Raw genomic sequence first — 72,089 nt, 5'->3', positions numbered from 1 at the left:
GGCTAATTTTTTTTTTTTTTTTTTTTTTTGTATTTTTAGTAAAGACGGGCTTTCACCATGTTAGCCAGGATGGTCTCGATCTCCTGACCTCGTGATCCGCCCGCCTTGGCCTCCTAAAGTGCTGGGATTACAGGCGTGAGCCACTGCGCCCGGCCAACCATTATTATTATTATTATTATTATTATTATTATTATTATTTTCTATTACTTTTTTTTTTTTGAAACAGAGTCTCGCTCTTTCGCCCAGAAGTGAGGCAGAGTCTTGCTCTGTCCTCTAGGCTGGAGGGCAGTGACACGATTTCGGCTCACTGCAAGCTCCGCCTCCCAGGTTCACGCCATTCTCCTGCCTCAGCCTCCTGAGTAGCTGGGATTACAGGCACGCGCCACCATGCCTGGCTAATTTTTGTATTTTTAGTGGAGACGAGGTTTCACCATGTTGGTCAAGTTGGTCTCGGACTCCTGACTTCAGGGGATCCACCGGCCTCGGCCTCCCAAAGTCCTGGGATTATAGGCGTGAGCCACCGTGCCCAGCGTATTCAACCATTTTTATGGTGATAGACATTTAAATAATTCCATTAAAAACATTTCAAATAAAATTATAAGGAAGGTGTTGTATACATATCTTTGGAAAATATGTGATTATCTAATTAGAAAGTGATTCATACTACAAGAATTAATTTTGATAGAAAACTCCAGACTGTTCTTCTAAATGGCAATGTCAGTCCAATATCAAACAACAACAGTATGTGGAGGTGATAGCTTCTTATTCTCACCAACAATTCCAGACAATCACCTTTTATAATTTTCCAATATGACTAAAATTGTATCTCAGTATAGTTTTTATTTACGTCTTGAATTATTAGTGTATTTTTCATTATTATTAGTTAGTTGTATTCATTTTCTGACCATTGTTCCCTTGCTGTATTGCAATCTCTCTGTTTATTACAGAAACTAGACTTTTTGGAATGTGTCAAAATCATTTTCTGAATATTCATAGTTTCTTTTTTATGTTATTTATGGTATCTTTCATTAAACAGATATTTTAGTTTGGAGACAGTAAAAATCAATATTTTCCTTTATAGCTTTTGATTTTGAGACTTGATGGCTTTTATTTAGCAATATCTTCCCATTCCAACTTTATAAAATATTTATCCACTATTTCTTGATACATCGTTCAAATTTTCATGCTTCAATCATTCTTACCTAAAAATTTGGTTCAAGTTTTTTGTTTTTAAATAAGGTAACATAGCATTCATACTTTGTTCCAAATACTAATCAGTTATTGTAGTTCTTTCGTTCAATAATCTGTACATTTTTGAGTAATTTAAAACGTCAACAGTTTTTATTACATAAAATTTCCAGTGATGGAATTGCATTTATATTTTAAAACTATATTATCTTGAATGTATGTGCTTGACTGTTCTTGCTTAATATCTTATTATTTTAATTCATGTCACTTTATAATATTTATTTTATAATCAAATAAGTCTCATAGCCCCTTATTGTCCATTTTCATAATAATTCTGGTTTCTTTGTATTTTTTTAGGCATTTTTCAGATTAAATAAAGGATACCTTTGTTACTTTGACCAGGATTATATTAAAGTAATCTATTTCAGGAAGAATAAATGTCTCCACAGTATTTTTTAAGTTATCTTTATAAAAAGCTTTGTGTATTTATGATTGTCAGCCATGGGTTTATCTTTCGTTGCTATTATAAATATACTCTTTTCTATCACTTTATTTTATTATATTATATTTTCTTGTTTGAAGAACGTAAGCTTCTTGGGATATGTATAGCATATGTATATTAACATTATATACTGACATTTTAATTAATTTATTTTTTCAAAAAGTAACCTTATATTTATAACTGAGTAATAAGCTACAAAACCATAGCTATAGTTTGAAAAAATAGCCATTTGAGTTAAAAGAAAATAATTGACTGTATTACATCCTATGCTCACACACTTATTAATACTAAATACTGAAAACAGTAAAAGTTATCTGTCTAGTTTTAGATACCCCAAAATGATTTAATCATCTTTAGTGACCATTTATCTGTTTGTATTTAAAACATTAAAAGTGGTATTCTAACTTCACATACTGAAATCTTAAAACATTAAACGAATAACTCAAATAATCTACGACCATTTATCTTGCATTTTATGTTCAGATACAATCGTCTTGTGCTGGTCTTTTTATCCTCCCTCATACATTAGTCCTATTTTTATGCTTTTGGACAAAGTTAAAACTGTGATGTGCTGCTCTAGATCAACATACACAATGAACCTTAAAATGTGACTTGACTCTAAAATCCACCACTTTAAGCTAACTGTTCTCCTTGTTATCATTAAACAAAAATTGCACGTGTAAATAACTGGGCTACTCATTGATGTAAATCAGGGAACTTCAGTATAGGACTAGGATTTAGAGTCTAAACCCCAAACTTGCTAAATTGAGGATAAAGAGACACAAAAGTGTTAAATGTCTTGTTCAAGGTCACATGGCAAATCCACAGCCTGTTAGGTTTCATTAAAATCTTTATATAATTGCAGAAGTTTTTTATATTTAATTTTAATTTACCAAAATGCCTTCTTAACAAAAAATATTTTGATTGGATTTTGTGGTTCAAAACATATAATTTGTAAACATTTATTGTGTTTAGGAATGTTGTTAAGAGTGAAGACTACAATTAATTATTTTTGGAGTGCTAAGAAAGGTAAGTTGCTCAAGGGAGTTTTTGTAATTTTCATGTGAATATTGACAAACAAAGTGCCTTCCAATCATTGCAAAATGTTTCCTGAGAGATTCCAAGTTACATTCATGTTGTATAACAGATGATAGAAATTAGAATTAATATGGAAGGGAGTATACAAAGCATTGTAATATTATCTTCCAAGATTGTAATAACTTACTCATTTCCTTTATCTTTGTCATATGAATCAAATACACTGGAGAGCACTTTGCCAAGATGTCCTTTTGTCAGTTTAATTCTCATTATCTTGAAGGCATGTCTTAATAACAAAACATTCTTTGTGTCTTATTTCTGGTAATATCTTTTCATTTTCTAAATAGTTTTCTGATGTTACAGAGAAATAGAAAATTCATGTAAGAAAAACTTTTGTTGCTATTGTTTAGAAATAAATAACCTATATTGTGTCAATCTGAAGCCCACAAAAATGAATAGGGCCCATAATTTTGACATTTTTGAATTATTTTTAAGGTCACAAGCATATTAAATACTGTTGATACATGTAAGAACATATATATATTCTTATATATATAAAACATATATGTGTATATATATGTATATATGTGTGTGTGTATATATACATATATATATATGTGTGTGTGTACCATTAGATAACTTCTTTCAAGATGTTTTCCAAGTTTTTGTCCAAAGTGAATTGATTGCAGTTTCTTAGGTGTGTTTCTCAATACAGTGCCTCAAAGTTCTTAAGCATATAAAATTTTGAATATTGTTTAACCTAATAAATTCCTTTGTTTACAGGTTGTTTAATATTTCTGAGGATTAAAGATATCACAGCCCTCTTTAATTTTCAGTAATATTTATAACATCTGATATATATAACATCACATCTGATATATCAGATGTTATATATATACATATATAAACATATATATCAGATGTTGTATATATACACATATATATACATATATATCGGATGTTATATATATATAAAACATCCGATACATATATAACATCTGATATATAGAGAGTGTCATAGACTGCAACAAATTCAGAAAGAAAATGTTAAAAATTAAATAGCTCTAAAATAGGAAACCAAACCCAAGTTCTAAGCTTCACGTTAGCAGGGAAACTGTTAAGCTCATCACCATCTACCACAAAACTGCATCAGTGACTAGGCATAAGGTAGGAAGAATGACAGGATGGTTAAGAGAAGGGTTCTGAGGTCTAGCTCTACGTGAACACAAATTTTTTGGACTGCATTGTGCCTCATTTTATCCATGTTTACAGTGGAAATAGTACTTAGAATTCTCGTGAGGATTAATTTAGTTTGTACATGCATGCTCTTTGATCAATGACTGGGTTCACTGTAAGTGTCTATAAGATGTTTGCCCATTGTATGCATTCAATGAATGAGTCTGATTTCAAGTACAGTGGTGTTTTTTTCCACTAAACTACATATTAACTCTGCAGCAAATATTTAAGATTTTACAAAGTATCTTAGTTGTTCTGCAAGGCTATTATCTCCTTCAGTAATCAACCTGAGTAATCAACCTGAGTCTCAATCAAATAAGTTCAGGGGATAGTCAGTTTTTATTAATAGAGGTACAGGCTGGGGATGAAATGATAAGATTACTGGCTCAAGATTTACCAACTAAAGGCTTTCAAGTCCTAAAAGTTTCAATCACTTTGCCTATCCACAGACATAACACCTCGAATGCAGCCCAGGTGTCGGAGGTATAAAACTCCAAAGTTTTTCAGGAAGAAATAACAATAACTTAATGAAGAAGATCAAAATAGTTGTTACCAAGAAATCCTCTGAGTCAAAAACAATTATTTTATGTAAACTCAGCTATATTCTCCTAGTATTCATGATATAACTTGTGTGATTAGGTGAAGTTTAGATGGCCTAGAATTAATCACCTGCCAGAATAGTGTAGTGAGCATATGAAGATTTTTCCATCAATTTGACCTGGTTTAGTTCCTAATCCTATCACTTACTAACTGTGGGATCTTGAATTATTTTTTAAACATTTTTGAACTACAGTTTCCTCATATGTGAAAAAAAAATTATTGATGTTTACTTCATTGTGAGGATGAAAGAGATAATAAATACAAATTTTATATTTCAGTGGCTGACAAATGAGTGACAACAAATTGTGGCTTATTAGACCAGTAATTTTGGCGTAAATAGACAATGATATTTGTTAGTGATCTCAAGTTCAATAAGTTTCTCTTTTATATTTCTCTCCAGTTGCTTAAAGTTTATGGTAATGTTACAACTATGCCCTTCTAAAATTTCTCATTAGAGTACCTTTACTGTTAGACAGGCTTTAAATTGATATAAAATTTAAGAAGTGATTTCAGTTTAACTGAAATCATATCGAATAAGTGGGTAGTCATGAAATATATAAAGATTTGTGTCCAGGAACAAGAGAATTCAAAAATGCCTATATCTCTTAAGGTAATATTATGTTTACAGAGTATACTAATCGACTTGTATATCTATCCCATTTGAGAAGAGATATCCTAAATTCAATACTGTACCTTTAACAGTATCATGATTTTATTTTCTAAAATTAATATTGTTGTGTGAAAATAATTTATGTGACATCCTTGTACAAAAACTTGGATTAAATATTTTACTGTGTAATGTAGTGTTTTATCTTGGACTTTACTAACACTCATAATTCTAAGTTACTTTAAAGAGGTTGGATAATTATGCACATTTGTAGAGAAGAGCAAACTGACTTGAATCCCTTGCAAAGGAACATAGTTTAGCATAGGACTTGTAAGGAAAGAGTTATGCTACTGTTAGAAAACGGTTATGATTATCACAGTTGGATATGGTATCTGAGTGGTACGTTTCAGACCTTGCAGTGAGAAGAATAGCACTGAGATATATGACTTTTAAAGGTAAAATAAGGTGTCTGGAATGGTTCAGAGCTGTGATTCAGATAATGCAATTTGTGGAGTTAGGGGACCTCCTGATGTTCTAGTTGCTCTGGGCTGACAAAGGTTCCTGAGCAAAGATTCTGGAAAAATTTATATAGATGCTAATGTATTTACCATATTTTAGTAGGTAAGAACTCAAATGCTTGTTTTCAGCTGGTCAAATATGTGGATGCCGTAGTTTTCTGCATTAGACTCACTACAATTGGATGTTTTGTGTAAAAATCTGAAAAACTATAACATACTGTAAAATAAATCTTTTACAGTGAATCTTTATTCTCTCCCAAAGAATTCAGTGAATCTTTATTGTCTTTTGAGTACCCAGATATCATCCCATTATTTTGTCCCTGACAAAAAAATTGTATTCTTTTGCAATCCAAAATGCTCAGGAGTCTAGAGTAGCTGCAGCTTCCTTGTGGTCAACAATAGGGCATCTCTCCTAGAAAAGGGATAGTATTCATTTTTTTTCTTTTTCCTGGTGTAGAAATTGTTAGTGCACTGTGACATCCAATTAAAATTATCTTTAACATTTTTTCTGAGAGTAAATGAATTTATATTAAACAAACAATCTTCTGGACAAATTTTTTTCTGAACAAATATGGATCAAGCAGGAAATATGTAGATTTACATACCCTCTCCTATGTTACCATATATGTGGCTTTTAAAAAATATAGAAATATATATAATATAAAAGATAAAGATATAGAGTGAGAGATATACAGAGAGAGGAGGGAGAAAGTCAGAGAGAGTGTGTGTGGCATGACATCTTAAGCTAACACATTCGTCTGAGGAGAAGATTATTTATTTAACGATTTATTTAGTGTTACAAATAATTCTGGAATGACTGACAGAACCTTTCTAGTCTTCTTTGTCTTAATAGGGCAAAACTTCAGGGGTTCCTGCTTTGTGCCTCAGCCTAACTGTTAACTATTTGATATCCTTGTTCCTTCAAATAAGAGGCCTACATTAAAGTATGACACTATATAAACCACTGTGGCAAGCTTCTAAGCGTATTTGTTTATTTTATTTTTCTATTCTATCATTGCTTTCTAGTATCTTTGGTGTGTGTGTGAGTGACTGTGTTTCTATGATTGATATCTTTATTAACACTCAAAAACTTACTCAGGGTAAGTTATTCTAGGTTTAAAAAATATTCTAGGTTTAAAAAATATTCTAGGTTTAAAAAATAAAAAATAAGAGTTTAACTGGAAATAATGCTTCTAGCCACTAAACTAATCTTTAAAGCAACTCCATAAGGCAGATCCTACGAGTATACTCATTTTGTAACTAGGAAGTGGAAGAGTAAAGCGTTTTGGTAATTTGCCGTTTGTCACACAAGTAACCCGTTGTAGCACCTATAGAGAAGGAAAGACATGCTCTCAGCCATTCAGCAGTGCAGGGTAAACTTCCCTCCCTTCTCTTTCAGGGCTATGATGAGAATGACTCTATTATTGACCCTTGCCATGTTCCATCTCATAACTCCTAAATTTGTCTCCCATTCCTCCCTCCAACAACTGAATCGCAAGAAAAAAAATGCAAAAAAAAAATGTTGGTAATTGGGGGATGACGGGCCAGATCATAGACATTTTAGTAAAATGGTTCGCAAATATGTGTTAAAAATTAAAACAGAATGTGCAAAATTTAGGAGGAGGCCACTCACTTAAATTCATCAAATGTCTGCCATATAAAAATATAAAATTGTGAGACTGCCATAGTAACGTGTTTTATTTTCTGTGTGTAGATAGCTCAAGTAATTCTCAGAAATTGTTTAAAATGATAGAAGTAGATGTGCAGACAACTTCTCTGTGAATGAAAACAATAATCTTGTAGAAAAACTGTCTTTTTGATACTTGAATGCCTAGTAGTCATGTGATGACATGCTAGCATACAGATTAAGGATCTAAGATGTTTCTCTTTGGAAGGTTTGAGAAGCTCATCTGCAAAATTTTATGAAGTGACCTGAACAATTAAGAAGATAAAACACAAAATGATTTTCCCCGTTGAATTCTCACTTACAGATCTTTGAAACACAGGCTATTTATGGACTAGTTGTTAAAAGTGTGCTATATCAGTACTTATATAATAACAGTTCAAGCACAAGCATTCACATTGGCTTAAAGTTACACATTACCCTGTTTATTTCAACTGGAAATGTGGTCATTTTACATAAAGGAGTTTCAAAAGATTTACATCTGTGTAGTTCAGAAACTTTTGATTCTGTCTTCAGTCATCTCAACACTTTAAATTTCAGTTAAATTTATATTAAAATTATCTAGCAACTAATTCTAATAGCAAGAATATACAAAATATGCCTTCAGAAACCTGTGTAGTGATATTTACCTTCAAGAAGTATTGAGTTGGCCAGGTGCAGTGGCTCATGCCTATAATCCCAGCACTTTGGGAGGCCGAGCGGGGCAGATCATGAGGTCAGGAGATCGAGACCATCCTGGCTAACACGGTGAAACCCCGTTTCTACTGAAAATACAAAAAATTAGCCGGCCTGGTGGCGGGCGCCTATAGTCCCAGCTACTCGGAAGGTTGAGGCAGGAGAATGGCCTGAACCCGGGAGGCGGAGCTTACGGTGAGCCCAGATCACACCACTGCCCTCCAGCCTGGGCTACAGAGGGAGACTACGTCTCAAAAAAAAAAAAAGTATTGAGTTAATTGAATATTATTGTATTATTTTGTTGTCCTTATGAAGCTGTCAATGGAACTTTTTCTTTCCTTTCATACTAGTCTGTTCAACAGATATTGGGTATTCATTACAATAATAATACCTGTAACGTTTCAAGCTGTTTGCCTTTTGTCAGCATTTCTAATTCTCATTGAAATGTGTGAGATTAGTAAAGCAGATATTTGTAAGTACTCAAAGAAACAGAACTTGGAACTATTAGAATGCTTATCAGGTATTTTTAAAATTTAAAACATTAATAAAAAATGATAACAATAACACCATTCCAGAAACACCTATTGTTTGTTGAGCTTCCACTGTTGGCAAGATACTTAAAAGACATTCACTTAAACAATGACTTAAGCTATGGAAGTTAATATTGTCATATGCTATTGTTTAGCTTCAAGAAGCCTGATTCCGTGTCCAAGATCATGTAACCAGTAAGTATCAGAGTCTGGGAAATATTCTGCCATGTAACTACCAAAACCTATACATCTTTTTCCATTATACTATACTAAGTCTTATTGAATTTTTTCTGTTTATTATATTTGCACATTTTTACAAATGAGCAAACAAAGCGTTGTAAAGTTTAAATAATACCTTCAATTGGTTCAAGTTAGAATTTCAATCAAATTCTTTGATGAGAGTCCATATAAAGAATGTAATCCAGGAGGTCTAAGAAGATTGATATGGAAGAATAGACATTTCTTTTAGATATTTTTATTAAGTAATAGGTAGCCATTGAAGTATTTAAAAGTTACAAGGAAAAATGGAAGAAAAACGGTGGTGATATATAATATAGTTTGAAAACAAAACAAAACATTAGTGTAATATGGTTGTCTGTTTTGACAGATTCTTGCCAGTATGATAGATTCTGTAGATTCTTTCTGATTCAAATTCGTTTCTCCAACTTTGTGTGCTGTAGTCTCCAATTTCCACCAACCGAGCCTTATTCCTGTTGCGTTGGCTTTCTTTTTTTTCCAATAGCTTCTCAAAGTTCATGTACTCACATGGACTATACTATAGCACTTTTCCAGGCTTGTTTGAATTTTTTGACCTTGAGCAAGGGTTTTGACTTCTCGGAGCCTAAATACTTGATCTTTTCATATTTAATATTACTCTCCATAATCAACTGGAGGACGTTAAATATCTATGGGAAGTTTAAATTCTTTAGTGGGTCAGGTTTTTAAAGGATCACAAAAATCTATGAGAAATATACTAGTATAATATTTTAAAAAATTTTAAAAGGAGCAAATGTAAAATTTAAGGAAAAGAATACTGTGATTCACAGGTAGAATTAGTAGATTTCTATATTAAAATATAATTTGAGTGATGGAAAATATCTTCACCTTGCTTTAGAAAGGGCATTTAAACAGAGGTGTAAAAATGCCTCATGTAGTAAGAAGTGTAGGTAATTGTGTTTACCTGAAAAAAGAAGGTTTAAGAGAGAGCATAGAGTCAAATAACACAGGGAAAAGTTACAGCTATCATTTTTCGGCCGGGCGCAGTGGCTCACGCCTGTAATCCCAGCACTTTGGGAGGCCGAGGCGGGCGGATCACGAGGTCAGGAGATCGAGACCATCCTGGCTAACACGGTGAAACCCCGTCTCTACTAAAAATACAAAAAATTAGCCAGGCGTGGTGGTGGGCGCCTGTAGTCCCAGCTACTAGGAGAGGCTGAGGCAGGAGAATGGCGTGAACCCGGGAGGCGGAGCTTAGAGTGAGCCCACATCGCGCCACTGCACTCCAGCCTGGGTGACAGAGCGAGACTCCATCTCAAAAAAAAAAAAAAAAGCTATCATTTTTCTTTAACTCTATAAAACACATGAACATACGCATACACAAGGAAGCATGTGTGCTCTCTTCAAATACACTGAAGTATAAACATGGAACAAAAGTATTTCTCAGTACTACCACAAAGGAAACAACAAAAGGCAATGAGTTTAAATTAGAAAATCCTAAAGGTGGCCGGGCGCGGTGGCTCACACTTGTAATCCCAGCACTTTGGGAGGCCGAGGCGGGCGGATCACGAGGTCAGGAGATCGAGAACATGGTGAAACCCCGTCTCTACTAAAAATACAAAAAATTAGCCGGGCGTGGTGGCAGGCGCCTGTAGTCCCAGCTACTCGGAGAGGCTGAGGCAGGAGAATGGCGTGAACCCGGGAGGCAGAGGTTGCAGTGAGCCGAGATCGTGCCACTGCACTCCAGCCTAGGGGACAGAGCGAGACTCCGTCTCAAAAAAAAAAAAAAAAAAAAAAGAAAATCCTAAAGGTACAATATAAGAACTCGCTAATAACTATAGCTGCAGCAAAAAAAAAAAAGTGCTAAAATAAACACTATAATAATGCTCAAGTTTCAAGTCTCATGAAATCAAGGAGAAAAGGTAAAATGAACTACCTTGAAATATTTAGAGCTTGTGAATGATTTTGATAGATGATTTCTGAATTTCTTAATTCTTTATCTTCATATAAAGTGAGAAAGCAATATAAGAACATGTACTCAATGATCTGTATGATGATAAATCTAACATACTGAAATTTTTAAAGATCTTTATCTTTTTCTTATATATTCCAGTGGATAAAACATTTTTTGTGGTTCAAGACTTTGCACATAGGTAATCCAACTATAATACCTCACTTGTTAGAGAGAAAACAATCTTGAAATATAATCATATTTAGTCTGTAAAACTGTCAGAAAAAAAGGAATTATTATGGAAGCATAGTATTAAAAAAGCAATTAAAATGTGACATGTTATAAATAAAAATGCAGACTTTTATGAAAGTGTCAAATTTAATATTCAAGTAATATGCCAGTTTAGAAAAATGTTGTCAAAATATGATACCAAGTTCCTTTCTCCTTGATGAAGTTAAAGCTTATAAATTACATGGGGTGATATGTGTATAGATATTTTGATCTTTATGCATATGTATCTTTAAACTTAATTTTGGCCACTGAATTAAAAGCCCACATTCAGGTTAAAGATATATATGCATAAATAAGATTATTTTATACATGTCCAAACTGGTCCTTCACTCATCTCACATTACAATTCTAAACATTTCATTTTACCAGAAGGTATAGTTTGTGCAATCAAATCTTTAATACTTCTCATTTACATTTGTTAGATTATAATTTAGACATTATAGGCTTTAATTTCAGAATTTGAAATAATGCAAAACCCACTTAGAAGTGATTTTAGTCTTTTTTATCATATATTTTATTCCAAGATATAACATACATCTTTGACTTAAGTAATGGTATTCTATGCAAACCTGTCTAAGAGTGTTCAGATGACTTTTATCAGCCCATAAAGTTCTTTGATACAAACATACTGTTTGCTTTTGACAGACACTGATAAAATTTCAGTCTATATGTAGTCACTCTAACCAAACTACTTCCCAATCTTTAACTGAGTTATTAATACATACTTTGAACTCAGTAACTTTTTGAGTTCTCAAAGCACATATCTATTACTACATTGAGACTGTTCCATCTAGACAAAAGGATCCTGTGGGTTTCCTGAGATCTGTGGGTCTCTTTCAAAGTGTGGCAGTTATAATCCCAATAGACTCAAAAGCAGGAGGGTCCCAAATAAGTCAATGTCTGTAAGCCTAACAAATCCAATTTATTGACTCACGTATGTAACAACTACTTATTGTTTGCCCATTTTATCAGTTTCTGAGCTCTGCATTGACATACATACAGAGACTGACTAGATCTTTTCCATCTAGGAGTTCACAGTCTAGCTGAGTAAAAAGAGGTATGATAATAGCCTGAGGGAAGCCTAACTCCCACTCTTCCATTTTTATTTATGTTTTCCATCTCTGCTTGTGTTTCTGCTCAGTCTGGCTCTCTTCCACTTGTCCGTAGTCAGAATTTGGAATTGAGTTGAAGTTAAATAGGCTTTTGGGCTAATCTTTTGGAAGAGTATTTATTTCTGTCTTGTACTCTGATTGTTCAAATTTTGAAGTTGACCTCCCACTCTTCAAACACTACAGCTTGATAATTTTTAATTGGAAGTATAAGTAAACATGTCCATATTATATTTTGAAATTATACATTTTATGCAATTAATGGCAAATTAATTAATTGAAAATACTTAAAATTTCTTTTATCTTTCTATATAAAATAGATCTTTTCTTAAGAGTGTTTTTGTTTTCTCCATGATATATAAACATGGTTCATGACTGGCATTGTATACTCAGCATTTCTGAACTTCAGTGAAAATGCTGATAGGTAGCAAAATTTCTAGCTAAACTTTGTTTTTGCTGTAAGGTCATTTAGGTTTCAATGATTAAAAATGCTCAAGGATGCACTTCATATTAATCTTGGGAGGGCATAGATTGACTGACCTCTGTTGAAATTAAATATAATTTAAAAGGCTACATTATTCTTAAAAGTGACTTTATTAAAATTTGTTCATGCTTAAGTTATTTTTCACCTCATTGCCTTTATATGTATTTCTTGTTTCAATTTAATACATTATGTGTTCTATAAGAAGAACATTGATAAATGTATTTAAACTGAAAATGTTTTTATAACAGTAACAAAGAAAAAAAAATAGCAGCCTCAATCCTTGTCCTTTTAGGACACATGAACATAGGCAATGGTTGTTTTAGTAGAAACTCAGCACGATTTGGGAATGCTTCGTGAAGCTTCAGAACACTTTCTGAGTCTCTGTTTCTTCATTTATAAAGTGGTTACCAAAATATAACTTTCATTGTTTTAATATAGAATTACATACATTTATGTATATACAAAACATAAAATGATATCTCAAGAAATGTATTTTTTTTCTCCCTGCCCAAGTTACATAGATACATTTTCCTTCTCAGTCCACCTTTGAATTTCAGTGGATTGATGTTGGTCTTGTCCTTCTTGTGTAGTTTACTACAATCCAGCTCATGATAGTCCCTTTTGGCCTCTTGGACTCTTTATTGTCTGACAGAAATTCCATCTCTATTAGGACCCAGAAGCATGTCAGAAACCGTTTTTCAGAAGCTGTATAGTTTTCTACTGCAGATGACCTGGATTTACTCCAAAACACCAAAAGCCTGCATTTTCTTTCCTCCGTTGAGGCTGGCCATAAACTCCATATGATACTTTTATTTTTCACTACCAATATCCCTTATTAACACAGCCCAAGAAGCAGAAGTACTTACATTACAGCCTGGAACTGTACACCCAAGATCTGAGGAAAAGACAGAGTAGAAGAATTAAGGATCCTCCACCAACACCCCTACTTCAGGCCTTGGACCCTTGCTCATATGGATTACTAAACAAGTGCAGTCTACCAATGGAGGAGTGAAAGGAGGACTGAAAGAGGCCCTTAGCAGCAGACAGACAGAGTCAGCTGAAATGTGAGAGCACTGAGGAAACCCTCTTGTGTACCACGCCTCCTAAATGTATGAAACTGGAGCAGTTGACTACTAGGTAATGAAGCCTTTGGTGTGCTCAATTAGCAGAAAACGCTATGCCCAGCTTTACTACAAACTAGATTGATTCAACACCACAATTTAGTGACCTGATAGATGAGGCATGACCATTTCTAGGCATAAATATAATTATAATTTTTGATGATTAGAAATACATTTTTAGTAAAACTCACTGGCTATATCATTATGCACTCATGATAATTTGCATATCCATATAATTATTAATATTAACACATAATTATCTCCATTTCAGATCAATCAATTGATCAGTCAATCTCATGCTCCCTTTTTCTCTCCAGATGATCTCTGAGGTACAATGGTTTGACTTAAAGATTTTTCAAAAGCTAAGGTGCAAAAAGTCACATGTAAAGTAGAAATTGTACTTCAAGTACCCATAAAACCATTCTGTTTTTGACTTTCAGTACAGTATGCAATTAATTACATGAGATAGTAAATAATTTATTATAAAATGAGATTTGTGCTATATGACTTTGTTTAATTGTAGGCTAATGTAAGTGTTCTGAGTATATTTAAGTTAGGCTAGGCTAAGCTATGATGGTTGGTATGTTAGGTGTATTAAATGCATTTTTGACTTTGATGTTTTAAACTTATAATAGGTATATCAGGATATAAACCCACTGTAAGTCAAAGAACATGTCTATACAAGTGTGTATATGTATCTCCATGTTTCTCACATACCTATGTGCTCTATACTTATAATATGGATGAAAACACTGATTTTTATAACAAAGTACACCAGAAAGGAAATTCTTTCAATTTTGTTTTCAGGACTACAAATTTTTAGTATTCCCTAAAATTACATATATTAAAATTATGCTCCTCATCCAGTATCATCAGAAATCAAGTAAATGAACCCTGATTTCAGGTCTGATTTCATCATGGATTCTAAATTGCAATCAAAGACAAAGAAGACTGATTTTTTTTCAGGTCTATTGAAGCCGAGTTGACATAAAATAAACTGTACTTATATAAGCAGTGCAATTTGATGTTTTGATATTTGTATATGCCTATAAAACTATCACCAGAACCAAGCTTCCTCTTGACTTTAGTTTTATTGTCCTTTCCTATTTTTTTCCTCACCCAAGGCAACCCATGAACTGCTTTCTGTGACTATAAAGCACAGAAAATTTTGTGTTTTATAGAATTTTATATGAATGGGTTTGTAAGTACTGAACTCTTTTCTGTCTGGTTTCTTTCACTGGGCAAAATTATTTTGAGAGTGATTCATGCTGTTCTGAAGATCAATAGTTCATTTCTTTTTATTGCTGATTTACCACAGTTGTTTATTCATTCAACTATTGATGAAATTTGGAACAGTTTTCATTTTGAGTAAACTATAAATAAAGCTGTTCTGAACATTTGTGTATAAGTTTTTATTGAGACATAGGCTTTCATTTATCTTTGGAAAATACCTAGGATTGCAATGACTGGATCATAAGGCAGGAGTATGTTTAAATTTTTGAGAAACTGCTAAACTATTTTCTAAAGAGTTTGCAAAATTTAGTTCTAGTCATTCCCATCTTCTCCAACACTTGGTATGGTGTTGGAGGCATTTAGTAGGCATTCTGATATTATATGTTGATATCTCATTATGATTTAATTTGCATTACTCTAATATTTATATTTGTGGCTTATAAAATTCTTTGATGAATTATCTTTTGTTTTCATAAATCTGCTCATTTTTTGTGTGCAACACCTCTTATTTTATGTTTTTTAGTGCTTTATATATTCTGGATACAAGTCTTTTATAGAATATTTAAGTTGCAAATACTTTCTCTAAATTTGTGGCTTTTTTTTTTTAAGTTCTAGGGTACATGTGCAGGATGTGCAGATTTGTTACATACATAAATGTGTGCCATGGTGGTTTGCTACACCTATCAACCTATCACCTAGGCATTAAGCCCAGTACACCTTAGCTATCTTTTCTGATGCTTTCCCTCTCTCTGCCCCTCCCCAACAGGTCCCAGTGTGTGTTGTTCCCCTCCCTGTGTCCGTGTGTTCTCATTGTTCAGCTCCTACTTACAAGTGAAAACATGTGGTGTTTGGTTTTCTGTTCCTGCCTTAGTTTGCTGAGCATAATGGATTCTATCTTCGTCCATGTACCTGCAAAGGACGTGATCTTGTTCCTTTTTATGACTGCATATTATTCCATGGTGTATATGTACCACATTTTCTTTATGCAGTCTATCATTGATGAACATTTGGCTTGACTCTGTGTCTTTGCTATCGTGAATAGTGCTGCAATGAACATACACGTCTGTGTATCTTTGTAATAGAATGATTTATATTCCTTTGGGTATATACCCAGTAATGGGATTGCTGGGTCAAATGGTATTTCTGATTCTATGTCTTTCTGGAATCACCACACTGTCTTCAACAATGTTTGAACTAATTTATATTTTCACCAACAGAGTAAAAGTATTCCTATGTATCTGCAGCCTCATCAGCATCTCTTGTTTCTTGATTTTTAAAAATCGCCATTCTGACTGGGGTGAGATAGTATCTCAATGTCGCTTTGATTTGCATTTCTTTATGACCAGTGATGAGTTTTTTTTTTCATATGTTTCTTGGCTGCATAAATGTCTTATTTTGAGAAGTGTCTGCTCATGTCCTTTGCCCACCTCTTAATGAGTTTTTTGCTTTTTTCTTGTAAAGTTGTTTAAGCTTTTGTAGACTCTGGATATTAGACCTTTGTCAGATGGATAGGTCACAAAAATTTTCTCCCATTATGTAGGTTGTCTATTCACTCTGATGATAGGTTCTTTTGCTGGGCAGAACTTTTTTAGTTTAATTAAATCCCATTTGTCAGTTTTTGATTTTCTTGCAATTGCTTTTGGTGTTTTTGTCATGAAATCTTTGCCCAGGCCTATGTCTTGAATGGCATCATCTAGATTTTTTTCTAGGGTTTTTATAGTTTTGAGTTTTCCATTTAAGTCTTTAATCCATCTTGAGTTAATTTTTGCATATGGTGTAAGAAATTTCAATTTTCACCTCATGTGGTGAAAACCTTCAGTTTCAATTTTCTGCATGTGGCTAACCAGTTCTCCCAGCACCATTTATTAAGAAGAGAATCCTTTCCCCAATGCTTGCTTTTGTCAGGTTTGTCGAAGATCAAAGATCAGATGGTTGTAGATGTGTGGTCATATTTTTGAGTTCTCTATTCTGTTCCGTTGGTCTATGTGTCTGTTTTTGTGCCAGTATCATGTTGTTTTGGTTTCTGTAGCCTTGTAGTGTAGTTTGAATTTGGGTAGTGTGATCCCTCCAGCTTTAAGAACAAAGGTCTTAATTTTGATGTTTTATGCAATGTATAAATTTTGTCTTTATGGATCCTGTTTTAGGTATTATCTCAAAGGTATCTTTTGCTTACTGGAGAACAATAAAAATTCTCTTATATTTTCTTCTTGATGGGTTATAAATTTTAGGTTTTATATTAATGTTTACTAACCATTTTGTGTTCCTTACTCTTTATGATGCAAAGGTGAATATACAAGAGTAGGCAATTTTTGCAGGCTCAGCAAGTCAACAGAATTCTGAAAACCTAAGATTCTGATGAACCTATTCAATATATAAGTAGCCCATTTTTTCTCAATCAAGTCCCTTGTTTTAAAGAGATTTGCCTCAGGCGGACGCTCAGATAATCTTTGGTCTCAGCCTTAAGTATGATTCTCTTGGCCTTAAGGCTTACTGGCTTGCTGTGGCAGGAAATATGTGTCACCAAGAAAGTCCTCTGGTTCTCACATTTAGCCTTTACTTTTCAATTAATTAGTTTTAACTATTAGTGAACTTTTTCAGAGTTTAACCAAAATATACTGTAGCTTCCAAGTTCTATTGTATTTCTAGGTAACATGCTCCCCTTCCTTCTCAAATGTCTGACATATAATTCCTGCTAATGTATTTCTTTCTGTCATCCTAGCTTACTAATTACAAAGACAGAAAAGAATACAAAGCTGCCTTGTGCTCCAGCTACTAGCCAAACATAGGGTCTTTATTATCAGTAGCATGTCATCCAGCTACAAAATCTCATTCCAGAGTCTGCTTATTCAGCTCATGCCTGGAAATGTCTGCAGATTTGGTTTTTATATATTAGATGATTTATTATGTAATGTCATGAGAATAACATCTGTGGGACGAAGGGAAAAATTGTTTTGCAGAAGCTGAGCTCCAATGCAAATTCAATAGACACCTTTACTGTCTCTATAGGGAGTTCTAAAGTTGGGAGGATACTTTAGAGTATTCCCAAATTTTGATATTCAGTTACACTAATACTTTCCTTTCCAGTATACTATTCTAAAATGATATTCAGAACATTAAAAGTTGAAATTTTGCCAACTGAAACATGATTAGTCTGCATCTATGCCATGTAATTTATTTTTTGTTAAACCCTCTGGAGGATACAGTTATTTTATGTCCTAGCTAATCAATATTGAGATAACAAAGCTAATAAGGAAATAAAAGGCGTGTTAAGGGCCTATTTCCAGAGAGACATTTCATTGAAGTCTATTTATTTTCTGGAAATTTATTGGAAGCACGCACACACACACACACACACACAAACACATACACAGAGACAAAATCAGGTAGAATGTACAAATGTGTCAGGGAACTATATAGTCTATGGAATTGCTCTTATGCTAGTGGCTTGAAAGCCATTTCTTCCATATAATCTGCCATGAGAAGCATTTGTTATATTCTGTCTTAGGCTTGAATTATTAAGCATAAGTATTTTTAGTAGTATTATTACAGTAGTATTAATTCAAAGTCAAAATTATAAATTCCCATTTGCAATATTTGTCATGGTTTGGTTTTTGATAATGTAAGCTTTTTGCTACACAGGTTTATAATTTTTGCATATATTCTTGTGAGATTGGTCTATATTCATTTAAAAATTGTATTTATCAGATTTTGGTAACTAAGCACCATAAATAAGTTATGGAGCTTTAATAATTCTTTTACCTAGAATACTTTAATATATCATTAGGTGTTAGAATTAGGTGTGAAATCATTAATTCCAATAACTTTTAAAAATGTTTTCAGTCCTTTCTGAGGAAATTGGTATATTCAAATAACCTATCTTCTGGTTACCTTTTAAAAATTATAATTTTATGGGGAATCATACATTTCCTGTAGAACTTAAAATTAACCATATGTAGAATTATATAATAATTTCTTTTTAATTTCCTATGACTGTCTTTGCCCTTTAAAATTTATTTTATATATGTTTTTGTTTTTAAAATCTCATAAGAGATTAGCTTCTGTATGTTTTCAAAATAATAATCTTTTTCAATATTTATCTATTCATTCTATTCTTCATGTATCTTCCATTTTATTAATATCTACCTTTATATTTATTAATTTATTCATTTACACTATATTAGATTATGCTTTTTCTTACTTTTAACATATAGTAAGCTCCTTCATATTAATTTATAGATTCAATGCCATCCCCATCAAGCTACCAATGACTTTCTTCACAGAATTGGAAAAAACTACTTTAAAGTTCATATGGAACCAAAAAAGAGCCTGCATCGCCAAGTCAATCCTAAGCCAAAAGAACAAAGCTGGAGGCATCACGCTACCTGACTTTAAACTATACTACAAGGCTACAGTAACCAAAACAGCATGGTACTGGTACAACAGAGACATAGATCAATGGAACAGAACAGAGCCCTCAGAAATGATGCCGCATATCTACAACTATCTGATCTTTGACAAACCTGACAAAAACAAGAAATGGGGAAAGGATTCCCTATTTAATAAATGGTGCTGGGAAAACTGGCTAGCCATATGTAGAAAGCTGCAACTGGATCCCTTCCTTACACCTTATACAAAAATTAATTCAAGATGGATTAAAGACTTATATGTTAGACCTAAAACCATTAAAATCCTACAAGAAAACCTAGGCAATACCATTCAGGACATAGGCGTGGGCAAGGACTTCATGTCTAAAACACCAAAAGCAATGGCAACAAAAGCCAAAATCGACAAATGGGATCTCATTAAACTAAAGAGCTTCTGCACAGCAAAAGAAGCTATCATCAGAGTGAACAGGCAACCTACAGAATGGGAGAAAATTTTTGCAACCTACTCATCTGACAAAGGGCTAATATCCAGAATCTACAATGAACTCAAACAAATTTACAAGAAAAAAACAAACAACCCCATCAAAAAGTGGGCAGAGGACATGAACAGACACTTCTCAAAAGAAGACATTTATGCAGCCAAAAAACACATGAAGAAATGCTCATCATCACTGGCCATCAGAGAAATGCAAATCAAAACCACAGTGAGATACCATCTCACACCAGTTAGAATGGCCATCATTAAAAAATCAGGTGCTGGAGAGGATGTGGAGAAATAGGAACACTTTTACACTGTTGGTGGGACTGCAAACTAGTTAAACCATTGTGGAAGTCAGTGTGGCGATTCCTCAGGGATCTAGAACTAGAAATACCATTTGACCCAGCCATCCCATTACTGGGTATATACCCAAAGGACTATAAATCATGCTGCTATAAAGACACATGCACACGTATGTTTATTGAGGCACTATTCACAATAGCAAAGAGTTGGAACCAACCCAAATGTCCAACAACGATAGACTGGATTAAGAAAATGTGGCACATATACACCATGGAATACTATGCAGCCATAAAAAATGATGAGTTCGTGTCCTTTGTAGGGACATGGATGAAACTGGAAAACATCATTCTCAGTAAACTATCGCAAGGACAAAAAACCAAACACCGCATATTCTCACTCATAGGTGGGAATTGAACAATGAGAACTCATGGACGCAGGAAGGGGAACATCACACTCCGGGGACTGTTGTGGGGTGGGGGGAGGGGGGAGGGACAGCATTAGGAGATACACCTAATGCTAAATGAGGAGTTAATGGGTGCAGGAAATCAACATGGCACATGGATACATATGTAACAAACCTGCACATTGTGCACATGTACCCTAAAACCCTAAAGTATAATAATAAAAAAAAAAATAAAATAAAATAAAAAAATAAATAAATAAATATGTTTTTTTTTTTTTTTTGAGACAGAGTCTCGCTCTTTCATCCAGGCTGGAGTGCAGTGGCGCAATCTCCGCTCACTGCAAGTTCCGCCCCCCGGGGTTCAGGCCATTCTCCTGCCTCAGCCTCCCCCGTAGCTGGGACTGTAGGCGCCCGCCACCTTGCCCGGCTAATTTTTTGTGTTTTTTAGTAGAGACGGGGTTTCACCGTGTTAGCCAGGATGGTCTCGATCTCCTGACCTCGTGATCCACCCGCCTCGGCCTCCCAAAGTGCTGGGATTACAGGCGTGAGCCACCGCGCCTGGCCAAATATGTTTTTATATGATAATAAACACTATAAGGAATTACCTTTTGCCAAGTACAAAAGAAATGTTATAATAATGTTTTATGCAAATTATCAAAATTTTTCCAATAAAAGACTTAATTCAACCTCATTTATTTATTTCTTTTTTTTTTTTTCTGAGACGGATTCTCGCTTTGTCACCCAGGATAGAGTGAAGTGGCACGGTCTTGGCTCACTGCAACCTCTCCCTCCCGGGTTCAAGTAATTCTCATGCCTCAGCCCCCGAGTAGCTGGTATTACAGGAGCCTGCCACCTCGCCCAGCTATTTTTTCTTTTTTTTTCTTTTTTTTTTTTTTGTATTTTTAGTAGAGGCAGGATTTCACCATGTTGGCCAGGCTGGTCTCAAACTTCTGACCTCAAGTGATCCTCCCGCCTTGGCCTTCCAAAATGCTAGGATTACACAACCTCACTCATTTCTGCACACACACAACACAAACACACACACACACACAAAGTGAAACACAAAAACACACAACAAATAACCAGGTATTTTTAAAGTTAACTTTCCCTTGCTGTGTTGCCTTACTTTTTTTACGTGCTCGATATGACTAATTATAAAACAGGTACATCAATATGTGCTGCTTTTATACTTTTTATGGCTAGGGGAAATAAATATGTATAGTTTTAAGATGTAGTGTTCTTTTTTAGTTTTTAATATTATAAATAAAAGCTTTCTCATATTTAACATTAACTTAGAAAACTTTTTTCTATTGATATAAACCAAATCATATCTTTTAAAAACAACTATGTTGTCCATTTAATGTGATTACTATGTTATTAATTTAATGGACTAAAGTATAATTAAATTTTAGTTTAATTTATAACTTAATTATTAGACTTATTTACCATGTACCAAACATATTTGTAGACATAAAACATAATAAATTATAGGTAAATAAAATGCATTTCTATAATATGATATATATAAATATATAGATAATAGAAAATTATTTTAAAATATCTATTATAAATAATTACTTAATAGGGAATACATTACTTTTTTATATTTGAGTATATGTACATAATATACAATCACTTACTACATATTATGTATTCACATGTATATATATGTAAAATGTAACCATATTACATACTAATATGTGCATGCAGTATTTGTGCTACATTTGTATAGTTTAAATGGTCATATCAACGTCACATATTTTAACACTGCAATTTCTTAATTGCGAAGACTTACAAACTTAGGCAGCTAAAACATTTTCTGTTTAAATATAGCATAATTCAAATACTGTATCATATTCATAATGAAGTAATGAATTCATAATGAAGTTGTTAATATAAAAATATTTAACAGTAAAATTATCTTTCACCTTTCCACTTAAAACCATAAATTCAATATGTGACTTCTTTTAATTATTGAATTTTGTATAACACATAGAGATATTAACCTTAAATTACCATAAATTTCTCAAAAATAAGGGATTTTTTTCATTTACAATTTAAAGATATTTACCAAATGAAGGGGAGAGATTGTCACTTATGTCAGAGCTGAAGTCAGTGAGCTAAACTTTCAGAATGATAATATTGCCACTTATTTATCAGAGATTTGAGACCAGTATGGGGGACTGTAGAACTCTATCTATACATGGAATTCTACTTTAACACCACATTTTTTATTTGACATTCAGCCAGTTTTCTTTTGTAATTCAGATATATTTGGAATCCGCATCTCATTAGACTGTTTTTCCAAGTTGCTGTAGTACTTATATGACTTCTGCATTCATTTCATATTTTTTGACTAGTTCACACTCTAGTTATCTTCATAAGATCAGGTTTTCTTCTCATATTTGGCTATGATCATCAGTGGATAATCCTTCTAATAAGAAGGTATATTAAAATTTTCCACAGCAATTTATTTTCTTTTGTAAGTTCAAATTTTATATTAGCTTCAGTTGGTATATGTGCAGGCTTGTTAAAAGGCCTCATATCGTATGATGCTGAGGTTTGGGCTGCAGATGATCCCATCACCCAGGTAGTGAACAGCACCGAATAGGTAATTCTTCGGCCCACACTACCTCCCTTCTCCCCTTCTAGTCGTCCTCAATATCCATTGTTCCCATGTTTATGTCCATGTGTACCCAACAATTAGCTCCCACTTATAAGTGAGGATATGTGGTGTTTGTTTTTCTGTTCTGACATTAATTCACTTAGGATAATGGCCTCCAGCTGCATCCATGTTGCTGCAAACTCATTCTTTTTTATGGCTGTGTAGTATTCCATGATGTATATGTACCACATTTCCTTTATCCAATCTACCATTGATGGGAAACTAGGTTGTCTCCAAGTCACCTATTGGGAATAGTGCAGCAATGAACATAAAAGTGTGTGTGTCTTTTTGGTAAAATGATTTATTTCCCTTTGGGTATATACCCAGTAATGACATTGTTGGGTTAAATGTTGGCTGTATTTTAAGTTGTCTGAGAAATCTTCAAACTACTTTCCATAGTGGCTGAGCTAATTTACATTTCCAACAACAGTGTATAAGCAATCCCTTTTCTCTGCAGCCTCGCCAGAGTCTGTTATTTTTTGACTTTTTAATAAGAGACATTCTGACTGGTGTGAGACGACGATATCTAATTGTAATTTTCATTTGCATTTCTCTGATAACTAGTGATGTTGAGCATTGTTTTATGTTTGTTGGCTAATAGTATGTATTCTTTTCAGAATTGTCTGTTCACATCTTTTGCACACTTTTTAATGGAGTTTTTTTTGTTATTCCTATTATAGATTTTCCATTCCTTATTATAATTTAACTTTTCTTGTGACTCAAAATCAAACTCATATTTATCTATAATTATACAAAAAAGCAACTTAAAATTTCCCCCAACCTGGATGTTGTTTTTCTTTACTACTTTCTGTCTTCAGTACAATAATACTTTTGGAATATTTCATTTTCCTAGTCTTTTTTCAACTCTCAAATCACTCTCTCAGCCAACACAATTCTGAGGTTTTTCTGCTAGGGAATATCAATATTAAATTAATATTTGAGATGACACTTATTAAGAGGTCCTAATTTAAAACTTATAATACACATCCCCAGAAGAGTTTTTTATTATGGTTTTGGTTCAACTGTACATTGTAAATATAGAGTTAAAATATGTGTTATTTCAAATTATATTTCAAGAATCATTTTTCACAGGGTTTTCAACTAGTTTCTTCTTCTATTTTGAGATTTCCAGTTTTGACTTTACTTGGCAGGTTAGATTTGTTTCATTAATATTTCTTCTCAAATAAGATGTGTGGATTATATATTCTCTGAGTACTTGTATCTCAAAACGATCACCCTGGATGAAAGTTTAGCTTAGCATTTTCGCATTTCCAGAAGAATATTTCTGTAGATTTTTCTAGCTGGTGTGGCAATCAGTTTTTCTCCTATGTAAATAACCTGTTCTTTCTCCCTTTAGGCTTAGAGGATTCTATACATATATATGTATACAGTTTCTATACAGAATATAGAAAAGAAACAAAAATAATTTATTTTCTTTTTGAAATTCTTTTATTTACATATTACAACTTTTGTAGGCACTTCTCAAGTCCTTTTACTTATTCATAATTATTTTTTCCTTACTTTTTTGTTATTTTGTATTTGAAACTGAGTCATGGAACTGATGTTTGGGGTTTCTTTTGAATAAACATAGAAATTGACCCTCCCTGTCTTGAAACTGCAGAAAGTTATGTTTGTCTTATCTGAGTTCCTTTCTCAATAAATCAACCATCAAGACTCTCGGATAGTATCAAGGAACCGAAACTTACCAGATCATCACACCTGGACAATGAGATATCAGACCCCTCAGTCATCATGATTGCCTAAGTGACCACCTGAATCCTGTTGAACAACTCCTCTTACCCCTCCCTAAACCCTGTTTTTCTGTATGTAATTATATTTTTTCCACGCTAAATAAACCCCTAATTTTAGAAAGTCAGGGAGATAGATTGAGACTAATCTCCTATCTCCTTGGCTGCAGCACCCAATTAAAGCCTTCTTGTCTGGTAATACTCATTGTCTCAATGATTGGCTTTCTATGTGGTGAGAGTAGCAGCACCTAGACTGAGCCCCTGGTGTCTAACTAACATATCTTTGGATATTTCTTCCAGCAATGGTCTAGGTCTTTATTTGGCATCTTAGTAGTGTCTGTTCTCTCAATTAACTTAAAGAAATTTTTATATAAACATTTCAGAATGTCATTTAGATACATTTAATGCATTTTCATGAGGGAATTTACAGTTTGTTTTGTTATTATTTTTGTCATTCATCAACTACATTTTAGAAGCATATATTTTTTTCTTCTCCCCTTTAGCTTTTGGCTCTATTTAGTGATGTACTTATTTTCATCTGAATTCACTGTGGTCCAGTTCAAACTGGTTGGCTACTTTAAATAGTGGAAGTCTGGTGCAGGATTCTCTACCCATCAAGGTAAGAGTGAAATATGATTATCCAAACCCTGTTCATTTAAGCACCAATAATTCTGATATAAAATTCCCATGAGCCACATTGCTAGAAACACTGGGTTACATAGAGCTGTATATATACATCATAGATAGAGAGAGGGGAGAATAATAAAAATAAAATACTATCAATTCGTTAAACTGTGAGTGACTATGCACAATAAAAAATCTAGGGCCTGGTTCATATCTTAGCCACAATTTTTGTTGTTTTTGTGTTAAAATATTTGTTCAGCATTACAATGAATCTTATGTTTTCGTCAATTGTCCTAGATAAATGCAACATGTTCAGAATTTTCACAATTTATTTTGCACTATCTTGTAGGTATCTTCTTTTTGTATACTTAAATGTGAAAATACAAGAAAATCCAGAAATTAAAACGCAACATTATTTTAAATAACTTGCTTTATGTAAGAATATGTAGACTTTTTTTATCGGTGTTTTACTATAAATAAGTAATTATATTTTACAATAATCTTATTGTGAGGAATAGACTAAATGGATGTGCAGGAACCAAAATTACTCCTCTTTGATCATAATAAAATTCTTTGCATCAGTGCAAGTTGGGTCATTTAAGTGTTAGAAATTAATTCCTTGAAGTACCCCATTGTAATCTTTCATAATAAAAGGAGTATCATTTTGGCATGCTGAGCTAAAGGGAAAATGCAAGACATGAAAAGCAGAACAGATGATAACTAGATTTTCCACTCACTGCTATTATTGTAAAGTAAATAGCCTAGCTTAATGTCTTGAAGCTGTTGATGACATTTTTTCCAAGTACTTGAACATTAAATGTCTGTCTGGTAATACCCTAAGGAAAATTCTTACATGCAATGACCTCTTGAAAGATCATCATAAAAATCATTCTTAATTAGATTTAGGAAATCAATTTAAATATCTATGTAAATCAAATTTTATGTAATGCCATGTTGAATGCATGGTAAGGTAAGTCTTAGGAAATAATATATATTATCTTCCAAAGCAGCCTCCTTAACCAGTATTAAAATTGATTCCACACAAAGAGGAATATTTATTATTGCAAGTGTCTCAAGATTTAAATTAAACACTAATCTCTATAAATGATAGTAATATAATTTGACATAATCACAAACAGCATAGGCATAATTGCCAATATCATTTTAAAACTATGGACAATAAAGGGGCCAGTCGTGGTGGCTTACGCCTATAATGCCAACACTTTGGGAGGCTGAGACAGGAGGATTATTTGAACTAAGGAGTTTGAGACCAGCCTGGACAACATAGTAGGTCTTCGTCTCTACAAAAAAATTGGCACAAAGCATGGTGATGTATGCCTGTTTTCTCAGTTACTTGGGAAACTGAGGCAGGAGGATCTCTGAAGCCTAGGCGATTGAGGCTACAGTGAACTATGATGGCACCACTTCACTCTAGCCTGTGTAACAGAGTGAGACCTTGTTTCAAATAAAATAAATAAATAAATAAATAAGAACAATATAAGAAAGACCAGAGAGAGACTAGATTTATTGTATTACACCTTATAAGCATGATACTTAAATATTGTGATATTGTTATGTTATTCAAGAACACACTTGATTCACCAAGAACTCCTTAGACAACCAAGGCAACATAGAAGACAAAGGTCAGTGTACCTCAGGTAATCTCAATAAAACTTTTGCTGATGTTATGATGTCTTGTGCACAATAAAGCCATTCAAGAAAGAGTCCAAGAGCATTACCAATATTTTAGGTCCTCTGAAAGCTTAATGTCTATCCGGGCGTAAGGAAAGTGTTTTCAGTGAAGATAAGAAAATCAGATGAGTCAGATGAGTACAGTCTTCACTCCCACCCAGAAAATGCTTGTATTTGGAAGTCAAATTCAGTTAATATTATTTTTGTGAACTATTAATTATTTGATAATTTCAATCACTATATAACCCTACTTGCACATGTTAATAAATATGAGCATGGACGTATGTGTATACCTCTTAATCCTAGGAGGTATTATTATCATCATTATATTTTATTTGAAGAAATTGATTATGAATGATATTAGAAAGTTCTAATTTTCCTAGTATATTTAACTTCATTTGTTACTATTTTTCCATCCATAAAAGCTCAGCAGCAAGAATTCTTAGATTTCTCAGCAATTTGTTTTTTTTAATATTATATTTATTTTTTTCTTTCTCTCACTTGTTTAGAACTGCCTTTCCATTGTCTTTAGACATCTTTTACTCTTTTGTTTAATCTGTTTTAAAAAGGAAGGCAGAAGCATGGCTCCTTTAGATTTAGGAACAATTGTGATTTTTAGTTTGTATGTGTTGGTGAGTATGACAGAATGTGGCTTTGACTTTTATACATGTCTACTTTAATCCTTCCTGCCCCATAAACAGTATTAATTTAATTTGGAAGTATAAAATTATTTGCTAAATGTATCTAAAATGTGTAAATGTTTCAAAGACAAAATACGGCACAACATTTACAAACATCGAATCAATGTTTTCTGTAACCAGGTTTCATACTTAACCAAGTTTTCATACTTAATAATTCAAAAAAGGTGAAAAATACACGAGTACGTTTCTTTAAGAAATCTATAGTTTCTTATTGGATCAAATGTAATATAAAATATTAATATTAGCATCCAAAGATGTAAACGAATGATTATAGAAGCCAAATGGAAGAATAAATTAGTTTAAACTCTATGAATTAATTAATGCTTCTCAGAAGATGTATATTTTTGAGCTGGATTTGGATAATGAACAAAGTTTTTACAGATGGAAATTGTTCAAATAAGGAATGCATTATTTTATGAATTGAAAATAGTAAGAAAAGAGATTTCAAATCTGTGATCACATATTGAGCAAATATATCATATCCAAGTGAGATAATCAGGTAAGCAGAAGATGCTTATTTATTAAAATGTAATTTTCTCAATGATAGAAATCATCTTTAGAGTTTTAAATGAAGAATACCTGGCCTTTCTATATGAAACATTATCATTCCCTCTTTGTCCTCATATATGCGTTTCCCTCATAACAGGAAACTGAACAGTTTGATATCAACTCCTGAACATAATAGCTGAGGACTAGGCATTGTGGATGTAAGAGACAGATGTTAACTGTGATCTGCACAATCAATCCAATCATGAACTGACTAAAATTTTATACCAAACAACCCAAAGTAGACAACGTAGAAAAGTTAAAATTTGATGTTTTTACCATCATGAAAATGATTCTTGAAGCAACGTTTTGTCTCCAGTGGGGCCTATGACCCCTGCGGGCACTGCTATTAGTTACTGTTTTAATGAGTAATAGGGAAAGTAAACACTTTAATGTGGATAGTGGTGGATTTGAGGTGCTTATTGTTGACTCTCTTTTCACGTCACCATTATGCTCTTGAGAGTAGCAAAGCAGACAACACAACACATCACTGAGTAGTTAAGTCAAAAAATGAGGAATGGTGACAAAATAAACCACAGAACACAACCAGATGCTGCAGAATTGAGGTTCTGTTTGAAATGCAGAAATTAGTTAGACTTGCTTCCCTTGAGAAATAATTAGTTCACGTAGTTGGAAGTGAGAAAAAAAATATTTGAATTGTCAGGTGCTGTCTGTCTAATATGCTACCCTCTTCTATATCCATATCCTAAGTTGGGTTCACTGGAGAGCTTTCCCAGAGATTATCAAGCCCACACAAAAGTGTAATAAAGGAAAAAATAATCCTCTAATGACACATAAAATTAAGCAATGATGCTGTAAGTTTAAAAATCTAGTTTTACAACCAATCAATGTAGAGTCCAAAAGTAGATCTTGTTCTATACTGTAGAAAGAATGGAAGAATAATTCTCTCACCATGCTTCCTTGTGGGCCTTGACATGAAAAATGTGTATGTCAGTAGAAAGTAACATGATCTTAACATTTTGAATTACACATTTTAATGGGATGTATTTTGGGTTTTACAGGGCCGGAAAGGTGGGAATTAATTAGAATAGAACTCATAGGAAGACAAAGAAGTCACAGATATCAGAGGACTTTCTCTGGGGCATAGGTTTAAGTAGAAAAAGAAGTAAAGGTGCTATATTAGTTAGGACTTTTTTAATTACAAGGAACAATAATCCAACCCAAATGGATTAAGCAAAAGAAGTTCCTTGTTGACTTGAATTATTGGCTAATCCAAGAGCTAATCCTGAGTTTACACCCACAGGCATCTATGAGTTCAACAGTATCTTTGGGACAATGTTTTCTCTCTCTCTCTCTCTCTCTCTCTCTCTCTTTGTTTCTACTTTGTTTCATGTTTGTTTCATTCCTAAACAGGCTCTCCCCATATGGTATCAAAAACAGATTTCTACCAACTTCAGACTTACACTCTTCTCTCAGTGAGGAACTCTATATATAGAGTGAGAATGGGGTGAGTCTGGCTGGTGTGATACCAGTAGACTTTTTGTAGAATTTTTTCCTGACTCCCCAAGTGAATGTAGCAATCTAATTTTTCAAACTGGGTCTTGTTTTGTTCCTGTGGAGAGTAAGGTAGGAGTATTTGAGCCTGAATCCTATCGCAGCTGAATACAATAGAAGGGGGCCAAGTCCTAAAGCAGAACTTTACCAAAAGAAAAAATGGTCACTACTTGCTACTGCTTTATCTTCTTAAAGAACATGCAACACTGTTCACCAGGATAGATCCTTCGAAAAGCAATTCAGAAGCAGGTTTGTCTAGCAAGGAAGTTTCCATGGGCCCTTGATAATTAATATAAAGTAGATAAGTTAAAGCAAACAAAGGAATTAAAAACATAGTCATTATAAAATTTAACATTTTCAGTGATAACATAACTTCAAGATTTTAGAAATTCTACCTTTTGATACACTATTTTGATATATTGGAAGATAAAGTAATGCTAACAAGTATATGCAGTGATTTCTCATTTTATACAATTTTAGATAAACTATTTTTAATTTTAGATTTTTTTTTTTTTTTTTTTTTTTTTTTTTGAGATGGATTCTAGCTCTGTCGCCCAGGCTGGAGCGCAGTGGTACAATCTCAGCTCACTGAAACCTCTGCTCCCAGGTTCAAGCAATTCTCCTGTCTCAGCTTCCCCAGTAGCTGGGACTACAGGCGCCTGCCACAATACCCGGCTAATTTTTGTGTTTTTTGTAGAGACGGGGTTTCACCATATTGGTCAGACTGGTCTCGAACTCCTGACCTCAGATGATCCACCTGCCTCGGCCTCCCAAAGTGCTGGGATTACAGATGTGAGCCACCACACCTAGCCTAATTTTAGATTTATAGGAAGAAAATTGATGGCATTTTGGAATTCTTTTCGTGTGTGTGTGTGTGTGTGTGTCACCACAATGTAATTTGACTGTGTCAAAACAATTCAACATCGGGTGTCCTATTTTAATGAAAAGTGGGCATCTAAGTCTAATAGTATGTGTCCCAGTTAAAAAGAATTGTACCAAAAAAATCACTGTCTGCACAAATATGGAATAATATACTTTTTAAAATTAAGAATTACATTTAGTGGCCAGGTGTGTTGACTCATGCCTGTAATGCCAGCACTTTGTGAGGCCAAGGCAGGTGGATCACTTCAGGTCAGGAGTTCGAGAGCAGCCTGGCCAACATAATGAAATCCTGTCTCTACTTAAAGAAAACACAAAAATTAGCCGAGTATGGTGATTCACTTCTGTAATCCCAGCTACTCAGGAGGCTGAGGCAGGAGAATTGCTTGAACCTGGAGGCAGAGGTTACAGTAAGCCAAGATTGGCCACTGCACTCTAGCCTGGGTGTGAGAGCAAGATTCTATCTCAAAATAAGTGAATAATAAATTTAATGATTGTAGTGATTTAGGTAATGGTTTCTGTTCCAAAACATCACCAGATATCAGAATAATTCTGTTTTCTCCCTACTCAGGACACATTGTTCATTTTTATATAGTTTTTCCACACCTTATTGTTTTGAAAATAATACTTGTATAAATGAACCTAAAATTTTCCCCTTATACTTCTAACTATATCTTAAATCTGTTCTGTGGTTCAATGGAGAAATATGGAAAAAGCCTATAATCTTTCCAGTCTCAGAAATAACTGAAGAAAATCAATATTCTCTCCTAAAACCTTAATTTTTCTAGAGTAAATGTCCTATTACTTTAAATATCACTTTAACATCAATTTTGCAGATACTTCTCAACATAAACATATGAAACTGAGTTTAAATTTGTTGCTCAGAACTGAACTCAATAGTCCAAATTAAACCTGATCATGAAAACTGTAATATAATATTTACATACTCTCTTGTTTTCAATTAATATTTTATGCAACGTGTTTTGTTAACTGTTAAAGTCTTTTTCAACTGTTGACTTAAGTTTAAATTGGAATCGTCCACTTTTTCTAGATCTTTTTTTTGTCACGAACAATCTAATTACATCAAAAACAAATTCTAGAAAGAAAATCATCTTTTTTTTCACATGGTTACACCCTCATTCTATTTTCAATCTACTCAACGTACATGTATCATGTATTGAATTACAATCTAACAGGTATTGTGCTAGGGTTTAAAACTGGACAACATGATAATTTTTGTCTTTATTCTTCCACTGTCTTTTATGAGCACCTAGAAAACATGTTTTTCTGTTAGTTTTTCTTGTGTTTGACATGGCCTTGGCTTAGCCATACCATGTCATTCCTTTTTTTTTTTTTTTTTTTTTGATTTGCAGTTTTGCTCTGTTGCCTAGGCTGGAGTGCAATGGCGCGATCTCGGTTTACTGCAACCTCCACCTGCCTGGTTCAAGCGATTCTCTGGAATAGCTGGAACTACAGGCATGCACCACCATGTCTGGTTAATTTTTGTATTTTTTGTAGAGAGGGGTTTCGCCATGTTGGCAAGGCTGCTCTTGACCTCAGGTGATCTACCCTCATTGGCCTCCCAAAGTACTGGGATTACAAGTATGATCCACCACACCCAGCCTTACTCTTTGAACTCTTTTCTGTTACATATATCTGATCTTGTGTCCTTTCCTTATGATCTGTGGCAACTATATTCTGTCTGAAGCATCCTAATATAGATTTTTTTTTTTTACTGAAATGTTATTTTAATTTCTGTATCTTAAGAAATTTGGAGTCTACTCTTTCTTAAGATTTGGGAGCAGAGGCAGTATTCTCTCTGCTTATTATTGCCTTCTATTGCTATTGCTGTCTATTGTTGATGCCAAGTAATCATTCGGCTACTACTGATCATCTAGTCCTCTTCCGTTGGAAGTGATCGCATTTGTCTATCACATCTTTCAAACATAAAACAAACTTATGGAATTTCTAACTTTCTTGAGGAATTCAGTATTTACTTTAATCTTCCTTGTAAAATACTTATCATTATTGATGGCTTCAATATAGACATTCAAAATCTGTTCACTATTTTTCCTCACTGCTCTGTGCCTTATCAACAGCAATAATTTGTTCTACATCCAGAGTTTGTCATTTTGTAGGATGAATCCATTATATATTGCCATTAACTTAAAATTATCTGTATTAATATTACAAACTTAAAATTGCTTTTTGGCTACTGAAGTCCATCTTTCACAATCCTTCTTTGTATTCACCGTATTCCATTTTCATAGAAAGATCAAGTCACATAGCCTCAACCTACTCTCAGTCCATTAGCTTTTTTATTTTTTTATTTTATTTTATTTTTAATTATTATTATACTTTTTGGAGGCCACTTGATCATCGTTGCCATCCTAGAATTGTTTTTTCCTCATGCGATCAAATATTGTAGAAGAAAACTAATCAATTTCCATTTGTTTTCTGTTTAAATCTAGGTTATGTAGCTTGGTTACATTGCTTGGAGATTCAGTGCTGACATGGCTATCATTCACCTCCGGTTTTCTCCCTGTTAAAATTATAAGGCCGGGCGCGGTGGCTCACGCTTGTAATCCCAGCACTTTGGGAGGCCGAGGCGGGCGGATCACGAGGTCAGGAGATCGAGACCACGGTGAAACCCCGTCTCTACTAAAAATACAAAAAATTAGCCGGGCGTGGTGGCGGGCGCCTGTAGTCCCAGCTACTTGGAGAGGCTGAGGCAGGAGAATGGCGTGAACCCAGGAGGCGGAGCTTGCAGTGAGCCGAGATCGCGCCACTGCACTCCAGCCTGGGTGACAGAGCGAGACTCCGTCTCAAAAAAAAAAAAAAAAAAAAAAAAAAAATTATAGCAGTTGTTACAAAATATTTTCACTTTTTACAAGCTCTGTTTCAGGCGATCTTAGCTTCCATTTTGCTGAAATGATTTAGACCTACAAAACTATGTTATCTCAAATTGCTTCTTATCAGTTTCAGCATTTCTCTGTAACTTAATCCATTTCATCTTGAAACAAAGAAGAAAAAGTTCTCTTTCTTTTTTGTCTCAAGATGAAACATTTTTGTCTTTTTTTATAAGACTAATCCTCATAATAGAATGTAATGGGAAGTACGCTGTAGTTAAAGTCAGATGCTTTGCTTTTAAGCCTGCCCTTTCTTTTATTTTGAATAAATCATATTATTTGCTGGAACATTATATATTGGATTTAATAAATGCCCTTAGACTCATGTAATCCCCATATTTAGTATTTTTACTTTATTGCTTGAATTCGGAAAAAAAATATGTTATAGTCTAAATAAGTTTTATTTGAAAAGCTTTTAAATGAAGAGAGTTTGTGTTGTTATAGAAATAATATATTTAGGAATAACAGCTTTAAGTCAATTATTATTTACTTGCATTTATCTCTACTATGTCCTAGGAATTTCACTGATTTTAAAGTAATTTGCAAAACTTTTGTAACAGACAAAACTTGGACAATAGTTATTCCAAAATGCTGGTAAATCTTTAGCCTTGTATTATTCCATAGAATATTTGTATGTCATAAATATATTTCAACAAATAATTACTTGAAAATTATAAATTTGGGGACTTAACATACAATTTCTTTGTTGTTGACATGGTATTAGTGTGAATGTGAACTCCATAATATATTTTAATTTCAGCTAAAGTAAATATATGTGTTTATCATTCATGTTGCTTTGACAACTCTGAATGACAATCACATAATACCCTAATTCTTGGGTAACTTTCTTTTCTTACAGGCAAGTACACCCAACTCCCAAATTAAAAAGATTGATCTTAGCCAAACATGACACAGTAAGAGCAAGTGCAATGAAATTGTTTCAAAGAACACTTAAACAGAGTAATGTAAATATTATTCAAGGGGTGCCATATTATTATTATTATTTTTTTTTTTTTTTTGAGACGGAGTCTCGCTCTGTCGCCCAGGCTGGAGTGCAGTGGCGCAATCTCGGCTCACTGCAAGCTCCGCCTCCCGGGTTCACGCCATTCTCCTGCCTCAGCCTCTCCGAGTAGCTGGGACTACAGGCGCCCGTCACCACGCCCGGCTAATTTTTTTGTATTTTTAGTAGAGACGGGGTTTCACCGTGGTCTCGATCTCCTGACCTCGTGATCCGCCCGCCTCGGCCTCCCAAAGTGCTGGGATTACAAGCGTGAGCCACCGCGCCCGGCCTAAAAAAGTAAGCTTTTATTTATGGTCTTAGATTATGTCCTGCTTCCTGGTCTATTCACTCAGATTTATCACTCTGAACTTTTTTCACTCATACATAATTTTAACTTCTCATCTCCAGTTATTCAACCTTAAATTTGTTGACAACTCTTTTTCCCTTTTTCAGTAGACAGGAGCATCACTATCATTATTACAAAATATTGATTTCAATGTGTACTCCAAAGTGCTGTTAACATGTTCTCTCTTTCCACAAAATCAATATTTTATAATTCACTACCCAAAGAAGCTGAGATTCCTTAGCATAGCAAAGCACATCTTAAAAGACCCATCACACTTTGATGTAATTTTAGCAAAATGGTTTTCTCACTTTTAATAAAGACCTCCTTAAATTTCTGCTACCTATTTTTTTAACATTTTTACTTCAAATCATTTTTCTTTCCTTTTTTTCAGATACATGCAATTTAATTTGTATGCTTTGTGTCAAAAATCAGGCATTTCAAAGCTTTGCAGATCAATAAAAGTACTTCAGAAACATAACTCATTATCATTGACAATTGTTCAGCATAAGTCTTTCACTGCTTTATGAATTTTTAATATATTTTGCCTCACGTAAGAAAACAATTATTGACTTAATTAAAACAATCATTTGTTCAACTAGAATCTCAAGGTAGATGACTATTTAATAGTGAGGTATATGTTTCATATTTGATTTAGTTCCCCAAAGAACCTCTGGTGATATTTTCTTCCCCTCTTTTTTTTTTCCTGTGGTTTAATTTAGTACCTTATGACTCAATTTTCTATCCTTTCTTTTTTTTTATTATTATTATTATACTTTAAGTTTTAGGGTACATGTGCACAATGTGCAGGTTTGTTACATATGTATCCATGTGCCATGTTGATTTCCTGCACCCATTAACTCCTCATTTAGCATTACGTATATCTCCTAATGCTGTCCCTCCCCGCTCCCCCCACCCCACAACAGTCCCCTGAGTGTGATGTTCCCCTTCCTGTGTCCACGTGTTCTCATTGTTCAATTCCCACCTATGAGTGAGAATATGCGGTGTTTGGTTTTTTGTCCTTGCGATAGTTTACTGAAAATGATGTTTTCCAGTTTCATCCATGTCCCTACAAAGGACATGAACTCATCATTTTTTATGGCTGCATAGTATTCCATGGTGTATATGTGCCACATTTTCTTAATCCAGTCTATCGTTGTTGGACATTTGGGTTGGTTCCAAGTCTTGACATATGTTACACTTCTTTTTAAATTAGTTGCTATATCACTCCCTGGATATTGTAGGTATTTTATAACAGATTATTCTCAAATTTTCCCTTCTAATTCTTATAGCATTGTTGTAATTCATTTTCTTTATTCATATAGTATAATTGCCTAATACCTTGTTGCTATTATTATTTTGATCAAATGTCAAGTCAAAATGAAATACCTACAAATACAGCTAACCAAAGAGGTAAAAGAGGAAAAAAAAACTAAACTAAAAAATACTGCTGAAAGAAATTAGAGATGACAAAATATACACGAAAAAAATTACATCCTCATGTATTGGAAGAATCAATATGGAATAAATGGCCATACCACCCAAAGCAATTTACAGATCAGTGCTATTCCTGTGAAACCAACAGTGTCATTCTCCACCAAATTATAAAAAGCTATTTTAAAATTTATATGGAACCAAAAAGAGCCTGAACAGCCAAAGCAATCTTAAGCAAAATGAGCAAAGCTTCAGGCATCACACTACCTTACTTAAAACTGTACTATAAACCCATACAAACAAAAATCGTTTGATTCTGGCACAAAAACAGATGCATAGACCAGTCAGAATAGAATAGAAAAATCAGAAATAAAGCTCCACACCTACAACCATCTAATCTGTGACAAAGTCAGTAAGAATAAACAATGAGGAAAGAACAACCAATTCAATAAATGGTGCTGGAATAACTGGCTGTCATATGCAGAAGATTGAACCTGGATACCTACTTTTTAACATATGCAAAAATTAACTCAAAATGGATTAAAAATTTAAATGTAAGACCTCAAACTCTAAAAATACTGGAAATCAACCTAGGAAATACTCTTCTCAACATCAGCCTTGGCAAGAAATTTGTGCCTAAGTCCCCCAAAGCAATTACAACAGAAACAAAAATAGACAAGTGGGACCTAACTAAACTAAAGAGCTTCTGCACAGCAAGAAAATCTATCAACAAAGCAACCAGATGACCTACGGAATGGGAGAATATATTCACAAACTGTGGATTTGACAAGGCCATAATATCCACAATCTTTAGGGAATTTTAAAACACCAATAAGCAAAAACCAAATCACCTCATTAAAAAATGAGCAAAGGACATGAACAGACACTTCTCCAATGATGACATACAAATGGCCAACAAACATATGAAAAAAATCTCATCATCACTAATCATTAGAAAAATGTAAATCAAACTACAGTGTGATATAATCTCACACCAATCAGAATGACTATTATTAAAAAGTCAAAAACCACAGTTGTTGGCAAGGTTGCAGAGAAAAAGAAATGTTTACATACCCTTGGTGGGGTGTAAATTAGTCCAGTCACTGTGGAAAACAGTCTGGAGTTTTCTCAAATTACTTAAAACAGAGCTACCATTGGACTCAGTAATCCCATTACTAGTTATACACCTAAAAGAGAATAAATTATTCTACCCAAAAGACACATGCATTTGTATGTTTATATATGCACTATTCACAACAACAAAGGCACAGAACCAACCCAGGTGCCTATCAATTATATAATGAATAAAGAAAATGTTTGACATATATGCAATGGAATACTACACAGCCATAAAAGAGAATGAAAGTGTGTCCTTTGCAGCAATATGGATGGAGCTGGAGGCCATAATCCTAAGCAAATTATTCAGAAACAGAAAACCAAATACTATATATTCTTACCTATAAGTCAGAGCTAAGCATTGAGCACTCGTGGACATAAATTTGGGAACAATAGGCACTGCAGACTACCAGAAGGTGCAGGGAGGGGATGGGTTAAAAAACCTACCTATCAGGTACTATGCTCACTACCAAGAGATTTCTATTCCAAACCTCTGCATCATGTAATATTCCATGTATCAAATCTGCCATGCAACCATTATATCTAAAATAAAAGCTGACATTGAAAAAAGTCCACAGTTAAAAGTAAAAAAAATATAATTTGTTGCTCTTTTGGTTTGTTTGAAAAAGTTTCGATTTCTCTTTGACTTTTGAAGAATTTTTTTTTAATCACAAAATTTGAGTTCGGGATATTTTTCTTTCAATACTTCAAATATTTCCCTCTATTTTGTTCACTTCGCATGGTTTCTGATGAGGAGATCAGTGTTAATCCTTTTCATTGTTCCATTATAGAGAAGGTATTTTTCTCTGCCTTTAAAAAATTTGTTGTTTTTTGTGTCATGCATTTTACTACATGACCTCAATTTTTTAACAGATCTACAAAAAGTCATTAATTTTCAGTTGGTTTAGAGATTTCTTTGTTGAGGATGGGAGTGATGACTTTTAAGCACTCTACAAGTCAGATAAAACTCTGCCTATGTTATTCATTTTTTAAAAATTACTTTGTGAACAATAAGTGAATATTATTATGGAGAAATAATGCTATAGTAAATCATATTTGATTTACTATGACTTCATTAAGACTTTCCTATAAACAGTCATTTAGCATTTCCTGAACATTTACATATTATTTTTCACTGTCCAGACCTCTTCTATATCAAGAAGGAAGATATTCATAATAAAAAATATTTTTATTTTATATGCAAATATACTGTCACATAAGCCTCATACATGTATTCATATCATGCCTTTATTAAGCCAGGAAAGGGAGTGATTTGACAAATATACTGATTCTGAAGAGGACTTCAGTATTTACATATTATTAATGTGTCTCACTTTTAATGTATGTATAAGTAGTACCAGAACACTCCACTAAAGGTTCTCTGAATACATGAAGTAAATGTCAATTCTGTAGCAGTCTTCTTTTCATTAGCCCTATGTACCTATTTTTACAGATCACCAACATTGAAAGGGGCAGTATATAGTAGAAAGAAATTAACAGGGGTACATGATATAAAATATCTACATTATTATCTTAAATATCTCACTAGCTATATATTTAACTCTTTAGGCCGATTGTACATTTGTAATGTGGAAAATGATTTTTTACAGAGTATTCTGTAAATATGTAAAATTTTAAAAGCATAGACCAGTAGCTAGAGTAATTCTATCACTCAGTGAGAAGATAAGCAATTTTATTAGAGAACAATCTGGTCTGAAATGCACCCGAAAATTAAGGTACAGATTTCAAGCATCTGTAAAAAGAAATTGCATATGGCATAATATTTATGCCACAATATTTATGCCACAAAATCTAACATGTTTTTTCATAAGTGTAGAAGAAATATTTGTGCCAATTATATTATAAATTTGGAAGATCAAAGGACATAAAGAGGTAAAGTTTTTTATTTTATTTTATTTTATTATTTTGTTTTATTTTATTATTTTATTTTATTTTTTGAGATGGAGTCTCACTCTGTCAACCCAAGCTGGAGTGCAGTGGCACAGTCTTGGCTCCCTGCAACCTCCGCCTCCTGAGCTCAAGCGATTCTGGTGCCTCAGCCTCCCCAGTAGCAAGGATTACAGGCTTGAACCACTGTGCCCACTCAAGTTTTTATGTTTATCTCTAGCTTCAGACTTCAAACTATACAAGACCACAGTAACCAAAATAGCATGGTACTGGTACAAAAACAGGCACATAGACAAATGGAAGAGAATAGAGAACTCAGAAATTAAACTGCACATCTACAACCATCTGATCTTCAACAAACCCGACAAAAACAAGCAATGGGGAAAGGATTCTATATTTAATAAATGGTACTGGGAAAACTGGTTAGCCATATGCAGAAAACTGAAACTGGATCCCTTCTTTACACCATATACAAAAAAATAACTCAAGATGAATTAAAGACTTAACTGCAAAACCCAAAATTATAAAAACCCTAGAAAAAAATCTAGGCAATGCCATACAGACATAAGCTTGGGCAAAGGCTTTATGATGAAATCACCAAAAGCAATTGGAACAAAAGCAACAACTGACCAATGTGATCTAAACTAAAGAGCTTCTGCACAGCAAAAGAGCCTATCATCAGAGTGAATAGACATCTTACGGAATGGGAGAGAATTTTTGCAATCTCTCCATCTGACAGTGGTCTAATATCCAGAATCTACAAGGAACTTAAACACATTTACAAGCAAAAGACAAAACCCCGTCAAACAGTGGGCAAAGGATATGAACAGATGCTTCTCAAAAGAACACATTTATGCAGCCAGCAAACATATATGAAACAAAGCTCAACATCACTGATCGTCAGAGAAATGCAAATCAAAACCACAATGAGATACCATCTCATACCAGTCAGAATAGCGATTATTAAAAAGTCAGGAAACAATAGATGCTGGCGAGTCTGTGGAGAAATAGGAAAACTTTTACACTGTTGTTGAGAATGTAAATTAATTCAACGATTGTGGAAGACAGGGTGGTAATCCTCAAAGATTTAGAAGCAGCATACCATTTGACTCAGTAATCCCATTACTGGGTATATACCCAAAGGAATATAAATCATTCTATTATAAAGATACATGCATGCATATGTTCATTGCAGCGCTATTCACAATAGCAAAGACATGGAATCAACCCAAATGACCATTAATGATAGACTGGATAAAGACAATGTGGTACATATACACCATGGAATACTATGCAGCCATAAAAAGGAATGAGATCATGTCTTTTGCAGGGATCTGGATGAAGATGGAAGCCTTTATCCTCAGCAACTAATGCAGGAACAGAAAACCAAACACTGCATGTTCTCATTTATAAGTATGAGCTGAGTAATGAGAACACATGGACACAGGGAGGGTAACAACAGACACTGGGGCCTGTTGGGGGAGGGCAGGGCTAGGAACAGCATTAGGGAAAAGAGCCAGTGTATGCTGGGCTTAATATCTAAGTGATGAGTTGATAGGTGCAGCAAACCACCATGGCACACGTTTACCTATGTAACACACCTGCACAACCTGCACATGTTCCCCAGAATTTAGTAAAAAATAAATAAATTTAAAAAACAAGAAACATGTGAACACCAGTAGACTTAAAACAGCTATGTGTAAATAATGTAAAATTTAAAGCAAACATTAAAGGAAAATTCTACAAATAATATAACTAAAACGATACAGATAAATCCAAATGGAATTTTCAGAAATGCTTTAGTAACTCATACGAATGCAGGAAAGAGCAAACAGAAAAATAACAGAGAAGAAACAGAAAATAAAAAAGAAAATTTCAGACATAACATATCAATACAGTAATTAAAAGAAAGGCAACAGAACTAAGTAAAACAATTAAAGATGGATAACACATGAACAACATGGCTGAACCAAATATTATTGATAAGAATTTCAGCTCAAATATAGTTGTAGAGGAAGTTGAAATTAAAATAATAGTAAAAGACATTCCATACAAATATTCTTGAAATAAAGAGAGATTGACTATCTTTGTATCAGAATAAGCAAATTTCAGAGCAAAAATATTACCAGGGGCAGAGAATGGCATTATATAATGACAGTTTGCTGAATTCAGTTTGCTGAATTTCTCTATGGTACTAGATATGTATGCACCAAACAACAGAGCTGCAGAAGCTATGAAAAAAAAAAAAAAATCCACAAATGTAATTGGAAATCTCAAACCCATTCTTAACAAGTGGTGGAAAAAGTAGACAGAAAATCAGTAAGAATATAACAAAAATTAAGATACCATTAACCAAATATGTAGTTAATATTTATTGAACATTCTAACCCAACAACAGCAGAATATATGGTCTTTTTAAGTAACTACGCAATACCTTTTGTTAGACCAGATACTGTGCCAAAAAACAAATCTCAATATATTTAAAAGAATAAAAATTATGCAGGGTGTATTCCTTGACCACAATATACTTAAATTAGGAATCAATAACAGATATAATCGGGAGAATGTCCAAACATTTAGAAACTGAAAACACACTTCTAAGTAATCAATAGATCAAAGAGGAAGTCTCAAGGAAAATAAAAATACCTTGAGATTAATGTGAATAAAAATTCAACATATCAAAATTTGTAGGACTCAACTACAGCAGTGATAGAAGGGAAGTGAGACTTTTCTTAAATGCTTATGTCAGGAAAAGCGTCAAATTAATTACCTAAGCTTCCATCTCCAACTAGTAAAGGAAGAACAAAATAAATCCAAAGTGAGCATAGAGAAGGAAATAATAAAGATCAGAGCAGATATCCATGGCGTTGAAAACAGTAAAATAATAAAGAAGTCCAATAAAACAAACAAAAAAAAAACTGGTTCTTTTTAAAGATTAATAAAATTGTCAAACCTCTACCAAAACTTATAAAGAAAAAAAGAGAGAAGACACAACTTACAAGTATCAGGAATGACTTAGAAAATATCATTATAAACTCTTCAGACAACAAAAGGATAATCGTGGAATATTACACACAACTCTACACACGTAAATGTATCTGATTAAATGAAGTTGATCAGATGTTTGTAATGAACAAATTACCACAATTTACCCAATATGAAATAGATAGTATTGATAGACCTATTAAAATTAAGATAATTTAATTTGTAATTATAGATTTCCTGAAAAAGAAATCTTCAGGCATAGATAGTTTCACTGGAAAATTCTACCCAAAGTATAGAAAAAAATTAACACCAATTCTTTAAAAAAAAAAAATTCACTTATGCCCTCACTATGTGACATTGACTCATCCACTTCAACATGATTTGTGTTTTCTATTAGTCTTTACTCTTTTTCAGCAAGACATCTGAGAAGCTTAGTATTAACCTACAGAAGAATATCAGAGGCCCCGAAAGTACCACAATTATTCCAGGGGAAGAGTACAGACTGCATTTGCTCCTAGAAACCTAATTCTACATATGTTTTGAATGCAGGTCTTTAATTTCCTTGAAGTTACCTTCCAGAACAAGATAATTTGATTTAAGACATTAACTGTTTTAGATGTTTATGTCTTTAAAAATTAAATTTCAAAGGGATTTAGTCCCTCAGTTTGAATTTCTCCCTAGGAGTTCAACACTAATAAGGAATTTATATTCAAATTCGGGACTCCTCTGTAGAGTTGCTGGATCACTCAGTGTTTGATCAGAGAAGCAGAACCTCTGTGAGCACTACAGAGTAGCTGATTCGTTCTAGTAATTAAAACTTAACAAGGAAAGAAGAGAGGATGTGTGGTCTGGAATGGAGAGTTAGAGTATCAGAAAAAAAGTCACTAACCAACTGTTAGTAGGTGGACACATCAGAGTAGGTGGACAAACACTGGAGTAGGTGGACAAATCAGAGCTTGCAGAGAAATCTGAGAAGCTAGACATGTCCACCTGCCAGAGTGGAATCACAGAAGAGAGGTGCTGAAGAAGTCTGTGGAAGGCTGATATCTCTGTGTCTGTTGGTGCATCTGGGGATCTTGGTCACTGGGAATAAGAGTTATAAATGAAGTGAATAGGAATAAGGACGAGCACGAACCTGACAGCATTGCTGAGTCTTTCTTCTTCTTTTTCCTTTCTTTTTTTTTTTTTTTTTTTTTTGAGAAGAAGTTTCACAGTTTCAGTCTTCATTCTCCTGCCTCAGCCTCCTGAGTAGCTGGGATTACAGGTGCTCACCACCATACCCGGTTAATTTTTTTTTTTTTTTTTTTTTTTGTATTTTTAGTAGAGACAGGGTTTCACCATGTTGGCCAGGCTGGTCTTGAACTCCTGACGTCAGGTGATCCGCCCGTCTTGGCCTACCAAAGTGCTGGGATTACAGGCGTGAGCCACCGCATCTGGCCGAGTCTTTCTTTAACCCTGGAGTAGAGGGCAGGTGCCAACTCACTGGCTGTATCTGCATCTGTCTGTCTTTCCTTTTAACCACCAGAACCCCCAGAGGATACAGATGCTTCACTTTCACTTTCCAAATCTTATACATATTTCTCTTTTGGACAATTCTAACTTGAAATTATAGAAGGAAAGAAAATCACAGGAGAAAAGGAATTATGTCATCTTAGCCAAGTTGACACAGTCAAAATGAGACAGGAATAACACAGGGTGGTCACGGGAGAACAAAAAATTCCAGGCAGCAGGTTCACATGACTAGAGACTGTATGCTGATAAGATCCTGAAAAACTAGGGTGTGGACCAAGCAGGCTAAAATCAAGTGAACCCAATATGGTACTAGATTCGACCTCATTTTCTTTCTAGGACCTCTTTATGCAGTAATTAACATACTAAATTACACACCAGCACCATGACAGTTTTGAGAACACGCATATTTGGTTTAAAAATGGGTGGCACCACAGTTCTGAGAAACCATCTTTTTCCAGGAATTTTCATGAATATTCCATCCCTAGTTAGAGAAATCCATAAAGATAGAAGTCCCAAACCCCTTTGTGCAACTTTCTCTTGTGTACACCTGCAGTCCCCTTGCTTGCATGTATATTTTTCACTTTACAATAAATCTCCATACTTTCACTGTTTTCTGACTCATCCCTGAATTTCTACTCACGATGGTGTCAAGAGCCTGGACACCAGTTGGGGTCCAGGTCCCTCTGGCATTTAGAAACCTCCCCCAGGCCACTGATACCAAAAATCACCTCAGTTGCTATATTGTTTTCATGTGGACTTTTAATCACATAGCTCAACCTCTTTTACAACATGTTTCACAACAAAGGTAGACATAAATAGAAAGGAGAGATAGAATTGGAAATCAATCTTTTTGATTGCAATAAAACTTTCATAGAATTCATTTAATAAATAAACTATTTTGCTGTATGTTTTGCTTTTTGGTGACACAATGTTTTCTATCAGCAATATTTAAAATACTAATACACAGTAGTAGTTTGTATGAATGTAAAATCCTCATAAGAGTCTGAGGACTCAACAACTTCTCCTGTGTACAACAGCCACATTTTTATTTGATTATAGGCTCAATATTTTAAGAAAATGAGTTAAAAAAAGTTTTGAAATATTGAGAGAATGAAATTATTTTTGACAACTGTTCGTTTCACACTATGTGGAGAAAAATACACTGGCATGAAATCCTTGGCCTCCTTCAACCTCTTAACTCATTCATTTCTAGGGAAGGAGGACTAACTTACATGATTATTCTATTTGGGGCAAGGATCTGGCCATATGCTCAGCCACTACATCATAATTGTCTTAGGAAACAGTTGTACACAGGAAACATGATTTTACTCTTAGTAGACCTGTTGTTTTACAGTGTTGCCTGTAGCTGGGCCAGTCTATCTAATTCTGACATTCAGGAGCACAAAGGCAATTATCTTCTGAAAGTATTTTGTTACCCATATGAATGTCTTCTTATTTCCATCCATTGCTTCAAAACTTGGACAGGAAAATATTTGTCCTATTTATTGTTTTTAATTTTACTTTAAGTTCTAGGGTACATGTGCACAACCTGCAGGTTTCTTACATATGTATACATGTGCCATGTTGGTGTGCTGCACCCAGTAACTCGTCATTTACATTAAATATATCTCCTAATGCTATCCCTCCCCCCACCCCCCACCCCATGACAGGCCCCAGTGTGTAATGTTCCCCTTCCTGTGTCCAAGTGTTCTCATTGTTCAGTTCCCATCTATGAGTGAGAACATGTGGTGTTTGGTTTCCTGTCCTTGTGATAGTTTGCTGAGAATGATGGTTTCCAGCTTCATCCATGTCCCTACAAAGGACATGAACTCATCATTTTTTATAGCTGCATAGTATTCCATGGTGTCTATGTGCCACATTTTCTTAATCCAGTCTATCATTGCTGGACATTTGGGTTTGTTCCAAGTCTTTGCTATTGTGAATGGTGCCCCAATAAACATACATGTGCATGTGTCTTTATAGTAGCATGATTTATAATCCTTTGGGTATATGCCCAGTAATGGGATGGCTGGGTCAAATGGTATTTCTACTTCTGGATCCTTGAGGAATCGGCACACTGTCTTCCACAATGGTTGAACTACTTTATACTCCCACCAACAGTGTAAAAGTGTTCCTATTTCTTCATATCCTCTCCAGCACCTGTTGTTTCCTGACTTTTTAATGATCTCCATTCTAACTAGTATGAGATGGTATCTCATTGTTGTTTTGATTTGCATTTCTCTGATGGCCAGTGATGATGAGCATTTTTTCATGTGTCTTTTGGCTGCATAAATGTCTTCTTTTGAAAAGTGTCTGTTCATATCCTTCACCCACTTTTTGATGGAGTTGTTTGTTTTTTTCTTGTAAATTTGTTCGAGTTCTTTGTAGGTTCTCAAAAAATCAGTGAATCCAGGAGCTGGGTTTTTTGAAAAGATCAACAAAATTGGTAGACTGCTAGCAAGACTAATAAAGAAGAAAAGAGAGAAGAATCAAATAGATGCAATAAAAAAAAAGATAAAGGGGATATCACCACTGATCCCACAGAAATACAAATTACCATCAGAGAATACTATAAACACTTCTACGTAAATAAACTAGAAAATCTAGAAGAAATGGATAAATTCCTGAACACATACACCCTTCCAAGACTAAACCAGGAGGAAGTTGAATCCCTGAATACACCAATAATAGGCTCTGGAATTGAGGCAATAATTAATAGCCTACCAACCAAAAAAAGTCCAGGACCAGATGGATTCACAGCCGAATTCTACCAGAGCTACAAAGAGGAGCTGTTACCATTCCTTCTGAAACTATTCAAATCAATAGATAAAGAGGGAATCCTCCCTAACTCATTTTATGAGGCCAGCATCAGCCTGATACCAAAGCCTGGCAGAGACACAACCAAAAATGAGAATTTTAGACTAATATCCCTGATGAACATCGATGCAAAAATCCTCAATAAAATACTGGCAAACCGAATCCAGCAGCACATCAAAAATCTTGTCCACTGTGATCAAGTGGGCTTCATCCCTGGGATGCAAGGCTGGTTCAACAAATGCAAATCAATAAACGTAATCCAGCATGTAAACAGAACCAAAGACAAAAACCACATGATTATCTCAACAGATGCAGAAAAGGCCTTCGACAAATTTCAACAGCCCTTCATGTTAAAAACTCTCAATAAACTAGGGATTGATGCGATGTGTCTCAAAATAATAACTATTTATGACAAATCCACAGCCAATATCATACTGAATGGGCAAAAACTGGAAGCATTCCCTTTGAAAACTGGCACAAGACAGGGATGCCCTCTCTCACCACTCCTATTCAACATAGTGTTGGAAGTTCTGGCCAGGGCAATCAGGCAGGAGAAAGAAAGAAAGGGTATTAAATTAGGAAAAGAGGAAGTCAAAATTTCCCTGTTTGCAGTTGACATGATTTTATATTTAGAAAATCCCATCATCTCAGCCCAAAATCTCCTTAAGCTGATAAGCAACTTCAGCAAAGTCTCAGGATACAAAATCAATGTACAAAAATCACAAGCATTCTTATACACCAATAACAGAGAGCCAAATCATGAGTGAACTCCCATTCACAATTGCTTCAAAGAAAATAAAATACCTAGGAATCCAACTTCCAAGGGATGTGAAGGACCTCTTCAGGGAGAACTACAAACCACTGCTCAATGAAATTGAGGAGGCAGTCTGTCCATTCTCAGAGCTCAAACACCATGCTGGGAGAACCAATGCTCCCAAGCTGTCAGACAGGGATGTTTAAGTCTGCAGAAGTTTCTGCTGCCTTTTGTTCAGCTATGCCCTGCCCCCAGAGGGGGAATCTACAGAGGCAGGTGGGGCTCGTTGAGCTGTGGAGGGCTCCACCCAGTTCAAGCTTCCTGGCCATTTGTTTACCTACTCAAGCCTCAGCAATGGCAGTGCAGGATATAACCTCCTGGTGTGCCCTTTGCTAAGACCATTGGAAAAGCGCAGTATTTAGGTGGTAGTGTCCCAATTTTCCCGATACAGTCTGTCACTGCTTCCCTTGGCTAGGAAAGAGAAATCCCTGGACCTCTCGCACTTCCTGGGTGAGGCGATGCCCCGCCCTGCTTTGGCTGGCCCTCTGTGGGCTACACCCATTGTCTAACCAGTCCCAGCGAGATGAACCAGGCACCTCAGTTGGAAATGCAGAAATCACCTGTCTTCTGTGTTGATCACACTGTGAGCTGCAGACTGGAGCTGTTCCTATTCAGCCATCTTGGAACGGAGATCTACTTAGGGAACTTTTTAAAATTACAATTTCTAGTCTCATATGAAGACCAATTAAATCAATATCTCTGTTTGGGGGAAGGCAAACTAAAAAATTGTTATAATTTAAAACGTGTTCAAATAATTTCGATTTGCAGGTAAGGATGAAAATTTAGGTGTCCGTTTTTATTGCTAGTGTTTCATCACAAATAATGCTGCTATAATCATCCAAATTCTCTTACATTTGAAAAATTATTTGAAATGTTTTTATAATATATACTTAAAAATGAATTGCTGGAATAAATGGTATGCCTTATTTAACTGTCTGTTTATATTGCCAAGTTGTCCTTCAAAGGCTTTTCAACTAAATATCATGTAATACTGTCCCATATTTCTCCACACATACTGAATATTTTGAGTATTAGATAACCATATTTTAAAAAATTAACATATAAACCCTTATTATTGTTTTTTATACATAAATGCAAGACTCTGTGTCATACAGAATCCAAAGTTTAGAATTTACTATTTATCTATACCTATGTTTCATAATTAAGTCCAGAAAATTATAATTCCTCACTATTTTGAATATGTTTTCATATTCAGTATGTAGCCAGTGTATTAGTCAGGGTTCTTCAGTGAAACAGAACCAATAAATATATGCATCTCCTACTGGGGATACACACACACACAAATATATGTTTATACCCACATATATACATTAACATATATGTAGGGGTAAATCTTGTAAGTTCTGGTCAATCTGTAAGCAAATCTGTAAGCATCTTTTTTTGGTTTTTGCATGCTTAATAAGTTATTAAGATATAGATGTCAGGGTTCAACATCATTTTCTGTAATATATTACTTACCTTAGATATTAGTGTTATCTATTGTTTTTCTACTGTAATGGAATATATGATAAATATATATTATCCATATATATGATTATATATATCATATATATGGATAAGAGGAAAATTTTATAGGAATTGACTCACATGATTATGAGAAGTTACAATATGCCATCTGCCAAAAACCTAAGAAGGGCTTGTTGGTAGGAGTGCTGCTGGTATAAGTAGCAGAGTTCTAAGACGATGGATGTCCAAGTTCAGGAAGCAGAGAGTGAATTTAGCCCTTCACTACCTTTTTTTTTTTTTCTAGGCCCTCAGTGAGTGAGATGATTCTGCACCCACATTGGTGGGTCTTTGTTACCCAGCATACTGATTAATATGCTAATCTCTTCTGAAAACACCCTTCCAAACACACTCAGACATAGTGTCTTACCAGCTATCTGGGCAACCCTTAACCCAGTCAAATTGATACATAATATTGACCATCACAGTCAGTATCTCTACATTCCAATTAATACTATAAGAGATTTATGGTTGTACCATTTCCTTTGTTGTTGTCAGTCTCTTTCATTGTAGCTATTTGGGAATCTGTGTTGTGACTCTAAGGGTAATGTGAAACATTTCCTTAAATAATCAAACAACTTTTTGTTCAAGTTCAAAGCTTTTTGTTTTTGTGTTTTAGTAGGACAACACTCTCCTACATTGTCTGTGTTTCTATGGGTTTCTAATCTGTTCCATATTCCAGTAATCACTCCCACTGTTTATTACAGATATATTCTTCATTTCTGCTATAGTTAATTTGCTTTCTCACCTTGTACCTCTCTTTTGTGCTTAAAGAAAACTCCACTGAGGACCTTGCCTTTTAAGTTAAAAAATATCACTTACCTGATCTTTGTACTGAGTAATTTTATTCAAATGAAATAATTTTCTTAGTGGCACTCTTAGTATATATTTATCTAATGCAGTGTAAACAGTATAAACATGTAATTCAGATTCATTTACTTAAAGTCTTCCTCAATTTGTTTCAGAATGTAAATGTTCCCTCTTCCAATCTTGCTTCCAAAGATACTAATACATATATACTACCAAATTCCTACTATCCAACCTCCTCCTCTAAATTCATATATGATGCATGATATGCAAGCAAGTTTCAGTTATTGGTTAGTTGTTACATAATGTAGATCAATGTATTTCCAGCCTTTCTAATATCACTTTTGCCTAGGAACAAGTGATTTCTTGTTCATGTAATATACCATGTATCATCAAAATAAGTGCTGCTCCATAGTCACTTGTCAGCCCTGCCTGAAAAAAGATATAGCTAACATATTAAGTCTCCTTAGTAATCAAGGAAGGAAAGAGAGCAACTGGAAGATGAAAAAATTTCAAAGCAATGAACTTTTGGATATTTTGAAGGGTGCTCTGAGGTGATCATCTTAAATTAAAAAAAATGTTTCCCCAAGTATTTACATAGAGAACCCTGTATGAAATAGGCACCCAAGTTTTTCATTGTGTTAAAATTATTAACTTCATGCTTAAAATAATAGACTATTCTCACTGGTTTCATATAACTAATATCTAATTATGTGTGTATGGCTTGTAGGAGTATTTTAGTATGGCATAATTGTTTAATAGCAAAAAAACATGAATAGGCATTTACTCTGAACCAAGGTCAGGTTAATGCAATTTTTGAAAGTAATATGATACTAAAACATGTGTGTGTGTGTATATATATGTGTGTGTATACATAGATACACACTGTAATATATTATTATCCATTATCCATATATATGATTATATATATTATATATATGGAGGATAAGAACGGATATGGATCTATATGGATGTATACATGTATATATGCATGTATATATGTGTGTGTATATATATATATATATATATATATATATATATATATATATATAGTGGGATCTCAGCTAACTGCAGCCTCGATCTTCTGGGTTGAAGTGATTCTCCTGCCTCAGCCTCAGCCTCTTGAGTAGCTGGTATCACAGGCATGCACCAGTACTTCTGGCTAAATTTTGATTTTTAGTAGAACGGGGTCTCACCATGTTAGCCAGGCTGGTCTCGAACTCCTGACCTCAAATTATCCACCCACCTCAGCCTCCCAAAGTGCTGGGTTTACAGGTGTGAGCCACCACCCCTGACCATATATATATATATATGACATTTTCTCACAAAAGTGCTGGGTTTACAGGTGTGAGCCACCACCCCTGACCATATATATATATATATATATGACATTTTCTCACAAAATTAAGAAACTAGTTTATAAATTATTTGTATTATTCAAAGTCTTACATCAATCATATACGTAGAAATGACAGGGGGTTTTGACACATACCCCACATTTTCTTTTAATTTAGTACTGTATAAAACCAGTTACCTCTGCTTTTTAGAAGCATGAAAGCTAAAGTGAAATTGCTTGAAGCATAGAAAAGTGAGAAAACTTTAATGAAGCTTTCGGGATTCACACCTTGTCTTTTCTGAACTGAAAGTCACTCTCGCCTGGGAATGAATTAGGGTCATTAGGAAGATGAATCCTATTTGTTGCCTGAAATATTACTTTTTATCTGGGTGTGATTTAATTTTGAATCTTGTAAGAATCACACATTGATCATATATCCTGTGATATTATGGGGCATCTTAGTAGGAGTTTCAGTTATTATTTCAATTTAGGTGTATGGGCATGTATTTTTCATTGCCTCAACTGCATGCTGATCCATATATTTTGGTCAAAGAAAAAAAAATATTTGACACATTCACATCCATAGAAGCCATAGAAGTAGCAACCAATTAAAACAACTTATCAAAGAGTTGGGGCTGAATCTATTACCTTTTAGAGTGATGGCATCTTTAGGTGCTTAGAAGGCTGTATAGATTAAAATATTGCATTATAACACCTAAACAATAACAATCCAAGTTTAAATATGAAAATTGCTGAATTGTGCTCAGTATTATTTGAGAATCTGAAGAGTAGTCACCCAGAAAAAGAAAGGTAAATTGGAAGTGCATAGGCTCTGTCAGAGACTGAAGCTCAACTTTAAATCAAATAACCCCTGAAATTGGATTAAATTGACCCTGAAGTGCCAGGCCAGCAGCACTACAAATTCCAGAACCAGGTCCATTACTATGTGAACACTAGAGGTATAACAAAAAAAAAAAGTCACTGAAGAGATGAGAAAATAAAGATCTTTAAAGAAATGGGTTAATTGGGTATGTATGTAGAAAAATTAAAATGTGAACCAACCTTACACTATATGCAAAAGTAAATTCTAGATGAATTGCAAATTTGAATTGAGATAAAATATTAAAGATTAGAAGAAAAAAATGAGACCTCCATGACATCATGATTGGAAAATTCAGAATATATTTACTTACATTGAAGAAATAAACATATATTTTTGCATATATTACAATTAAAGACATATGCTCAGCAAGACACCAAAAATGAACACAATGAAAAACTACAATGTGAAATGTTACAACATGTATAACTGTATACGCGTGCACACACACACACACACAATAACCTCCCTCAGAAAAAGAAAAAAACTAATTTGAAAGCTGCCAAAAATTTGGTAAGTACTTTTAAAAAGGGGCTTTCCACATGGCTAATAAACATAGGAAAAACTATTCAACCTCCTTAATATCCAGGGAAACACAAATTAAAGCTCAGCGAGTTATTATTGTCCACACACAATGACACAAAAAGAAAAACAACAGCGCAAGCTTTATAACATGTAGTGATCAGAACTCAACTGAATACTCCAGGGAAAAGCTCTAAAGATCTTGGAGCTCTTTTTCTGTTCAGTTCTTTCTGCAGTACTCTGTCTTGCAAGCTCTAGCAGCTTTGGTTTCCCAGCACCAGTTTAATTTAAACTCAGGGAATTTTCTGGCTCTGCCTGAGTCTACTCTACTAGCTAGAAGTCATAGGGCTTCTCTTAAGGCAGCAAGCTGGGGCAAATGTAGGGCTCATCTTATTTATCTTTCATCTCTCATAGAACACCGCAAGGTCACCCTGCTCTCCAGTATATGAAAACCATTGTTCTATATATTTTATTTTTTGAAGGATTGAACCCAATATTATAATAAATCTGGTCTTTGTTGCTCCATCTTGGCTAGAAGGAAAAGTAGTCTCACTAATTTCTGAACGATTTTCTACCAGCATAACTAAGAGCAGAATTCTGCTACTGCAAATTAGTGAAAAACACTTCTTGATTTTTCATTTCACTTGTCTTTCATTGCTTTCTGAAAGTTGACACCTGTAGCTTTTACTTAATAAAATAAAATCAGTCATCATCTTCTCCCATTGCTGGCATACATAGTTACAAAATACTTAAAGCCACCTGAACCATCACAATTTTTTAAGTATATCTGTTTAACTCTGAGAACTGTTATAAAAATCCATATTGTCACCTTCAATTTCACTTGCTTCCCTGTCTCAATTATTGTGAAAAGTGATGAAGAATTCTTTAGTATTTGATTCAATGCCACTTTAAATATGGAAATTTAACATCCTATGTTTTTGTGATAAAAGTTTATCAAATAAAGAAATTTGGACCTCGTTCAGTGCTCTCAAAATTGATGCTTTTTTTCTGATCATTATCTTATTCTACACTCAAAATTTCCACTTTGCTAGATGGCAAGTGCATGCCTTCTTCGTTCTGCTTGCCTATTATTGAGTGATAACCCTTGAAGTTGGAGGCCAGGAAGACTTACCACATTCTTTACTCATCCTCTCTTTGAAGAAGATAGTACTGTTGAGGCCAAATGGGACAGTGGTAGCAATCCTAGGATTTACAAATGGAGAAGGATAAAATGTATCGACATTGTTGTTTTCCTGAATTGTACAAATCAAAGGCAAAAATATATTTTTGAGAAAACAAAAGAAAGTCAAAACAGGATATTAGATAATACTGCTTTATTTTTATGCTTATTTTGTTGGATTATGTTATTTTTATATTTTAAATTCTTAACACTTAGAGATACTTACTACGTGACTGATACGGTTAGGCTTCGTGTCCTCACCTGAATCTCATCTTGAATTGTAATTCCCGTAATTCCTATAATCCCCACCTGTTAAGGAAGAGACCAGGTGGAGGTAATTGAATCATGGGCGCGGTTTCCCCCATGCTGTTCTCATTATAGTGAGTGAGTCTCGTGATAGCTGATGGTTTTATAAGGGGTTCTTCCCCCTTTGCTCGGCACTTCTCCTTTCTGCTGCCTTGTAAAGAAGGTGTCTTGCTTCCTTTTCACTTACTCCATGATTCTAAGTCTCCTGAGGCCTCCACAGCCATGCTGAACTGTGAGTCAATTAAACCTCTTTCCTTTATAAATTATCCAGCCTTGGGCAGTACTTTACAGCACTATGAAAACAGACTAATATATTGAGTTACCAGCCATATGATATGACATATGTGACTGGCCTTAAAGCACTCAGCAGACATGTTAGGTGTTACATTTTAATAGATGAAATAACAAAGGCAGAAATATATGATGAAATAAACTTAATTGTAACAAGTTGTCATAGTAACTCAAATGAGTTACAATACATATTTATTATGACGGTTAAAGTAATTAATAGCTGTATAGATTAAAATCACATCATCAATAATAAAAAATTTCTGGCTTGGTGTGGTGGCCTATGCCTGCAATCCCCTCTCTTTGGGAGGCCAAAGCAGGGAATCACTTGAGGCCGGGAGTTCCGGACCAGCGGGAACAAGACCCTGTCTCTACAAAAAAATTTAAAAAATTAGCTGGGCATTGTGGCACGAAGCTGGCCTGGTAGTCCCAGCTATTTGGGAGGCTGAGGCAGAAGGATTATTTGGCTCCAGGAATTTGAAGCTGCACTGAACAATGATCAGGGTCGCAGAATGAAAGTCTTCTCAAAACATAAGTAAATAAATAAATAATAATAACATTTCTATTAATTTCTGTAGCTGAATACCCATTGCTGACCCCTGGTATTTGCTGGTTTTCCAGTGAGAAAATGCAAGTCAAATTTTAATGACATACATTTTTGAGATATAGATAAATTAAGAAAAGTGTATATAAATAATATTGCACATTATTGCAATATTTTTAGGACAAATTTATTCACAAACATGTTTAAACTAGATTCATTTGCATTTGTTTTAAGTTAAGGGGTACGCCCTTAATCCAGAATAGGCAAACCATCCTTGGGCCAAATCTGACCTGCCACTCATCCTTAAAATCATATGTATTTGAACATAGCCATGACCATTCACTTACATAGTGTCTGTGGCCACTTTTTTTGTTACAATGACAGAGAAAGTAATTGTGACAGAGACCTTCTGATCCATACAACCTAAAATATTTATACTCTGAAAAATTTGCTGAATCCTGGCTGTCATTTGTCGTTCAAAATAAATCTACACTCTCTAAAAAGACAGTATGCATAAGAACTTAAAAGTAAGCTGATTTAATCTTTTTGGAGGGGAAATTTTTGTCAAAGTAACTAATATTTTGTCATATATCGTAAAACAATACAATTTTCACTTTTCGAATGTATTATAGCTTTGGAGAAGCCAACAAATATCCAGCTTGCCAGTCTAATTAAATATTTTTAAGTGATTTTATCCTGTTACTCTACTATTTTAGGTATTAAAGCACCATGGGCAACATATTTATTGTAATTATTGTTACATTTTCAAGAAACTGGAAAAGTCGAAAACATTTATTACCAAGGAACACAAAAATACAGCCAAGATATTTACAAAACATAAAGACATTTGCAGTATTAGTATATAGTTATGGCTAGAGCTTAATTTATAGTTTTTAATTCAGGAAAACCACATCAAAGAGAGATATTTTTATATAAAGAGAAAACTTTTTAACATATGGAATAACTGAGATTATGCTGTCCTGCATGGTTCATAATGTGTGAACTCTCTAAAAGTTAACCTAAGCAAACTGTACAGGTTTAAATCATACCATATTGATGCCTTTAGTTCATTTTTAAAGACTCAAATACATGAAGACACGTATGAGCCTAGGAGAATGCACTTAATTTGTTCATACGGAGAATACATTTCAGGTTCTCTGATTTCTCAGGCAGATTTTCATTCATTCTTTAATACCAAGAGACAGTGATTTTTTTCTAAATAGCAAGCATTGTAGCATCAGGATTTTCCTATCTTTTTAATGTTATAAATAGAACACTAATTTTCTAAAGCTTGATAGGAAGCAAAATTTACCTTATGAAGAAGAATAAATCACAGATTTCTTTTAGAAATAATCCTCTAAAGATAGTATAGGCAAGTCGAATATTTCATGGATGACATCAAATAAAAATAGCTGTTCACAAGAATTAAGACAACAAAGTGTTTGGACCTTGGAAAACAAGAAGGATTATATAAAATTCTTCATCTAAATGTGAGTGTGACTCATCTGTCTTTGTGACTCAACCTCCACTGTAACAGCTGCACAGATCAATGCAGAACTGCTCCATAAGCTAATCTCAGTGTCTCTAAAGAATGCTGCCACACAAGGCCTATGACTCAATAAACCTTCTCCTCTTCAAGATCCTACCCTATAGGCCCTTCCCCTTCCCCTTCCCTTTCATCTTCCCTTCTGTTTTCCGCTTTTCCTTTGTTCCTTTTTTCCTTTTTCTTTTTTTCTTTTTTCTTTTTCCTTTTTTCCTTTACTTTCTTTTCTTTCCTGACAGGCTGTTGCTCTGTAGCCCCTAGGCTGGACTGCAGTGGTGTGATCACTGCAACCTGTAACACCTGGGCTCAACTCAAGTGATCCTCCAGCTTCAGCCTTCCGAGTACTTGAGACTACAGCTGTGTACTATTCCTGGCTAATTTTTTATCTAATTTATTTATATTTTTTGTAGAGATGGGGGTTCTGCTATGCTGCCCAGATGGTTCTCAAATTCCCAGCCTCCAGTGATCCTCCTGCCTTGGCCTTCCAAAGCACTGGGATTACAGGTGTGAGCCACCATTCCCAGTCTTAATATCAAGTTTTTAGGGGATGCTTCTTGGTCTTATTGGCATAACCATTATTAAATATTAATTACACTTTGGTAGGTTGAATTATTAGAAATTTGGCCTATTTTTAGAACACTTAAGCCAAGTAAAAATTTATCACATTTTCACTTATTTTTTCAAGTGAAAGCAAGTCTATTCAGAAAGTAAAGAAATAAAAGAATGGCTACTCCATAGGCAGAGCAACCACATTTTCATTTATCTTTATCATGTGTTCTACATCAAGTTAGTCTGGCTGACTAATTTCCCTAAGTATACTAGTAAAGCTCTTGGTGGCATTATCTTAATTTCTATACATTCTTGGTATTTTGTTCCTTCTAGAATCAAAAGACAATCTCTGTTTTTCTTGTACGTGCCATGAGTCATTAAATTATTTAATTTTTATGTACTTAAAATTAAAAGCACTATATTTTTACTATTCCTACTACTGGTACTGCTGCAACTATCCTACATAATTAGAAAGCATCGCCTTCTTACTAATATTGCTACAATGTATTTTTACTTCTTTTGGACTTTTTAATACAAACACCCAACAAAGTGCTCATGTCTTAGTAAAGTAAGAAACTTGTTTCTAAAAATAATGCACAGATTTACAAAACTTTACATGAGAAATATATAAGCTATCAAATTCAATTCCCATTTTAGAGATCCCTGGCTCTGCAAAGCATCTTGTCACAAGGGTGTAGCCATTATATAGTCTAGCTTGCCTTTATTAGTTTAATTATCTAGAAAATAACCATTTAAATAAATGGAATATAACCAGAGTAGACAAATAGCATGTATACAGCCCTGTGGACTCACTAAATATTTGTAGGAGGCATATAATCTGATAGTTTAGTCATTCTAATTTGTTGTGGCCTCATCAGACCGGTTGTTAAATATTTATATTTTCAATCCGAAATAAATAAGAAATTTATAATTTTGTCTGAACTCCACATTGAGATCCAAAACTGTCAGTTTTATGGGAAATTGATAGCCTAACATTCCCTTACAAACTGTACCATTTTATAGGTAACACATTAAGGCTGGAGTGATTAAATAACTTTAATGATGTCACAAAGCTAAATAGTTTGCCTATCCTTAATATTGATATTTGATATATCATTGAGTAACTCAGTGTCAGTTCAAAAGTTTTGGAAGCATGATTTAGTTTTATAATATATATGAACATTTATCTTGGCTGTTTGTGATTTTTGTGCCTAAGCCTGGAAAGCATATTTTACAAAAACAACTAGCTTTAACACAGAAATATAAGTCTGATGTATCAGTGACTTTCCAAGTAACTCAATCTATTACTCTTGTCTATCCCACCTTATTTAAGGCCTTCATAATCACTTGGCTACACCACTGCAAGTATTTGTTATAGTTTCAAGTCTATCCGCTCAAATTCCACATAAAATCTACCACATCAAACTCTTTATAAAATGAGAAAACACGGAAATCACTCCCCTACTGATAAATATATTAAAACAGTCATCTCTCCCATAGCTGATAGAAATGACTTTATGCACAGGTATGTGTGTGTGTGTGTGTGTGTGTATGTATACATAATTATACACATACACATATACACATGCATACATATATACATATATATGCATATAATATACACACATACACACACATATATGAAAAAATAATGAACTTAAATCCACACTTTGCAGGTATACACAAATTAAGCCAAGATAGTCATATACCTAAATGGACAAATTCTCCAAGAAATCAGAAGAAAAAAAAAATTTGTGGCCTTAGGTTAAATGCAATTGATTTTTCTATGACATAAATGATGTGATCCATAAAAGAAAAAAAATATATAAAACATGATCATAATAAAATAATCTGTTAATTAAATACACTGTTGATAGCATAAGAAGGTAACACACAAACTTGGGGTAAAATATTTGCAAAGCATATATTTAATAATGACTGAAATATATAAAGAATGTTCAAAATATAATTATTCCCTTATCCAATGACAAGGGAAAAAATAGACAAATGTACAGTGTCTTGAAATCTTCATTATATTTGTGTTTTTCAAGATTTTGTTGTATTTCTGTCCAATGCATTTTTTATGTTGTTAATAGATTTAGATTTTATCCTGAGGTGTTAGATATATGTAGAAAAAAAATTCATTATAATTGTAAAGTTTAATGAATGTAAGTTGAACACCCATGTAAACATACAAACCAGCTTAATAAATAACTATAACTAACAGATCAGTGTCAGCATTCCCAAAGCCCTCCATGTGTATTTTCCTATTCCTACTACCTCCTTTCTTTCTAGAGAAGACTACAATTCAAACATCTATACTGATCATTTTGTTTTTATGTTTACATTCTATGCTTACATTTCTGAGATATATTTTTTCTGTTTTAAAAATGTGTAGACATTACATTGTTTCTTTCTTTCAATATTTTGTGAGATTCATCCAAGTTATTGTTTAGCTATAGTACAGTGGTCCCCAACCTTTTTGGCACCAGGAACTGGTTTCATGAAGGAGAATTTTTCCACCAATGGAGGGGGTTGTGTGGGGGGATGGGGAGAATGGTTTCAGTTTGATACAGTTCCACCTCAGATCATCAGCCATTAAATTCTCATAAGGAGAACACAACTTATATCCCTCACATAGGGTTCACACTCACTTCTATGAAAATCTAATGCAGCCACTCATGCTCCAGGGAATGGAGCTTAGCTACTTGGGAGGCGAATCTCTCGCCTCAGCCTCCCAAATGGCTGAGATCACAGGTGCCCACCACCATGCCTGGCTAATTTTTGTATTTTTCGTAGAGATGAGGTTTCACTATGTTGGCCAGGCTGGTCTCGAACTCCTGACCTCAGCTGATCCACCCGCCTCAGCCTCCCACAGTGCTGAGATTGCAGGTATGAGCCACCGTGTCTGGCCTCATCACAGTTTAATTTTTTAAAGGAGAGAATTCAGTCAAAGTCATATGCAGTGTCATAGCTGGTATATTAGATTATGTTCATCTAAGATCTTGTTTCTTATTTGTTTTACTTTTTTGTTTAATAATTTTTTTACCCTTAATTTTTAATGTTTTGTTAGAATTTTATATCAATTCTTAATTTTTATGTAGCTAATGTAAAATATCCACCTTAGTTTTAATTCTGAAAATGTTTTTCTTTCCTATTAAAGAAATTACATTCAAATATATATTTTCCTGTGTATTCTTATAAAAGTATTCTATTTTTCCACTGCTGATTTAATCTTCCTATAAGATATGATATTTTTAAAACTTTGATTTGTGAATTATAACCCAGTAATATATGTGCAACACCATTTTCTTCATCACTCTGTTCCCTTTCAAGATATATTTTTGTTGTTTTGACCAAATTTAGGACTTGTTCTAGTTATTGATGTATTGTCACTCAACTTGAAATTCACCCTTGTTTCTTGCCCTGTGAAATGGATCTTGGCCCTTAACATGTATTTTTTCTTTTCCCACCTGTCACTGAACCTTTGTCACTAGGGGGCGGTAAAGAGACATTGCAAGAGGAAAGGATATTTGCTTCTTAGTTCTGGTGTGCTCACTAGGCATTGTCAGGAATCACTGCACATGGCTTCTCTAGTGCCCAGCTCCTACATCATGGACAGTGTCTTTGGCACCTGTGTCATTTAGCACACACACTTTTGAATTGGCATAGACAAACTGAACAAATGATAAAATCCCCACATCAACTCGCTGACTCATGGCAGGGGACATTATGGTAGGCAGCACTAAGTGGAAGCCCCTGGAACTTCCATGCCTTTCCAAGATAATAAATCAGAAGCAATAACACACTCTGTGTGGAAATTGAAGAAATTAATTCCATTATAAAAGACTTGAAATAAGCAGGCCTCAGGATATCTGTCATATTCCCATTTAACTCACCAGCTGGCCAGTGAAGGAGTCCGATAGGACTTGGAAAATCGCTATGAACTATAATACATTTAATCTATTGGTGACTGCAATCACAGCTACCTTTTCAAGTGTAGTATTTTTTGTTTTGTTTTGTGTTCATAGCTTTGGGGTTGTTTTGACCACATGTAGTATTTTTTCAGAAACAAATCAAGACAGATCCGGTACTTATGAAACTATTGACTTAGCTAATGCTGTTTTCTCTATACTAACTTCCAAAGGCCACCAGAAACATTTTGCTTTAACTGAAAAGTCCTGTCCAACAGTATAATTTCCCAATGTTGCCTCAAAGCTATGTCAATTCTATTGCTGTCCACTCAAATATAGTCCCAAGAGATTCTATCATTTTGACATTCCATAGAACATTACACTGGATTACACTGGTCTACTATACTAACTACATTATGCTAATTGGATCTAATGGCCAGGAAGTAACAAGTACTTGAAATGTCTTACTAAGAAATATGTGAATGAGACGATGGGTGATCAACCTTACAAAAATTCAGAAGCCAGCCACCTTAATGAAGTATCTAGGGATTTAGTGGCTGGAGGCAAGTTGAAGTATCCCCTGGAAAGTGAGAGACAAGTTTCTACATCTCATATCAACTACAGGATAAAGAAAGGCAAAATATTTGGTGGGTCTCTTTTTTGGATAGAAGAGGCAACATATACTAAAGAGTCTCCTTAAAGATTTAGCTTTTAGTGGGATTAGAACAAGAAAAATCTCTACAGCAAGGTAAGGCTACAGGACAAGTTGCTGTATGACTTGGGCCTTGCAATCCAGCAGATCCAATGATGAATGAAAATTGAAGTGTCTGTGTCACATTCAGATGCTGCATGCAGCTTCTGCCTGAGGTCAGGAGATAAATGGAATGGGCATCCAAAGAAGGAAATGTGGGCATCTAAAGAAGGAAATGTAGACATCCCTTACAGCATCAACTAATTAATTATAGCAATTAATCTTTACATGTTTCTATTTGCGTATTTGATGTTTGTGTTTATTTGAAAATGATAGCTATTTTTCATATTTTGTATACAAGTTGTTGAAAGTTAACTTTACAATTTGGTCTTTAAGTGACAATATTTAGTGGGATGGTGACTGAATTTTGAGGGGTAATGAATATATCTAGTGATGAATATAATGACTCTTAGTGATTGTATGTCTCCTCATTTGGGGAGAAGTGGGGGAATTCTTTTTCACTTGTAAGAGTGATAACTGTATGTTCAACAGAAATATAGTTATTTTCTTGTTGAACCAGAAGTTCAAATGTATGTAGAATGGTACATACAGAAGCTGAAAGGTCAAAGGGGCAGATTGGCCACTTATCAATTATTGCCTTCTTGTCCCCAGGGGCCCTCTAAACATTGTTTTCATTACCAGCTGCCACAGGTTTGTCAGTAGAGGGTACTGGAGTGTTGTGCAAGAGGAAATGTTCAGATTCCTGGTGCTTGTGTGGTCACTGTGTGGGAGCCCTTGCAGTGTATAAAGCTTTCCTCAAGACCAGGCTCCCAAAATTCTCACAGTCTTCAGTGCCCAGCTCCTGTAATACATGGAAGCCAGAAAAACTAAGCAGCCAGCAGCTGTTCTTGGCCTTTCACCACCTTGGATACTATTTGTAGCTGAGCGCCTTTGGTTTCTTCAGTGCTGTAGTTTCTTCAAAATCAGTCCCTGAAGTATACAGTCAACACATAGCAATAAACAGTTTTCCTCACCACATTGTTTTGAGCACTTTTGTAGTGAAATGCCTCAGAAGAGGGACTATCCCATGAACAGCCTTTACTAACACCTCAAAATTAGGGTTTCCCACAAGTTCCAGAGGACAAATTTCCAAGTTTCCTCAGCATGGCGCCATGATGGCTCCTCTGTACTCAGTGAGCTGTGGCTGTGTCCTCCCAGCAAGATGATCTCAGCCCTGGGCAAGCGGCTTCTCTTTATGCATTCTATCTCTGCCTTGGGGGAAGGCGCTGTTCTTTCTGTCTTTTCTTGCTATAGTTTTTTTTTTTTTTTAATTTCTCCTAGTTTTTCACTAGCCAATCCCTTATTATTTCTATGCCCTGTTATGGTGCATATTAATATTTATGTTAAATATCCCCTGCTTAAATTATTATATGGTTTCCCTCTTTTCGTTGGATGCAGACTAACACATGACTTTTATCTCCATTACATTGGTAGTATTTCACTTAAAATATGTCCCTTCTGTTTCACTACTTTAGAATTTATACTACCTATTCTTGTATTGCCTACTGTGTTATCCATGGCATATAGTACCCACCACTGTTTCATCTCTTCATCAAGGTAAGTTTCTGCTCCTTAATTGGTTGTTTGTTTTTTCCTGTTTTTCTCAGAGTATTTTCATCAGTTTTAGCATATATGTAGTGTTTTGTGCCTCTTCTAATTATTTTATTTGTGTTCTTTCTCTGGTATCTTCTCCACTTTTGATGTATTATTATTATTTATCTTTATCTGCAACAGTTTTCTGCTGCTAGGTTACCTTAAGGTTCAGCTATTCCAAGATGTATGAAAGATTCAATGATCTCTGTTTCTATGCATAGTTAATAAATCTGTAGATTATCAATTTCAGGCAACAGGAGCCAAGTTATTTACTACCCAGGCTTCTATGGCCTCCCAGCCTGATGTGTTTAACCTTTCCATAAGAATATAGAAACTTCTACTGAATAATTTTTTCCTGTAATCTTCCATATAGAGAAATATGGCTCAGGGTGGAGACAGCCTTGCACATCTATGCCAGGGGCAGCCTTCCTGCTGCCTCTGCAATGTCTTTTTGTTCCAGGGAAGTATATGGCTCAGCGTTGTAGGACGGATTAGTGGGAAATCACTCTGAAACACCCTACTGTCTCCTCACTCTGTACAATACAGAAATGTTTGTAAGATGCTTATGAGTCTATATGAATATATGCATATATGTATATATATATACACACACACACATATGAACATAAGGAAATTTATACCACACTTACTTGCCACCTAATAACACATCAATATCTTCTAGTACCAACAACTATATAGCTTATACAATTCAAAAGTATCTATACACATATTCAGAAAATAAAAAGATAAATTTTCTTACAATATATTTTGTACAAGCCTCTTCAACTTATTAAATATATTTGTTCAATAAATCTCCTCTAAAATATTCCACACTTGCAAAAATTTCTAGCTCCTTTAAATATTCTGTCTATTAGAATAAATATTTTTGTACTTCATTGTGTAATATACATCCATGAGTAAATAATTGTGGGCATGTACTATATGAGAGATATCTACCAAGAGGACACACAGGAAAAATAAAAGCGTATGTAACCTACAGGGTTAAAAAGGGAACTTTAACTAAATCTTGCAGAATAGCTAGATGTTCACAGATGATGCTATAAATGCCTATTGTGCTTTGACAAGATAAATATAAAGCAGGGAGCAGGGAATTTGGGGACAGAGTAGAAAGAGGAAGAAGTTGGGCAAAATGAAAAAGGGACTTTATGGTTAATTTTGAAAATGGCGTGAAATAATTCAGATCTAGGGTTTTTTTTTCTTCTTCTTAACATTATCAGTTAGCCTGTTTTGGGCTTTTGATTCCATTGATAATTGGAACTGTAAATTAATAAATCACTTTGGTACAGAAACTGAAAATGTCTTTTTTCTAAAATAAACTGTGTTATTTCTCCCCAAGACTAATGCATGTGAACTGGAACAGCTACATAATTTATCCAAGAGAAAAATTAAGGACTAAATGAACCATGCAATGTGTTTATGCTACTTAATGTATAAGAAACTATAGAGAATGAACTTTATATGTAATTTTGCTAGTGAAGTCACACTGTTGTCATGGAATTTCTGCTCTACTATTAATTTTTGTTTCCTCTAACATCTTCAATATTTCTGAGCTTGGCCAGAACTACACAGGCATATTTGCCATGCAACAATTTCATAGAAAAATATCAGTATTAATATTACAGTTAAAGAGTATAAATTACATTCTTTGGAAGACTGAAATTATTGCCATAGAGATGCTATTTCCTCTGCCCTTTGAGAAACCTGGCATTTGCAAAAAGACATTTTAAATAATTTTTTTCTCAGTGACATAAATCTTACAAATGCAAATGTAAAAGAGCAAGAAAAATATGAAGTAAAATTTCAAAAACTGTGCTATGCATGTAGTGAATTCACAAACTACCCTGTACTTCTACTGGAGAAAACTGGGCTAGATTTCTAAAATGATCAGACCTGTGCTATTATAAAATATTATTAGTTATTTGACATGAAATAAGAACCAACCATTGTCTCGTTTGCTTTAGTTTAACTCTGAATAGCATATACTATAAAAGTATTTCTGTGCTAATGTAGGAACTCCATGTAGAAAGCTAGAACGGACCTTGATAAACAGTACCTAATCAGTGAAAGTTACCTCATATCACCATTGCTATAATTATGTGGATCATCTACTTTTCAACAATTAGGAACCCAGCTCAAAGCACACAAGGAAGACGAACAACATTTTGGCCAGAAAATCATGACTATGGGCAAAGCTTATTTATTCATCCAGGAACTATTTGTTAAGTGCCTATTTCATGTCTATATAGAAGAGACATATTGTGGTGAGCAAAACATACAAGGCTCGTATGCTCCTAACGTCCATCCGTTCACATTACACATAGGAAGATCTTTGTATCTTTTGCTTTAGACACAATTATAAGTTTAATTTTCCATATTGATGTCAAATTCCAGAATATTATGGTTCTAATGATTTGAATACTTCTAATCACGCATTAGAACCTGAGGTAGAGATTGGGGGGAAATAGCATTACACAGAGAAGGACTAAATATCTCCAACTGGGGGTAAGAAAATATTTCACCTACACTCCACTCTTCTCTGTTTCCTAAAAAACCAAAAATAACAAAAAAAACTAACAAGCAAATAAAAATTGTATCTTGTTTTCAGAGTTGTAATTCAAATTTATCACTATAAAATATTATTTTGAAATCATCAATTCAGTATGCGTGTGTACCTACCATTATATTTCTACTTTTTTATAGGCCATGATTATGCCTTAAATATCTTGCATCAATTAGGAAATCACACTAGGACACCAATCACGTTTTAAACAAACTTATCTGCAAAATAAGAAACGTGACTGGATGATAATTTGGTTTAGATTTCATAGGAGGTGAAGATAAAGATATATAGAGAAATGGAAGAAATTACATGTCAAGTTAGCTTCTTATACAAAATAATATTCAGAAGGAAGAGTCCTGAGTCTTCTGTATGAACTTTGCCAAGAAAGCACACGAAAAGTAATACTGACTGCTTAGATAGATGCGATTCAACACAAAAACTTGCAAATGCCCTTGAAGTTATAAAACCTCATAATATGTCAAGAAAATGGAGATGAAAACAGTAATGAGATATCACTACACACCTCTTACAATGGGTAAATGCCAAAACACTGACAACACCAAATGATGGGCAGAATGCAAAGCAACAGGAATTCTTATTGCTGATAGGAATGTAAAATGGTACATATAGTCACTTTTGAAGACATTTTAGTGGCTTCTTATACAACAGTTGTACTGTTTCACTTAATGATATGTATTTAAGGTTCTTTCATCCATTTTCATAATTTGAGAGCTCATTTGTTTTTGCACCAAATAATATTCCATTAGGATGTGCCACAGTTTATCCATTCATCTACTGAAGGACATCTTGGTTGCTTCAAAATTTAGCCATTATAATAAAGATGCAATAAATATTTGTCCACAGGTTTTTCTGTGGTCATAAGTTTTCCACTCCTTTGGTCAAATATCAAGGATTATAATTGCTTTATTGTATGATAAGAATATATTTAGTTGTATAAGAAGCCACTAAAATGTCTTCAAAAATGACTATATGTACCATTTTACATTCCGATCAGCAAGCAGTACAATCTAAAAAGGCTGCATACTGTATGATTCCAACTATGTGACATTTTGGAAAATACAAAAACTGTGGAGATGAGAAAACAATCAGTGGTGGCCAGAGGTTGGTGGAGGAAGGCAATGGATAGGCTGAGTGTAATGGATTTTTAAGGGAGAGAAAATACTCTGTATGTTACTATAATAATGGATACATATCATTATACATTTTTTCATACCCATAGAATATTCAACACCAAAAGTGAGCCCTGACATATACTATGGACTTTGAGAGATTTTGATGCGTCAATGTAAATTTATCAGTTGTAACAAATGTACCACTCCTGCCAGGTGCAGTGACTCACGCTTGTAATTCCACCACTTTGGGAGGCTGAGGCGGGCGGATCACCTGAGGTCGGGAGTTCCAGACCAGCCTGCCCAACATGAGGAAACCCAGTCTCTACCAAAAAATACAAATGTACAACTCCAGTGAGGGATGTTGATAATGGAGAAGGCTATGCATGTGTGTGGGAAGAAGGTATATGGGAAATCTGTATCTTGCTCTCAATGTGGCTGTGAATCTAAAATTGCTCTAAAAAATAAATTATTTTAAGAAGTCTTTAGAGAAAGAAAAGTAAAAAAGAATAGAGGAAAGAGGGAAGGAAATAAGGAGGGAAGGGAAGGGAAAGGGGATGGGGAGGGAAAGGGGGAGGGAGGAGGGGGAGGGGGAAGGCGAAGGGGAAGGAGGAAAGGAATAATGTGATTTTACAGAGAATATATCCTATAATGACTTAGTTTAAAATCTGTAGTACCTTATAAGAAATGGCTACTGGAACAGGAATTGTCCACCATATGAGAAATATTACATGCAATTACATATTTGAATGTATATGCTCTGGTATACATGTTGAGAAAGATTCACTCTATGTAACCACAAGATAGATGAGAAAGATTCAATATGAGACTAGAAAAAAAATTGGTGAAAATGTTGCTAAAATTATGAAAATTCTTTTTTTTTTTTTTTCCTATTGGGAGTTTTTGTTCATAAAATGTTTGAGAGTTTTCAAGACCATTCTCAGGTTCAATAATTTACTGAAAGGACTCATGGAACTCAGCAAACTTTTATATTTATTGTTATGGCTTATTACAGCAAAAGGTATTAAAAGAGGCACATAGGTCACAGGGTCAACTAGTCACCGAGCAGGGAGCTTTCCAATTGTCCTCTCCTAGGGGAATTGTGCAGATGTTTACTCTCGTGTGTGAAAATTTGTAGAGAGTATTGCCAGCAGGGACACTATCTAAGGCTTGGTTTCCAGAGTTTTTATTTGGACTTGGTCATGTAGATATACTTGGGTGTCCATCTGGCTGACCTTAGTCTCTAGCCTCCTCAGAGGTCAAATGCAAAGGTCAGACATCTTTTTAGGCAAAGTTAATACTTTAGTGCAATTAATGTTTTGTTTTATTCTAGTTTGCTCTCTGAAATGTTTTATTTTGAGACTACTACATGAACGAATTAGGACTTCAGTATATCATGATTTATTCAAGTCTTTAAAATTGAGAAAAACTTACGCCGTTTTTAATAAGAGTAGAAACAAATATAATACAGTTGTAAGGCAGTGAGATGTAAACATGACTGAATTTGGTCGGGTTGTGTTGAGAAATAACAAGAGTAAATACAATGGATTATATCAAGTAGAGGACAGACAGATTAGGGGTAGTCTTACAAGTCAAGCAGGGTGAGCCATTTGGACTTGAGCTGATAAATGTGAGAAGATATTGTAGTTTCCTCAGCATAGCAGTGACAAGAGGGAAAAGGGATTTACAGAAGGCTATTCTTTCTGCTGTATTCAGAATGAGTTGATTACTCAAATAACAAATAAAGACCAGAAAAAGCCTGTTGCAGTAATTTTGAAATGAGACAATATTGGTCTGGATTAGTGTCATAGCTATTTAAATGAAAAGTTGACATTAACTATAAATTTTGACTGGCAAAGATTTTGCTTTTGTAATATATTTCCTCTGATAAGGGTAAGCATAGAACAAAATGAAATGGGAAAGTCCCTTTTTAATTTTTATTTTCAGTATTTTGTTTTTTTCCACCTTCTATTTATCCAGAAACTCTTGTTTCTGGAGATATAATTGTGATATTATTATCATGGATAGTATATTTATACAGTTGCTACTTGTCTAAATTATTATTCAAGGATTCTGTTACTCTATGAAACAGAGGAGCTTCCTACTTCTTAAATAGTTAACATTAAAATAAAGCGTTTTACATTTGAATTAATTTTTAAGTATTTTTAATAAAAACCCATATTTTTATTTTATATAGTCAGATTAGTATACATTTATGAAAGCAAGAATAATCAATAACTTTGAGTGGTATCATAGTCTTAAAAGCTGTATTTAATCACATTAAATTAAAGGGAGCAGGCACCATATAGTTAGAATTATATATTTTTTAAAAACTAAATGCGGCCGGGCGCAATGGCTCAAGCCTGTAATCCTAGCACTTTGGGAGGCCGAGGTGGGCGGATCACGAGGTCAGGAGTTCGAGACCATCCTGGCCGACATAGTGAAACCCTGTCTCTACTAAAAATACAAAAAAATTAGCAGGGCGTGGTGGTGGGCGCCTGTAGTCCCAGCTACTCGGGAGGCTGAGGGAATGGCGTGAACCTGGGAGGTGGAGCTTGCAGTGAGCCGAGATGGTGCCACTGCACTCCAGCCTGGGGGACAGAGCCAGACTCTGTCTCAAAAAAAAAAAGAAAAAAAAAAAAAAAAAAACTAAATGCATTTAAAGGTTTATCTACATAGCTACTTACTATTTGCTTGGAAAGCTCAGTCTTGTCATTTATTATTTGATTGTTACAGGCAAGTATTAACCTTTATATGAAAAGTATTTTGCAAAAGCTAACAGAAAAAGAATAAATTAATTGTAAAAACACATGTAAACTGTGTAACAAGTATCGATCCTTGAATTCTTACTGATTTCATATTTTTAAAGTGATTTTATGTCTACCTATGTTTGACATCAATTTAAACTATTATATAATTTATAGAGAGAATGACATATATTAGAAACTAATTTGAAGGAAAAATTAGACTAAATTGGTAAAAATAACTGGTTTTTATTGAAAATTGAAATTGAACCCCCTTTGCAATAATTTAATCAATAGTTACATAATAATAACAGCATTTATTAATCACTTATCATATACCAGGCCTCTTTAAAAAAAGTTTTTATATAACATATCAGTTATTCCTCACAATAAATCTATAGAGTAAGTATGGTTACTTTGCCTATTTTCAAGGTAAGGAAACAAATTCAGCAACTATTTACCTCAACCAAGATTTTACAAAACATAGAGAATAGACCTGAGAACTAACTACATCACATTGCCTTCCAAAGATGGATCCTAGGATCTTACCTTCTATTTATGCCTGCTTCGGATTTAGGGTCTGTAGAAAATATCATTCAACAGTAGCTCAAATTTGAGGTTGAAATTTAGGAGGGAAGCCAAGGCTAAAGTTCAAAAGAGCCAGCATATTTTAATAAAAATAGCATGTGGAAGACCTAATTCTACCAATTATGTCTCTGAGAGAAAACTTCATGATCTATAAAACTGAGAAATTATGATTGTATTACTTGGTTGTCTAATGAATATAGATAATATATGAAATAACCCACTACCGCTAAGATCTGCTAGGAAGTGATATACAAAGTCTATTTTTATACAAATTTGCAACTAAATTGGATCTTAAATTCGAGAAATCTCATGCACTTACAAGGTAAGTAGCTTGTACCTGGAAGAATAAGGTGATGGTATAAAACTTTTTCAACTTGGCAAATCTTAAAATTAGCTCGAGATTACTTAGAGCAACACTGGGTATTTTCTCTTTATATTACGTAGAAGTGTCATTCATTGATGCCTAGGCTGAGATAATTTTTTCCTTTATACAACAGATATTTACTGAACATCTGCTAAGAGCATAACTCTCTACAATATGCTGAATAGCATATCAACATACTATAATTTTATTTTATTTTATTATTTTTATTTTTATTTTTTATTATACTTTAGGGTTTTAGGGTACATGTGCACAATGTGCAGGTTTGTTACATATGTATCCATGTGCCATGTTGATTTCCTGCACCCATTAATTCGTCATTTAGCATTAGATGTATCTCCTAATGCTGTCCCTCCCCCCTCCCCCCAACCCCACAACAGTCCCCGGAGCGTGATGTTCCCCTTCCTGTGTCCATGAGTTCTCATTGTTCAATTCCCACCTATGAGTGAGAACATGCGGTGTTTGGTTTTTTGTCCTTGCGATAGTTTACTGAGAATGATGGTTTCCAGTTTCATCCATGTCCCTACAAAGGACACGAACTCATCATTTTTTATGGCTGCATAGTATTCCGTGGTGTATATGTGCCACATTTTCTTAATCCAGTCTATCGTTGTTGGACATTTGGGTTGGTTCCAACTCTTTGCTATTGTGAATAGTGCCGCAATAAACATACGTGTGCATGTGTCTTTATAGCAGCATGATTTATAGTCCTTTGGGTATATACCCAGTAATGGGATGGCTGGGTCAAATGGTATTTCTAGTTCTAGATCCCTGAGGAATCGCCACACTGACTTCCACAATGGTTGAACTAGTTTACAGTCCCACCAACAGTGTAAAAGTGTTCCTATTTCTCCACATCCTCTCCAGCACCTGTTGTTTCCTGATTTTTTAATGATGGCCATTCTAACTGGTGTGAGATGGTTAGCATATCAACATACTATAATTTTATTTTAATAACAATTCTCCAGGATTGTGTCTTGGAAGAAATATAGGCCAAGCCTTGTAACACTGACAGACAAAAACTACTGCAGTAGGTACAAGAATGGGGAAGGCAAATCGTCTGAAATCATTGGAGGTTTCTTCCGGGTGGCACGTAGATGTAGGGAATAATAAGTACAATGTGATGATGGAGGGAGAGGGAAAAGACAACGCAAATTTTACTAACCT

The sequence above is a fragment of the Symphalangus syndactylus genome, chromosome 19 (assembly GCF_028878055.3).
Source record: "Symphalangus syndactylus isolate Jambi chromosome 19, NHGRI_mSymSyn1-v2.1_pri, whole genome shotgun sequence".
Classification (NCBI taxonomy): domain Eukaryota; kingdom Metazoa; phylum Chordata; class Mammalia; order Primates; family Hylobatidae; genus Symphalangus; species Symphalangus syndactylus.
This window is presented reverse-complemented; position numbering follows the sequence as displayed.